At 42.0% G+C, this 64,267-nt stretch overlaps 1 protein-coding gene across 3 annotated transcripts; it reads right to left on the minus strand.

The window, feature by feature from the left end:
* Window positions 1–830: 830 nt before the first annotated feature.
* Lars1 (leucyl-tRNA synthetase 1) lies at window positions 831–55,206 on the minus strand. 3 transcript variants are annotated; one of them, XM_087592439.1, is made up of 32 exons: window positions 55,047–55,206; window positions 51,284–51,408; window positions 46,844–46,931; window positions 46,390–46,470; window positions 42,752–42,889; window positions 41,197–41,358; window positions 39,796–39,908; window positions 38,960–39,023; window positions 38,697–38,764; window positions 38,264–38,489; window positions 35,492–35,579; window positions 35,338–35,414; window positions 34,306–34,359; window positions 33,452–33,592; window positions 32,691–32,768; window positions 28,396–28,481; window positions 28,245–28,310; window positions 28,083–28,165; window positions 27,095–27,233; window positions 26,487–26,699; window positions 25,667–25,724; window positions 24,164–24,227; window positions 19,701–19,884; window positions 17,930–18,020; window positions 16,615–16,755; window positions 15,592–15,732; window positions 15,027–15,137; window positions 13,000–13,110; window positions 10,615–10,719; window positions 9,007–9,102; window positions 7,870–8,002; window positions 831–2,131 (listed from the first exon to the last, which is right to left on the minus strand). In XM_087592439.1, the coding sequence occupies exons 1-32, from the start codon at window positions 55,050–55,052 to the stop codon at window positions 2,076–2,078; spliced, it is 3,387 nt and encodes a 1,128-aa protein (XP_087448565.1). In that variant the 5' UTR covers window positions 55,053–55,206; the 3' UTR covers window positions 831–2,075.
* Between the last annotated feature and the right edge of the window lie 9,061 nt (window positions 55,207–64,267).

The raw sequence follows: 64,267 nt of genomic DNA on the forward strand, positions 1-64,267 counted from the left end.
TCTGAAACTCGAGTTGTAGGTAGTTGTGGGTACCAAGAACAAAACCTGGGTCCTCTAAGGCAGAAAGTCTGTGTGCTGCTGAATGATACGCCTCTCCATTCTCTCACTATACATTCATAACGAATATTACTTGCAAAGGTACGTGTCCATTTATGAGACTAGGCAAGTAAGCCTTTGTACCAACATTACGCAGTGAGGTGGAAGGAAGGAGAAGAGGGGCAGGTTAGGGCCAAAGAAGAGAAAGCATGAAAGAGAAGTCTGATAACATACTCAGGTTACGTTGGTAACTTTAAAAAGTAGAGTATAAAATAATTTTATATTTAATTCTAAAAAAAGATATTTATATTTTATAGAAAATGTTTCCTCCTACTATTTATATTAGAAAAAATGAAATTGAAATATAAATAAATTGCCTGTTTTGGAAAGAAACACAGAAGAGATAACCAAGAAATTAAATAATAATGTTTAGCTATGAAGTGGAAATATAAGACTTTTGTGAATTGATATAGTTTTGACTTTCAAACCGTGTCTTTTACCTATTTAACAAAAAGAAAAAGAAAAAGAAGCAGGCTAGAGAGATAGCTCAGCAGTTAAGATCACTTGCTTTTCTTTCAGGGGACCTGAGTTCAATTTCTAAAGCTGGCTCCCAATGGCCTTTAACTCCTGCTCCAGGGTATATAGCCTCCAAGGCCAGCCTGGGCTAAAGCGAGAGACCCTATCTGAAACAACAAAACCAGACCAAGAAGGAGGCATCCTGACACCTCTGTATAAAGATTAAAAACTCCTAGGGAACAGCAGTTATTTACTAAAAATAATTAACAAACATGGCCCAAAGTTGAAAACTGCTAGTTTATTAGATTAGAAATGAAAGAATTGGGGTAATTATGATTACATACAGAACCCAGCAGTTAGAAATGAAGTTTGTTTAGATCTAGCTTGAGAGTCTCAGAGCAGAAGCATCCTATAACCATCCTGACTTTTCCGTTTGCATGGTCTCAGTGAACCAGATAGACTATTGTGTCACCGATGTCTGCGCGCAGCCCGTTCTCAGTAAGGTGAACTTTCTTGCTCACTAGGTCCACGTGGAAAATGGCATTCTCAGAAATGAGTGTCTTCTCGTTCTGCTCTCTCCCCAGGACTGGAACTCGTCGAGGCCCCAACAGAGGATCATCAAAGCGCATGAGTTTCACTTTGGAGAGATCTACAGCAGAAGAGACGAACAACGTGGGCACTTACACAGATAGCCATGGACACAGCAGCCACACAAGCATTTTCCTCACCAGACCTTAGGACCCAGTGCAGAAGCAAAGCTAACATGTAGTAATCCCCTTCCAGCTTCACAACTGAGCTGGAAAGGATCCTGTGTGACACATTCACAGTGTGAAACCAAGAGGGGGGACGAATGGTGTCTTTTCAAGTGCCGACCTATGGTCTAAGTCATCTCTGCATGCTTCAACAAGCCTCTGCTGCTCCAGGATGCTCTCAGATTGGCAAAGGACCTTTTTGAGCTATTTTTAGAGAAGTCCCAATCACTGTGAGAAACAGCACTATCTGTGTCTTCTTTTGCTCAAGAGGTAAGCAGTGTCTGTAGCATAAGCTGGTGAGAATCAAGAGGAGGAGGAGCGGGCAAAAGAAGCTGCAGCTTTGAGATCCACTCTAATGTGACCTGCATCTGGTCGGCTGTTGTGCAGACTGGTAATATGGTTCCTGACTAAAAGCAAAAATGACAACACAAACAACAGCCAAACAAGAACTTGACCTATGAATAAATTTATGATTTAACAATCAGGTCAAAAACTTTTTATTTAAGCCATTTTGAGACTTCAACATCAAAGAATTCCGTTTTCATCTGATGGGAAAACACTTATGCAAACCACAAAAGCTCGTTCTAGGTCTGTGTCATTCTAAGCAGTGTGGCCAGTTGTGCTTCACCTATCCCTCCCCAAACACATTTCCTACATTACTTCTAAGCTTTTCTAAAGCAGATCACTGGGTGGTCTGTGAGCTGCATTCCCTCCTGGTGTCTCAAGAGGACAAAGCTTGGCTTTGTAAGGGATTAGAGATAAAAGAAGACATTAATGCAGCTGGCAGCCATATCCAGAGTTGAAGTCTTCCAGGCATTTTGTTCTCTCTGGGAAACAAAGACAGAAAAGTTGCAAGTTTAAAGAAGAGCTCTCAGGGCTTACAGAGCAATTACCTGCATCTGCCTTAAAAGCAAACCATGCCTGGGAGTGCTCAGAGCCTCTGCAGAGACCTTACACAGCCTGCTCCAAGACAAGGTACAAGCCCTGAAAACGAAACTAGGAGAAAGGCAGCAGGGTCTCACCGCGGCCTTTGTATTTGGGTGGATCCAATTCACGGCAACAGCGACTGCCATTTCATCTGTGCATTGGTGGCACCGAGTGCTGCTGTAGATACAGTAATAAGTTCTGCCAGCAGATTTTATACATTCACTACAGCTCTCTCTCTCAGTCTTCCCTCAGCATTTCAACCAAATCTAATTCAAACTATTTCAAAGAAACCTTAACACTCAAGCGGGCTTCTAAGTGACAAAACACATCTGATTTGATGTTTAGCCATGTAGTTCATTACTGCCAATAAATTCTTGGGCTTTCCTAGTGGCCTTCCTATCTATTCTTATCCTCCATCCCTCTCATCACTAAAAATGTTGAAATTTAAGTCTGCAACTCCACAAGGTTTAAGGCACTTAGAGAAAAGATAAGAGCGATTGAAAGGCCCTAGGCACTGATGAAACGCAACAGAGCCTCACCTCCAGGTTATTGGTTCACACGTGGCTTGGGTGTGAGTGATTTAAAGTCATTATCATCAAGAGAAGACCAGTGTGGAGTGAAATGACCATTTGAGCTGAGTGCGTCCTGTGCCTAGATCATAATCACCCTCAACACAATCGGCACTAACTGGACTGCTTGCTGTCCAGTGCGGCATACAGACTATGAAATATGGTACTGAACTGCTTTTCTATCCCACATATCCAGTATGTACTTATCAAAGCAACCTGAGGGCCTATGGAGAGTATCAAGGTTAGATCCCTTCACGAATGTCAACTTCAAATTTGCTAATGCCATCCATTTTCCAAAATTCACAGCAGTTTTTAAGAGCAAACTTAAACCACTGTGCATTATTCACAGTCGGTATGAGTAAAGAGATAGGAACCACGCCAGAGACTCAATGTGAGGAGACAACAGAGAGAAAGCAATGCCAGCACACTGCTGAGGAGCTCAGTCAGGGCACCAAGTGCCTAATCAGAATGCTGATTTAAAAATTATTCATTGATTTGTGAGTGTGTGCACACACGCCATAGCATGCATGTGTAAGTCAGAGGACAATCTGTAAAAGAAGTTTCTCTTCTTCTACCACACCATGAAAACCAAACTTAGGCAATCGATCAGCTTGGCAACAAATGCCTTCGCTCACAGAGGCATCTCCCTGTCCCTGATTTAACACTTCACAATACAGTTTGCAATGCACAGACACATCCTCTAGTATACTACAACCTCACAGTAAGGACCCACTTTCTTTAAAAGCCACTCTAATGTCTTTAGGGGGCAACAAGATTTTCCTATTATGAAATCTGATTAAGACTAAACAGAAGCAATACAATATGAGAAGGCATAACATGGCTTCCTACATTTCTCCAGATTTTCAAGCCCCGCTTATTTGTTCCAAAGGCATATCTACCATTCCATGGTATTTCACTAAGGAAACAAAATAAATACCTATGTGGGCTGCGGAAATGGCGCAATGCTTAAGGCACTGTTGCCGTTGCAGAAGACCCAGATTCAGTTCCTAGCACCCGTGATAGGTGGCTTGTGACCACCTGTAATTCCAGGAGATCTGACCCCACCCCTCTTTCTGGCTTCCATGGACATCTGCCCTGGTGCATATACATAACTCAGGCACACGCATACACAAATAAATAAATAAATAAATAAATAAATAAATAAATAATCTTTAAAGTACAGATGAATCCTGGGAAACTGTGCGTGTGTGTATGTGTATATGGTGGGTATGTGCATGTGTTCACATGTATATGGGTATATTCACCACCAGAGGTCAGATGCTGGTCGCCTTCCTCTAACACTCCTCACCTTAGATGTTTTAAGAACGGGTCTCTCTGAACCTGAGCTTGCTACTTCAGCTGGACTGGCCGGCTACCTGAAACCCATTGGTCTACACACACCCTTAGGCATTCCAGCTACAGGCATACGTCATTGCACCTGGCTTTTTAAAAACGTTTTAATGTAGGTGTTGGGGATACAAACTCAGGCCTTCCCATCTGCACAGTGCTAATTTACAGACAGCTGTCTCCCCACATCAAGCCATGGGAGACATTCTGCTTAGTAAAATAAGCTTAACACGAAAAAGGGAAAACAGCCAGGCAATGGTAGAACACACCTTTAGTTCCAGCACTCAGGAGGCAGAGGCAGACAGATCTGTGAGTTCAAGGTCAATCTGGTTCAGAGTGAATTCCAGGACAGCCAGGGCTACACAGAGAAACCTTATCTTAAAAAAACAAAAGGAAGGAAGGAAGGAAGGAAGGAAGGAAGGAAGGAAGGAAGGAAGGAAGGAAGGAAGGAAGGAAGGAAAAATACTGCTGGGTAAAGTGGCACATGCCTGTAGTTCCAGCTACTCAGGAGCCCTGGTAGGAAAAGGGCTCCGGTTAGGTCAGGGCTGAGTCAAAAAACAAAACAAAAGCCAAATAAAGCTTATTAATAAAATGCATCTAATCTTTAAAACTCAGATACAGCAATCCTACTTCTGAGAAGTACTCAGAATAGGTGGAAAGGTAAAGAGTGGTCACAGGGACTAGAAGGGAGGAAGAAGAGGCAACAGGTTAGCAGGTGCAGGGCTTCAGTTGGGACTATGAGAAACTTTAGCTGGACAGCATGGATGCAGTCAGTGACCTGAAAAAAATGGTCCCAACAGTCAAACATGGTGGGCCACACTTAGAATCCAGGCTAACCTGAGCTAGTGATTATCTCAAGCAAACCAAAAAAGGAAAACTGGTACATTTGTATTACAAGTATTTTACTACAGTTTAAAGCCACGCCTATAAATAGTAAAACGCCTTAGCTAGTGCACCCTGGGTAATTACACTTTTGGTGAAACCCAGTGAGCGCCCTCCTCCACCCAACACACTTTCCTTGATTGCACAAGGCCCATCTGAACAGCATTTTCCCTATCAGTGTGCCCATAAGGACCACAGCTGGACATCTCACCTCCCCCAGGCCCTGGACTGAATCTTCACTCTTCTTACAGCCTCAGTTCTTGCTCCTCCCATGTCAGTAAGTGCTGCACTAGCTTAGTCCCCAACCCTTCCACTACAGAAGCTCCTAACCAGCAGTGTTCAGTGGAATCTGCAAAACCCCAGGTATACAGAATATATGTTGTTCCTACAGACACCACACAAGGCAGACTCTTAACAAATGTCCAAGACAGGAAACAGGAACAGAACACAAAATACATGCGAGAATGAACTCAAGTCTTCTACACTAACAGAATGATCACTCTGAATATAGTTCCATAAGTCAGGCTATTGTTGGGATTTATAAATATCTTTTTTTTTTTTTTTTTTGGTTCTTTTTTTTTCCGGAGCTGGGGACCGAACCCAGGGCCTTGCGCTTCCTAGGTAAGCGCTCTACCACTGAGCTAAATCCCCAGCCCCTATAAATATCTTTAGTAAAGCTTTATGCTGGCATGGTGAGATGGCACAGTGGATAAAAACTCCTGCTGCCCAAGCTTGACAACAACGTGAGGTTGATCCTCAGAATCCATGTAAACGTGGAAGGTGAAACTCAGCCCCACATATCACACAATAATTTAAAAGAGGAAATTTATGGAAAAGCTTATCCAGTTAAAATAAATAATCCAGTTCCTTTTTTCTGAGATAGGCTCTCACTGTGTATCCTAGGCTAGTCTCCAGATTGGCCTCAAACTTTTGATCATCCTACTTCAGCTCCCCCATGCTGGGACTACACTTATGTGACATCAAACCCGGGCTAGTCCACTTTTGATAGAAATCAAAAGGAAGAGGGTCACCAAGATGGCTCAGTAGGTATAGATGTTCACATAAGCCTGATGACCTGACAGCTGTCCTCTGACCTACATGCATGTCTATATGTTCACATACACAGCAAATTAATTAAAGGAATGTACTGAAGATAGAACTCAATGGGAGGCCCATTGCCTTGTATGTATAAGAACCTGAAATTAAAACCTAGCACTGCAAAGAAATGAATAAATTAAATAAGAAGGCCAGTCCTGGGAGCACATATCTGTAATTCCAGCAGTTAGAAGGCAGAGACAGATCTGCCACAAGTTTAAAATCAGCCTGGTCTACATAGCAAGTCACAAGTCACCTAGGGCTTGATAGTAAGCAAACACACCTATCCCTACCGCCCTCCACTCCCCCACACACAGAGCAAGGGGGAAGGGCAGATGGGAGAAGAAGGCAAGATAGGTATCATCTAAAAGAAAGAATCTTAGCGTTAGTCAGTCTTAATAATTCTGAAGAAAAGTAATGGAGACACACTAACCTGCCCCTCATATTCACCCAGGACCAAGTTAGAGTGACATCTCCCCTTCATTAACTTGACTGCGCTTGTAAGAGCAGCTCCGGAGGGGTGTAAATGAGGAGAGGCCTACTCAGAATGTGGGCGGCACCAGCCCATGCACTCAGAAGGACAAAGGAGGAAGATGGCTGAGCGGCTGTGTTCGTCCTCCTGCTTCCTGACAGCAAACGCACTGTGACCAGCACTTCAGGATCCTGCTACAACAGCCGAGGGCTGGCCTTACCACCAAGGCCTTGCCACCCTCAAGCCAGAGCCAAAATCAATTCCTTCCTTCCTTCAATTGCTTCTTGTCAGTCACTTTTTCATAGCAACAAGAAAACTAATACACTAATACTGAAAAGGGAAGCCACAGCCCTCAGGAGGCAGGGGCAGGGGCAGGCAGATCTCTGGAAACCTGGTCTACACAGCAAGCTTCAGGCTAGCCAGGACTGTACAGTAAGACCCTGGAAGGCAGTGGGGAGGATGTCTGTACTGACTTTAATCACAGGAAATACACTCTTAATCTACATCAGAAACTGAGATTGCTTATGTATTTTGCCTGGAGAAACACTGTTTAAAAGAGAAAATATAAGCTTCGGAGTCAAACAGTTTGAATCCCATGTTGAGATTTTCCAGCTAAACAAACTCAGCAAAGTTCCTCAACCTCTGTGAGCCTCCATTTCATTATCTACGAGGGAAAATGCTGAGGACACTGTCACTGTAAACCATCAGTGGGGAATGCTGAGGACACTGTCACTGTAAACCATCAGTGGGGAAATGCTGAGGACACTGTCACTGTAAACCATCAGTGGGGAATGCTGAGGACACTGTCACTGTAAACCATCAGTGGGAATGCTGAGGACACTGTCACTGTAAACTGTACATGGCTGCTAATGCATGGAAAGCACACACACACACTCCTACTCTCTCTCCTCTTACCTCGGGAGAGACCCAGCCGGACAGCTTAGTCTACAATACGAAGGCTATGTGGTTCCTAACTCTGAATTACCTCTAATTTTAGAACCAGTATTCTAGGATACTGGGAAAAAATCTAACCCAGTGTACCCATGACATTGAAAGAGAATGAGCGTGGTGCGTTAAGTGACTGAGTAGAGTCACGAAACCACCTAGCCCCAAGCAAGCCCAAGAGAATCCAGGTCTCTGGTTCTGGGACCAACTCTCTTCCTGAAGTGCTATTCTGCTACACTGTCCTTCAGCAAGCTTCCTCTGTCCTTTCTAGTACAACTCATCAATACACCAGCTCTGCTAAGTGGGAGTTTCAAGGAAACACACCAACCTTTGATTCCTCGGTCCATTTTCGTCAGGCGTCTGATTATGGACTCACAGCTATCTCCTTGTCTGATGTCGATTTTGGTAGAGAAGTGCCCGCTGGATGGCTGAGGATTTACTAGGGAAACTGGCACACCAGGCTAGGACAGAAAAAAATACAAGTTATGACACATCAAATTTGAATATTGTCAAAAACAAGGGCGATCTCTACCACATTTCTAAACCCATTAAAAACATTTCTCATTCTCTATTCTAAAATTATGACCAGGACAGTAAAATCCGAAAGAAAAACTAAGTTCATGTTTGCACCAAGATGCCTTGGTATATGGGTTACAACTGCACATACTAACACATGACACGCCATAGCAACACATCAGAACACTAAGGACATTTTCTCCTCCACTCCCATCATCTGTTCTACCATCGACGATAGGTCAGGCACAGGAAGAAGCACTTTAATGATTTCCATATCCCCATGTTATATAATGAACATTATTTCATTTATTCATTTCTTCCCAAAATGACTGCATTTTTGCAAGCCACCCCGTGAGACAATGAGAATCATCACAGAAAGATAATATCAGAAGGTCTCCAAGACTGTGGTTCCCTTACTCTTTCAAAACAGACCTGTTTTCAATTAAATGTGGTCAGAGCAACCTCATCCCTACATCCTCTAGTGGAGTCTTAATTGTAGTCTGAATCTGAATAGATTCTTGGAGGCTCAATAGAATCTGTAAGACCTTTATACTTCCACCAATAATGACCAAAAAATATAATTCCCACACTAATTAAGATAATGCTCTTTCTTGATTTACACCAAAACACAAAAAGCCTTGCATAGCAGTTAAAAAGTCAAAATAGGACACCTAGATTGTTTTTGCCTTTCTTTCAATAAAAATCGATTTTAGAACATCTTGCTTTGTTTTTTAAAACTACAAATAATTACTAACACTACCACAGGAATAAAGTAAGGAATAACCAGCACTGCACAAGTTGGACCTCTAAGACACCTCCACACAGCCCCATTTCCAACCCTTCATATTCAATGCCCTCCAGCTATAAATGACAGCCATTGCTGTGTAATGACCTCCAAGTCTCATCTAGGCCTAAGAGGCAAGGATTCAATATGGCTTCTCCAACTTACTTCTGTTCTGAAAACATTAAGTGGCTTCCCAGGACAGCACTCTTCCCTGACTTTATCTTCAGCTTCAGAGGCAAACTTGACGTCTATATGTTCCAGCTACATGGATGGAAACAAACATCATCAGTAGCACTTAATACGACTGAAACTAATCACCACCTCATCTCATTAAGAGCACAATGGCTTCGCCAATAAATAGGAAATGATCTGTACAATTTTATTGTTTTCCTTATTAATGTTAAATGAAATCTACCATCTGTTATCAGCACTCGTCTTAGCTGTCTGGTGGCATTATCCCTTACCCAGTCGGGTGTGGCACTTTCTGTACTGGAATCTGGCACCCACACGGCATGTAAGAAGGAAAGCAGCATGAAAGCCTTCCACCTACACAAGCACGAGCTCCCAAGTTTATCATTTGAGAAGTTACATAAGCACAGAAAAGTTCAGTCACGTAACACACTGCAGATCCCCCAAGTAAATGCCTCTAAGGTGTATGCCTCCCATTCACGTGAAAGACCTGAACAGTTTCTGACCTACATGAATGTATATACATGAGCAATTCAATCTTTGACTTCATGATCAATAAGCTAACAAGCATGATGCTCTGGGTTCAAAAACCAGCAACAAATGCACAGCAATACCAAATAAATTAAACTCTCCTGCAGACCACTCCTTCTGCTCTGTAGTCCACAGAACAGTTCTCAGTCATTAAACCCACATGGTTCTCAGTGTCTTCATTATCATTAAAACCACATTATGAGTCTTCTAAGAGTATTCTAAAGCAATTCAGTTTTCCTTTTGCCTGAGCTAAGAGAAAGCATTTTTAGACCCTGTGTAAGTTGTAACTGAAAATGCACCAGGACCGCAGAATATAATTAAGCCAATTCTGTGACTCTGAGGTCTGAAGGTGGGACAATTCGGAATGCAGCAAAATAGAAAGGCTTTTAAGGCATCTAAATAAAAGGTGTCACTCTGGTTTGTGAGCTTTTCAGTTTTCTTGGTTTTTTTGTTCTGTTCTGTTTTGCACTCGCATGCGTGCACACAGACACACAGACACACAGACACACACACAGACACACAGACACACAGACACACACACACACACACACACACACACACACAATTCTTCTGACTGCTCTAAAGACAATCTAGGGAGAATCTCTAGCCACATACGGTCCATGTGTTATATATAAGATAACTGATAAATGAATAAGATAACAGATCACTTTCTTTCTGCAACTTTTATATCCATTCATCTGTTTTCATCTCAAAAACATTTATTAGGTCAAAGTACTAAATATAAAAGAAGTTTATGAAAAGTATCCTAGCGGGGCTGGAGAGATGGCTCAGCGGTTAAGAGCACGAATGCTCTTCCAGAGGTCCTGAGTTCAATTCCCAGCAACCACATGGTGGCTCACAACCATCTGTAATGGGATCTGATGCCCTCTTCTGGTGAGTCTGAGGACAGCGACAGTGTACTCATATACAATAAATAAATAAATCTTTAAAAAAATAAAATAAAATACATAAAAAAGAAAAAAGAAAAGTATCCTAGCAGGCTGTAATTTATAGAAAACCACAGTCATTAACTACAATCCCTGGCCCTCTTACCTCAAGAGAATTGGTTAGGTAGACTATATTCTCCATAAGGACTGCCTGCTCATCAAATTCCAACTCTAAATCCAAGACTCGCGGCCCTTTCTTCTCCATGTTTTCCTAATAGCCAAATGGTTTTCAAAACAAAATCACATTAAAGAAATGTTAAAAATAAATTTATTTTTCCTAATTAATCATTCTTTCAGCTGATAAAATCTTTACATTTCAGCAGGTAAAGGAAAGGCAATTGACTCATGGGTTTCCCTTATCTACGTTTGCTAGTTAATGAAATTACTTGCTCAGAATAATTGCCATTTAAAACAAGATGAGATTTTAAGGTAGTATTGAAAAGACTAGAAGGTGTGGGGTTTTCAGGTGTTGAAAATAAATGTAGTTCAACAGTTGTTTATTTAGATAACTTACTGTACAAACCAAAAGAATCAAAAAAGCATTTAAAAAAATCACTTGAGCTAATAATTTTTTTAATTTTCCAAGATAACAAACATTAAAATTCCCAAAGATATTCCTACAAAGCTTAAAGAAAAACTGACACCATAATTCTAAATAGGTATCCAGATAATCTTGTAATATTCAAAAGACAATTTCCTATTCTTAATTTCCTCCTACATTAAATGTTTGCTGCTCAAAACATAACCTTAGCAGCCCAACTTCCTAAGTACACTACAGCTGTGTGATGTAATGTGCTCTATTCGCAGGACAGTGGTCCCGCACTATCCCTCCTGTCCACTGTTCCGCCACCAGCCACCAGGCAGATGGAGCCTTTATAGAGTGTCAGGCACTGATGGTCCATGCATGCTGTACAAGGCAACCAGGCAGGTGCCAGTGCGGTTCTTAGCTTCCCTACCTATAGAACCACAAGCCAAATAAACTCCCAGTGTTTAAGCAAATTATCCAGCCTTGGCTAGGGATGTCACTTGGTGGTAGGACATTTGCCTAACATGTGCAAAGCACTATAATTAATTGCCAACATCACAAAGCGGGGGGGGGGGGGGGGTTCAGTCTGTGGTATTCTGTTATAGCAGCAGAAAATGGAGTAAGACAACACCTAAGTTCTATTTCCTTTTCCATAAAAGTGCTAGAAAGTCAATCTCTTCAGAGCTACAAACTCCCATGCAGTCCAGGTTGTTTTCGACTTATGTCACTAAGGAGTCCTTGAAATTCTTATCCCCCTGTTTCAACCTCCCAAGTACTGGAATTATAGGTATGCACCAAATCAGGTTTACTGTGGTGCTGGGGGTCAAACCCAGAGCTTTGGACATGTTAGGCAAGCTCCCCACCACGTGAGCCACATTCCCAGTGCAAGAAATCTATTTTCTTATTCCCAGATTCATCAATCATTTTCAACATTTGTAAAACTACTAATTTTTTGGTTGGCAAATGAAGAATATTATTTTAAAATATATTGCTGTTGGGTATGGTGACACACGCCTTTCGTCCCAGAATAGCAGAGAGAAAGGTACAAGGATCTCTGTAGTTTGAAGCCAGCCTGGTCTACAAAGTGACTTCCAGGACAGCCAGGGCTACAGAGAGACTTGGTCTTGGGCAGGGGAAAAAGAAAGAGGTAGAGGCAGGTCAATCTCTGTGAGCATGAGGCTAGCCCGATCTACATATAAGAGTTCCAGGCTAGCTAGGACTACATATTGAGACCGTGTCTCAAAAAAAATTAATTAATTAATTAAAAAGAAAAGAAAGGGCTGGAGAGATGGCTCAGTGGTTAAGAGCCCTGACTGTTCTTCCAGAGGTCCTGAGTTCAATTCCCAGCAACCACATGGTGGCTCACAACCATCTGTAAAGAGATCTGATGCCCTCTTCTGGTGTATCTGAAGACAGCTACAGTGTACTTATATATAATAACTGAATTAAAAAAAAAAAAGAAAAGAAAAATCTGACGCCAAGATCCTAAAGAACTCAACTCTTTGATAACAAAGAACTTACCAGCTCAAAACATCAAGCCACTGTTCCATCCACTGACTCAAATCTAAGTACATATTATCACTGTCATTTAAGCTGCTCAGCTTAAGCCACAGAAATGTAGAAATGTGGTTCCAGGCAAAGGATCAACTGATAATACCCTAACATAAGTAAAAGAAGGTATCTTCCCCACAGTTGGAAGGAAGGAAGGAAGGCAGAGCATGGCAATAATTCAGTGCACCAACTCTAAGCTTAATTTTCTTCTGGAATGCATATTTTCTCATAGTCAGCAGCAATTTTACAGGTAAATTGAAAATCTGACTGTTCATGTCTCAATCACTGACTTAAAAGAGCTATTTAGCGTGTCACTGAGGGAGACTGTCCGAAGCCTTTTGTCCCTTTCCCTCTCCTGTCCTGACTAAACAGTTCTCAAGCGAGCACAGCTGTCCAACTTCCATACATGCTTACCTTAATCATGGCAACAAATGGCATAACTTTCTTCATATATTTCTTCAGTTCTGGCAAACTGCCTAGTTCACAAGCGATGACTTTGTTATCAGGCAATTTTCCATTGTTAGCCTAAAAATGGGAGCAGGAGAGGGGAGTAAAGAGAAGTATTTAAAAAAATGGGGCAAGACCACAGGTATGGCTGCTGGAACTGTACCAAGTACAGAAGGAGGCCTCAGCCAGCCGTTAGAGAAGGTCCCATCATCATAAAGTACAAGCTCAGTGGATAGGGCAGAAGACCTTTCCCTCTGATGGAAGAGGCCAACACTTGTCAGTTCAAATGAGAAAAACGGTGTGTGAGTATTTATCTTCTTTAATAAAAGCAGCCCCTCCTGGAGACAAGCTTACCTAGTAAAAGACTGATGTAGGCATATAAAGATCTTGTCTTCAAGTTCAAAGATCTTACCATTTCACTGGTCATATTAAAATGGAAAGCAACGCATTTCTTATACAAAACATACATGACTACTTTGGGGGAGGTCCCCCCCATTATGCGTTTGTATGTGCATATGAGCAGGTGCCCACAGGGGTGAGAGGCATCAAGTCTCCCTGGAGCTAGAGTTACAGGCAGTTGTGAGCTGTGTGACGTAGGTGGTGAGAAATCAAATTCAGATCCTTGGCAGGAGTCATCTCTCCAGCCCTGAAATACGACTGCTGTTTGAACACTGGGCTAGAGAGATGGCTCAGTGGTTAAGAGTATTGGCTGTTCTTCCAGAGGTTCTGATTTCATTTCCCAACAGCTATATGGCTCACATCTATAAAGGGATCTAATGCCATTTTCTGGTGTGCAGACATGTATGCAGACAAAGCTCTAACATATATAAGTAAATAAATATTTATTTTTAAAAAATACTGTCCTTTGCAAATGTGAAAAAAAGATTCTCTAGTTTCTCATGCTAAAAATATAATTTTGTCAAAAAAAAGGTTTGCATACATACATATATACATACAGATAACATATACTTAAAATTATATACATATACTACTACAGTCATACACATAACTACTTTTTTAAAAAAAGAAAACTTAAGAGTGGGTGGTGATGGTACACATGTTTAATCCCAGCACTTGGGAGGCAAAGGCAGGTGGATCTCTGAGTTTGAGACCACCCTGATCTACAGAATGAGTTCCAGGACAGCCAGCACTACACAGAGAAAAGCTATTTCAAAAAAGAAAAAGAAAAGTGAAAAGTTAGGGCCAAGAGTAGTGGCACACCTTTAATCCCAACATTTGGGAGGCAGAGGCAGGAGGACCTCTGCAAGCTCAAGGCCTATATGGTCTACAAGCGAGCTCCTAGCCACTCAGGGCTACACAGTAAGACCCTGTCCCCTGCCCTGACACACACATGCACACACACACACACACACACACACACACACACACGCACGCATGCACACCAAAAAAAACAAACAAACAAACAAAAAACAAAAAAACAACAACAACAAAAAAAAAAAAACCCAAGAGCAAAAGTTCAACCTAAATTAAGCACTGAGCTTCCTACAAACAAAACTGTTTCATTTCATAGATACTAAGCTGACATCTTTGAGACCATCCCACGGGCAACCACAAAGTAAGCAGCAGTCTCTTAAGTAGTAAAGAGCAAAGCTTCAATTTACTCCAAATGCTACAATGCTCCAAAAGCTGAGCCTTTATGAATCCAATCACCGCTAAAGTCACAATGAATTCAAAAGGTAAATTCCATCCCCGTGCTTCACCATTTTAACTATAAATGCAGAAAAAGGAAAAAAACACACCTTTTACTTACAAACAACTAGGTTTAATATATTTTTTGTAAAAAAGCTTCAGAACTGTTAAAAGATGGTAGTTTTTCTCTTGGCATCCATGTCTGAGCTACCAAGGATAACAAAGGATGCTCTTTGCCTGGAGAGAATTGAAAAAGGCCACCTGTCTGTTCTTTCCCTCATACTGTTAACATCCTAAAACCAAAAATATCTCAAGCAGACAATGCTGAGAGAGAGCAGCATCACCTCAAAGTGGCTCCGTAGGGTTGTCAGGGTAATGTGCTGCCAGACAGGGTAGTTCTTTGCCACATAGATGGTGCAGTGTGAGGGCCTCTGAACTGGTTGCTTGTCCGTCTTCTGCACAGGAGAAGGAAAGAAATACATGAGTCCTTATGTAATCAAAGATGAGAACACCCATTACCTAGACCATCACACTTAGCAGTTAGAACATAAGTGCACAGACCCTGAACAGTTAGAATATACATATACACTTCAGACCTTTAACTGTTAGAACATACATGTCTCAGACCTTTAACAATTAGAACATACATGCTCCAGACCTTTAACTGTTAGAACATACATGTTTCAGACCTTTAACAATTAGAACATACATGCTCCAGACCTTTAACTGTTAGAACATACATGTTTCAGACCTTTAACAGTAAGAACATACATGCTGCAGACCTTTAAGTTAAAGTGTCAGAGCTGTATCCACAGTACACACAGCACTACCCATTTCAATCACTTAGTTTTCATGATGAGGAATGATCTCTTTAAAAAAAAAAACAAAGTGTTTAGAGGGTAACATCACCTTCCCTTTAGCTGGCGTCATGTAATTCTTGAGCCGTAATCTAAGGTCGTGTGCTACTTCCATGAGGTACTGTGAGGAACGAATCAGGGATTCATCCACGGGACCTGCCACAGGCCATGAGGCATGCATAATTGAATCAGGCTTTTGAAAAAAAGAGAGATTAAACAATACTTGCTTTCCAGGCCTTGCTTACAATTTCACACCACAGCTACCATCTGTAATCATGTGCCCCAAGTTCAAACCCGACTACACACAGCACACTTCTACAGTCCCTGATCTAATGTTCCCTAGAATTCAAGCTGTGAAGTCTGACTCTACATTCTTAATTAGCATCCATTTGTACAAGCATATTAATACCCACACACATATGCTCACTTTCAAAGAAAATTATGTAATGCTAATTTGCCTAAATTTAATCATTATTACATAAATTACACATGCTCTCGGTTTTTATCCTATTAATACCTTCAGTATTAAAAGTATGGCTTTACAGCATATAGATCACTAGCACATGTCTGCATGTGCTCATGACTAAAGGAACCTGAAACAGGCCGATCTCCTAGGAGAGATAACTGAACTCACACTGTGACTGCTGACATGCTATCCTTCACATGCAGCCCTCTATGTGCCAGGAGTTTATACTAAAAAGAACATTTATGTAAACATACCCTCACATCTCTGTCTATAAGCACTTCCTTCTGGTATTTACAGCTCCCTAAAGTAGTTCCACCTTTTTAACTACTGGAAGAACACAATTTCACATGCATCCAAATGTATATCTGAACATAATTCAAATACACATGGGAATTAAATAGTATACAGCAGGCATATGATCATATTTTAACACATATACATCGTACATGTACAATGTACAAAGTCTTGCATGAACTTTTCAACCTGTTAGAATTATGATGATGAACCTATTACTATTCCTGAAGTTCTCATAAGGAATAACAGTCTCACAAAACTTCCTTACTGAGGCCAAACCACACTCCCCAAGACAGTTCAAACCCAACGGCATACCTTTCCCAGCAGTGTCCAGATGTGCTCACACAAATGTGGACAGAATGGAGTCAGAAGGATTGTTTGAACTTCAATAAACCGGAACACAAGCTCTCTGTGCATCCCCTCTGTGGCCAGTTCACGGTACTTGTCTTTCGCAGCCTACACAAATTTCAAATGGTTTGTCATTTTCCTCATTCTCTTCAAAGTGAAGATGAAAAATTCAGTTTCTTGTTTTAATGCATTAAGGATTAGTTTTATAAAAGTTATGATAAATGTTTCACTTTATTTTCTAAACTCTACAATATAAAAACAATCTTCTATTGAGAGAATATCATGCATTTATATTAGTAATTCTCAAGAAAGAAGACTGGGAATGTAGCTAAGTAGCAAGAACGCATGCCTACCACATGCAAGGCCTGGAATTAAAATAAACCAGAAAATTTTCAATTTTTCTCCACAAGAGAACAAAAACCAGTATGAGAATTTTGTTTGTGTTGTCTACCTGGTCTGGAGTGTCTAAGACAGGGCTCTGCTGTGTGCCCTAGGCCTACTCTGCCTCATTTTCATGAGTATGCTCTTTAATCCAGGCTAACCTCAAACTCATGGCAATCGCAGTCTTCCAAGTACTAGGATTACAGGCACGAGCCCACCATGCTGAGCCCTCCCTCCCTCCCCTCCCTCCCTCCCTCCCTCTTTAAAGGCACTTTAAGGTATGTCTATATCAGTGAGAAATAAAGCTGAACCTCTGAACTGTTCATAAGGTCAGGCTTTGAGCAGTGCCCAGAACAACATTAACATAAAAGGGTATAAATGCAAGATTTCTATGCTCAGCATTTGGCCTTATTTAACCACATCTAAAAACCAAGTTACATAAATCCCAATGTGACATTTTACAAAACTGGTTGAGTAAAGCTACATGTGGCCCTTGAAATGCCAAACTTGGAAAAACAGCGACACCTTGTGGAAAAACTCAGACAGCACTTGCTCTCATGTTGATGGCAATTAGTCACACCTTTGCCTTTGCGGTTACCAATTCAAAATGCTTTGCACAGTCAGCCAGGCTGACATATATGTAATTGGAGACAGGAGGACCCCCCCCCCCCTTAATGATCAAGGAGTAAAATAAGAGCAGAATTTTCTATACTAAGTAGATACCACAGACACAATAATAAAGAAAACTATTTTCGAATCACAATTTATCAGAAAACTTAGAAATTCATTGAAAAGATTGTCAGTCTGTACTTTGGACATGCAATTACTTCATAGCAAGGAGGAAAAGGCGGAAATAGACCATATTAATGCTTCCATGGTTAACCCCAAATGAAGAGCATACCTGAAACTCAAAAAAACCTGTTTTCAACGCTTCTTTAAACATCATCTTTTCATAGTTTTGATCTGTTTTTATAATTCCTGCATTCATTTCACTATTGAATAGGGAAAGAAAATCTATTCAGTTTAAAGGCAACTATATATTTTATGAACTTCATATTATTATTGTATGTTTATATTTGTGTATTACATATTTATGACATATATCTGCCACACAGATTAATAACCAGCGAAATGAGCATGACAGCAGAAACATTACAAACCGCTCAATACCAGGACCAGGGAGTGGCTGCATGAGCATAGCGGTAGCTTCACAAGCATGAGGGCTTGAGTTCAAATGCCCAGGACCCAACAAAAGCCATGTGACACAGTACATGTTTCAACATCAGTGCTCTGAGTCAAGATGGGAGGTGAGACAGGAGAACCACAGGAACGACAGTTCAGCCAGCCTGGCACACAGCAGCCCAAAGGAGATGACAGTGAAGACCAGTGCCTGAGGCTGTGTTCCCTCTCCTTCTCCCTCCCCCTCCCCCTCTCCCTCTCCCTCTCCCTCCCCCTCTCCCTCTCTCTCTCCCTCTCTCACACACTCACACACAGACACACACACATACTCACATACACATACACTTTTTAAATTTTTGGTTTAAAAAAAACTGCCCAACATAAAACTGCTCTGTCCTTAAAACTTTGTCTGCCCTCTTATATACAATATCAGCTCTCACTATTCAGGGCTCCTGTTTATAACAACACACTTAACACAGTTGACAGTGTTTTGTTATTGTTCTTGGTTGTTATATTTCTTGGTGGTGCTGGGCATGGTGACCTGTAATCCAGGTACTTGGAAGGTTAAGTTTAAGGCCAGCCTAGTACAGTGTGAGACCCTAACCCCAAACATCTCCTCAATGAAAACACTGTTAATGACACTTAAACACACTATAAAAATCACCTAACTAGTGTGGCAGCCAGGATTTACAGAGGTTGCATGGTAAGTAACGGATATCAGCTATTAGGAAACACATCTCTTACCACCCCAGATTTAATTTGACCTGACCTAGCCCTGATTTCTTTCATCTCTTGTCTCTGAGCTACATGTACTGTGCTTCAAACACCAAACTGTTCCCAATGTGCTTTTTCCTTTCCCTGAAAGACTACTGTCGATTTTTTCAAGAAACCCCGAATCCCCAGTCCCCCTTGAACCCTCCTTACACCTATTTCTGAATCCACAGTCAGTACGTGCTATGTCTTTCGGTTCTTTTTTTTTTTTTTTTTCGGAGCTGGGGACCGAACCCAGGGCCTTGCGCTTCCTAGGTAAGCGCTCTACCACTGAGCTAAATCCCCAGCCCCGTGCTATGTCTTTCAAACAAGCCTTACTCATCCTTGTAGTACCAGCATAAGGCCAATTAAATTTTTTAAAAAAGTTATTTCTTCTTTTCTCTCAACTTGTTTTTCCTGTCTCCATCTTATCCTACTGTAATGCGAGACAGTGGAGGACAGGTTATGACAGGTTTTGGAGATACAGACACGTTCATGTCACAAGTTCCCTACATCGAGGCACTAGTGAAACCGCTAACCCTCAGTTTCTTATCTCGAAGGCTGAGTTTGCTACTCTATCGGTGCCTGAGGGTGCGGGGACCCTAGTGCCAAGAGGAAAGCGCATACACCGGAGGCTCTCAACAAACATCAACCATTGCTATCATTTAACTTATTTTAGAAAAAAAGGAAAACAGAAAACCAGACTTGACGACTTCCATGGCATAGCACTGGCCCAAAACTACCTGGCAAACACACGATCATTGAATGAGTTGGCAGGTCCACTTCTCAGGCTGCTGCAGTTGGCAAGCATTTCTTTGACCCACTCTACCCATGTGTACAGACGGAGAATGCCTGCGTCTGCCATAGCTTCCACAAAGTTAGCATCTTCAACAGTGTCGCCAGCATCAGCCAGAGCCAGGCGCATTCCTGAAAGAAAATAAAACCAGTTAGTTAAAAACAGTTACTGACCAGGCAGTGGTGGAGCAGGCCTTTAATGCCAGCACTCTGAAGGCAGAGGCAGGCAGATCTCTGTGAATTAGAAGTCAGCTTGGTCTAGAGTGAGTTCCAGGACAGCCAGGGCTACAGAGAGAAACTGTGTCTTAAAAAAACAAATATATGTGTATATATCTACATTGTACATATATGTGTGTGTGTGTGTGTGTGTGCGCGCGCGTGCGTGCGTGTGTGTGTGTGTGTGTGTGTGTGTGTGTGTGTGTGTGTGTGCATTTGACCTATGTTAGTCAAATATATAAACAAATATGTTTATGTGTATATATGAATACACATACACACACGCACACACACACACATATGTATACACATACATTTGGTTACCAAAAGGCAAGCATGGTGGTCAGTACCTATAATCCTCGAACTTGGGAGCTAGAAGCAGAAGTTCAAGGTCATCCTTGCTACATAGAAAGTTTCAAGCCATTCCAAGCTACATGAGATTACGTCTCAAAAAAGAAAAAGAAGAAAAAAAAAAACCCACACACTCACATTCTAGGAAAAAATTCTGCATTCAGCTGGGTACATGCAAATTCAGAAATAACAAATGTTATAAATGACTGTCCTGGATCAACAGAAAAATCGGCTCCCAACTACTTACAGTACTTTTGTGCCCTTTGTATCACACCTGCATTGTCTGTGCTCACTTGGTTTGCACACAGGCAGCACAATGTGCTCCTTCCCAGCACTCTGAGATGATAACAGCACTCAGGCATGGCTTTGCTATGAGGAGCGAGACAAGCAAACTAAGGCTGAGCCCTCAGGATTAAGAGTGTCTGTGGGAGGAATCCCAGGATGGCAGTCTTCATCTATGTGATAAGGGGTACCATATCTGACAAGTGGGGTCGATTATGTGACTATGAAGATGTTTGAAAAGTTAAAGGTTTAGAAGAAATTCTGCAGTCTTTAAGATTATGTACAAGGGTCGAGACTGGTGGCAGCAGTGACAGAGGTCGCCTGGCCTCATTGTGAGCAGTTAAGAAATAAATGCATCTGAGGCCGAGATGACAGTCAAACAGGAAGTAGTTTATATGAAGGAGCAATTGCAACCAGAAAGGAAGATGTGGCAGCATCCTTCTTGTTAGCCTCTGATCTGGCAAGTAAAGTAAATAGGAAACAAGAGGATGGAGTGGAGGTGCCAGCTTGCCTTTCCTTAAGGGCTGGGGGCCAGAAGAAGGAGCAAGTACAAGTCAGATCTATGTTCAAAAGCTCTTCCTTGGATCCAAGAACTTGGAACGCTGGGGAACAATCAGGGAGTGAGGAGGATCACTCAAGTCCAACCTTCAGTAGAAACGGGACCTCTGTAATCCACTGTGCAGAAGAGGTATCAATAATGGTTAAATGTAAGAAATTAGTGTGATCAGGAAATATTCAGCATCTGAACTGCTAAAATTAAGGAACATTTTTCTTTTTTTTTTTCTTTTTTTTCGGAGCTGGGGACCAAACCCAGGGCCTTCTGCTTGCTAGGCAAGCGCTCTACCACTGAGCTAAATCCCCAACCCAAGGAACATTTTTCAAACAAGCAATGAAAGACCCTGTCTCAGTCTGGCTTGTGAAGCTATGGACCATGAGGGCAGATGGGATCAGTGTAATTGTATGGAGGCAAAGAAAGTGAGTTCTGTAACTTCCCATCCCTCATAAGGCAAAGGCTACATAACTGTGACAGTGTGAGGAAAATTGGTCCCTAGTGGACTGGCTTATGAAAGTCATTAGGAATACTTGGTTATCGCTATCTAAAGTCCCCATAAATATCAGGAATTGGAGAACCACAGAGGAGGGACAGGCACTATAGAGGGAACAAGGAAGAGCAGAACTGAGTTTGAACCCAAGGTCACTGGACTAGAGGGAACTCTGTTCACAGAGGTAGTTAAATACATGGTTGATCCAGGGGGACCTCAAGGCTGGTTTGGAGCTTAGTTTTTTTGGTCGGGCAAGATCTTTAAAAGTAGGAAAGACTTTGGCAGCTCTCGATGACAGACTACCATGTAAAGAGTGTCTATACAGTAGAAGGACAAGCTAGAGGAAATAAGAGAAAAGTAATGCAGAAGGAAGAGGTCTGCGTGGGTTACTCAAAGGCAGATGTGACAAGATTTGTGTTGAGCTGCAGTTCCAAAGAAAAGAGTTGATAGAATGCCAAGCCATGTGCTAACAAGCTTCTCTAAAGCCCGGGAGCAGTTCACAGAAAGTATCCATGGCTCACCAATACAATAGAGATGATCAAGCCCGTCCCAGGAGAGGGTAATGATCTTCCCAGACTCTGGAAAGTACATTTCCCCCCAGGAAAGGTTAATCTAGGGGCGAAGATGGATTGCCCAGTCAGGGACTTCCCCAACAGCCAGGTGTGGTGAATAGAGAGAAGCCACTGTGCCAACCTGGGGTCACTCTTACCGAGGGAGGCAGCAAGTGCAGCAGAGGTAAAAAGGGCCACGTTCACCTTTGACCCCTGACTCAGCCTGAGCAGATCAAGTCAGGCCCATTGAGTTTAGCAGGTATAGAGAAATGTAAAAGACTCCATGGAAGAGCTCCAGGATACAGAAATGTAGCGGCTCAGAAAGAACGGGGTAAAGGGTTAGAGGGAGCTAATTAAGTTATTGTCTCCTATCTAAGCTGCATATCCAACCTTGATCTGTGGAGGAAGCAACTGATCCAACGAATGGAATACCCATGATGTACTAGACCTTGCTTGTGTTCAACTTTAGTTGTCTTCTTAGTTGTGACGCTCTGAGGCCACCTGACACTTGCTAAGGACAGATGACAGCAGAATTTCAGAATGTTTAGCCAAGGTCATCGTTGTAACCTAATTGTTACAAGATGGTGGCTCAGGATGTGCCTTGTCCAGCCAATCCTCTGGAGGTTTTGTTATATAGATGGCATAATGCAAACCTGCGTGCCCTGCAGATCTGGAAAGCCATTGGAGAAACATCGGGTACATTGGTACTTCTAACTACTTTGCAACCCAGTGGGGGCTAGGTTAATTAAAAGGAAAAATAAATCCAACATATACCCCTACATGGGTGAAAAGACACTCCCATGGGCCGTAAGTTTATTAAATAAAAACACCAGTGCCAGGGATGGGGTACCTTCCTGTGAGTTGTCGGCCAGGAAAGCCCCTACGGCCCCACAAATCATAAAAGCCATTACTAGAGCTGGTGGTTGTATACCCAGACAAGACAGTAAGAAACTATTGCCAAAGATACTATATGTGCATGCTTGACCGTAGGACATGGAGAAATTAGCTGGGACTCAAAGGGAAACTCATACCCTGCTGACTGGCTTTTGTAGTGCCTGAGGTGACCATGAAGGCTGCTGGTGGAGAACTGTCACTGCTTGGTGACAGTTCCTGCTTGGCTCTCTGCCCTGTGTGCTAAAATACCAACATACTAGGCAAGATGTACCTGTTTGTGCAATAGTAGTCAGCTGTCATGGGTAAGACCAACAGCCTTCCATTTGGATTTAAGGCCTGCTCTAAAAGAGGAAATTCATGTCTGGTACTGGAATCCAGGACAAAAACCTGGTCATGACAGTCAAAGGCCAAAGCATCTGAAAATGGAAGGACACAGCAGACGATGAATAAAGAGAGGCAAGCACTGAGGCTGAGGCAACCAAGGATCTGTCTGGGTTCCCAGCCACCGAAAAAGTCATAAATTCCAATGGAAAAGCAACTACTATGGCTTTACTAGAGGGAGGAGATGCACATGTCAAACTGCCTTCTACAGCATTCCCACCCATACATCACTGTTCTGGTCAGCCTCACGGACTGTGGAGCTTCTGAGAATTCAGGACAATCACCCACAAGTTTGTTGGTCAGCTACTCTGAAGCACACAGAGCAGAGAAACAAGAGAGACCCTCAAAGCAAGGTAGAGAGAGAATGAACTCCAAAGAGCTGTCATCTGTTCACTGTAGACAATGTTGTGAAAAAAAACTATCATCTGATGTCCACATATGCGCCACAGTACTGGTGCGCTCACACTCACACAAACTTCATACATAAACATCTTAAAAGACTCAAAATACTTCGAATTTTTCTTGAATAGATTATATGAGCAATCCTCGTGATTTAACTTACACACTGTGCTGCTTATCCGCAAAGAAAACATGAGTATTTAAATTTCTGTTAAAGGTAAAAAAATAAGCAACAACCTGAGCCTATCTTCTGCAGCCATGTCTGAGTAACAGCTAGGATAAAAATGTACTCACCATCAGCGGAAAACTTGTCAACAGCTTGGCTCAAAGTGAGGAAGTTTCCCGTAGATTTTGACATCTAACAACAACAACAACAACAACAAAAACAAAAAGGCAAAGATCAGGAGCTAATAATAATTTACATAAATAAAATAATCCAAATCAAGTTAATCAGTGGTCATGACAGATCACTGCTTTTGGTCAAGGCCAAAGCATCTGAAAATGGAAGGACAGAGCAGGTGACGACTAAAGAGAGGCCAGCACTGAGGCTGAGGCAACCAAGGATCTGTCTGGGTTCCCAGCCACAGAGCAACTAGGACAGGGTCTCACTGTGCCCTCTGAAAGGCTGGGAACACTGGCTTACACAGGGAAGAGCCTTGCTGACCCAAAGTCATTAGGAGCAGAAAAGACTCACTCCTGAGGGCCATCAGCAGCATTTAGAGAAGCAGCATTCACAACAGGTTAAGGAAATGCCATATTCTATTAGGCTCTCAGGATGTTACCCTGGAGGGAATGGAGCTCATAAAGAGCCACCACCTTCCTCTACCTCCTGGTGCTGAGATGAAAGGCATGTGCCACTGCACCCACCCAAGAGAAGGACTTCTAAAATCACCTTTGGCTTTTAGGGCTCTGTCTATATCTGACAGGGTACAATGTAACCTGTACCATCTGCTGTTTATTCGGCCTATATATCCACTGTCACACTTATAAAGATTTGTTCTCATTTTTATTTATGAGTATTTATGTGAGGGTTTGAATGTGTGTGAGCATGCACATGCCTAGAGTCCAGAGGAGAGCATGAGATCCTTGGAGCTGTAATGCATGGGTCAGCTGAGAGGTGTGAGGCATGTCTTAGCTCCTACTCTAATACTTAGACCAGCAACCCTGCTGTTAATATTCTGTTACACTAACATTCACTGGAAACCAAAGTTGCTAATGCAGAAATATATACAGTCACTTTTGAGGGAGGGAGGGTGTGTGTGTGTGTGTGTGTGTGTGTGTGTGTGTGTGTGTGTGTGTGTGTGAGATTTCTAGTGAGCAGGCATTAGAGGGACAGGTGAGGGGAGTCTGTGTAACTTTTTACTTGAGACGATTTACTGAGATAAATCCTACACAGTCAGCAAAAGGAACAATATTCCTTAAAGTAGTGTTGGGAGGTAGCCAAGTTGGCGGGAATGGTACTAGGATTTCAAGACACATAGAAACCCCTGAAGCTCCAAATGCTCTTGTGTCCCAAGAGCTGTAGGTCACAGTACCAAACAGAGAGCCCCGGGCATTCTCTCCTGGGTCACAGCTCTAAGATCTCTATGCTGCTGTCCTCCACTCTTTCCCTTCACCTCTCTCCTCCAGTCCTAATTTAAATCATTCTTAATACCAGAATCCTAGCACACCCCAGGACTATAAAATTTAGTTCGGCTATTGGTCCTAAAAAAGTTCAGATATCTTTTCTTAATTCTAACTAATTCATATTTCTGTTCCTTTTTTCCCTCAGCTGAAGTGCCTTGCCCAGAGTCTCACCTTCTCGGAGTTGAGCAGCAGGTGTCCATTTGCTCGAACGGATACAGGCCACTTGTCGCTTCACAGGCACAAGTTGCAAGACAGAAAACAAAAAGCACAGTAGAATTACGATCTCCATGATACCCTGAAGTAAATGTTAACAATGAGCACTTTGTTGAGACAAGACTGTGCATTACAACTGTGGGTGGATTTTGCTTCGCAGTTCTAGGGTTCAGAAACAGGGCTTGGCTTATCCCACAGAAGTGCTCCCTGTGCTGTGCTCCTGTTTTCAACAGGAAGCAACTAAAAGAACCCAAGAATTGGCCCTGCAAGTTATGAAAACAGAAATACAGCAGGGCTCAGCTATTAACAAGATCAGGAAGATCTTGAAAATATGCAATTATGCAAAAGAAACAGAAGAGCATATATACCTTTGCATGAATATAGACATAGCTTTTAATTCCCAGAATATGTATGAACATTTGTTCCAAAAGAAACCAGAAAAGAACCATAATAGCAAAGTAAAGTGGACCAAGCAGCGGTAGATGAAAGAAAGGTCATGAGCACCCTGCTATCTTCACACACTGCATCATGCACTCTATAACCTGTCTTAAACTGCTGCACTCCTGCACCGAGCAGATCAGTGCCCTTGATGACCTGAAATATATACAGCATACTCTTCAGGCTGTTGACGTAAGTCAGGGAGAAGCACACATTCCACATTAATACACACTGTAACAAATCCAACTAACCCTCCATAGCCGTTCCTTAAGATACTTGAAGCCTTAAGACATCCTTACTGCTTATCAGTACATGAACCCTCATAAACTTGATCATTTACCTTTGTTCTGGCCACATGGCCACATGATTGTAAATGTAATATGAAAGATGATTTGGAATCAGATCCTTGCCAGAGGCTCGAAGGTCCACTGGATACCAAAACTCAAATTCCTGCTTCAGCTGATCCAGCTTTTCCTTTGGGATCTGAGTCTTGGGAAATGGAGCATCCTTGAAGAACACATAATCCCAAACATCCCTCGTCATCTGCTGGGGTCTGCATTGAAATAAAGTAAACAGGTCACCTAATCATTATTAAAATTTTAGTTATAGTATCAAACAAGAACAAACAGATTCCCTAAGAACAAGAAGCCATGATAGCATAGGAGGACTGACTTAATCATCTTTCTCAGCTGCACAGTAAAAAGCAAAATATAACAAAAGACTGTTAACTCTTTTTTTTAAAGACAGTATCTCACTAGACTAAACTGGCCTTCAACTCACAGAGAAAGGCTACCTCTGCCTCCTACATGCTGAGATTAAAAGTGAATGCCCTTCGCTAGCCAAATTCTTGAGAAAAATAAACGTAAAAGAATGAACTTCTAAATATGTAAGCCAAAATGTCACAACATGGGCCGTTAAACAGCATCTTTTCCTTAACTATGTACCAACCTGATGCCCAGTGGAGACTCCGCCTGACCCTGCAGGTCACCCCCCTGCAACAGGTGTGCAACTGTGTAAAACGCCATGTAAATAGTGGAGTCTGAGAGGGATTCAATCAACCACTGCTCATCCCAAGGCAGACGCGTGCCTGCAACACAGAAAGAAAACAGTTAATGTTGACTGAAGCTGAGACTCACCACCAAAAGCCACATCCTCAAGGCTGCTTATCTAGGACCTTCTGCTGCTGTTCTGGTGTGCATTATTGTTATTTTGGTTCGTTTGTGGTACCAGGAATTGAGCAAGGGCTTTGCACATAGTAGGCAAGCACTCTACCACTGAGCTACATCCCCAACCCTAAGAAGCCCTAAAATCTACTTTAATAATTTATAAAGGTAAAACAAGTATACAAAACCAAAACTGACTGAACCTCTGGGGTCCTTTAATAAAAATATCATGTGGTAGAGAGGGTTTGCTAAGTAAGAAGTCAGCAAGAGTTTGGGAAGTAAGAACTCTTGATTGCAGCAGCTATGTGAAATCCTGAACCCCCTAGCCCTAGCACCATGGGGAGAGACTGGAGGCTCACTGGGGTTCTGGCTGTTAGCCTAGCTGCAGGTTCAACAAGAGACTGTCTCAAAGAAGCAAGGTGGAAAGTGATAAAATAGAGCCAGACTTCCTCCACTGGCCTCCACACATGCACCAGAGGCATGCACACCCTGCTCATGGATGTGCATAGACCTATACATACGCCATATTCACATGCACACACACAAAGATAAACATACAAAGAAGCAAGCAGATGGTAATGAAAGGCCATGTGGGTCAGAGAGGCTCTATCTAGCGTTAGGTAGGTGACAGGGAACCACATCCTGGTTCTTCTCACCAAAACCCATCACATCCTGCTTAGCAAACACCAGAAGGGGTAGGAAAGGTGAAAAATAGTGCACGTTCTGTCCATCTAACACAGTCATTCAAGCACAAGTACAAGAAGTCTGCTGACCTAAACCGTAAGTTCTTGAGCAGGCATGTTCTTGCAGCCAGTCTAAGGAAGCTTCAAAATTCTTCCTGCTCTCCTCGCAGAATCTAAGGAGAACAAAAGCCCAGATGTGTCCTTCCTTTCATTAGCCACACCCTGCACCTTTCTCAGGTTCTCCCACCTTACGTTTCCATGTTCTTCAGGCACTGAAATGTCTGTTTCTTCCAGTTCTCATCTCCATAATCCAAGTACCTGGGAGTGAACAGAACAAGCTCTTCTTAACATCAGAAACGACCAAAGTGACTCACATAATTTTCCTGTGATAAGCGGGACTAACCATTGGTCACACAGGGCCACAACACACTCATCTGCAGACCTCGACACCACTTGTTTTTCTGGCTCCATGTAGATAAGCGCATCTCCCTAAAGGAAGGTAAATAAAGACAGGGCAGGTGTCATGTCCAAGCCAGTCTTCCCTTCCCCAGGCTGGTGCTGTGTGTCTTTCCCTGCAGTCCTGCTTCTGAGCACTTCATCAACTGGACCTCTTCACAAACTACTCATCATCCTAGCCCCTTCTAATCTTACAGCTTGAGGGCTGGGCTTCATCTTTTTTTTTTTTTTCAAAATTGTTTTATTTGGGAAAAGTGCTTCTTACAAAAGGGCAGCTGCAAAACACAGAGACCTCTGCAACGATGACGTGTTTTTCTTAAGTGAAAGACTGGGTGAGTTCCAGGTAAGCAGGGCAGAGGGACAGATTTGAGCATCTCCCACGTTATTTCAGGAAAGAGCAACAGAATGCAAAGGTGAAATTCCCGCCAAGGAATTTTAGCAACTCTTGCTTGTCTTGTGGATGGCCGCACCCTCCCTTCTCTTTACCAGGAAAGGGGTTCATTACTTCTGCAAACCTCTAGCACAATCAACACCTCAGTTTGGAATCCACCTGTCTTACTGTCAGAGCTCAGGCAGGGATGGAATGAGGCAGATACCCACAAAAACAAGCACAGAACCTCACAACAGGCCCCCTCAAATGAGGACAAAGGTTTTTTCCAAAAAGTGCCTGGACTGAAAAGGCTAGACTGTAAAATATTCAAAACATCAGTGTCTCCAAGACCCGAGAGCTGGGCTTCTTATGAGAGCTTTCCATCTCTGTTATAAAAATACAAAGAAAATTGTAAGAAAAACTAAATGCATGATACTACTGTTTTTAAAAAAAAAAATCTAGGGGTCTGGAAAGATGGCTCAGTGGTTAAGAGCACTGACTGCTCTTTCCAGAGGTCCTGAGTTCAATTCCCAGCAACCACATGGTGGCTCACAACCATCTATGAATAAAGTAGACTAAAAAAAATAAATAAATAAAAGAAAGAAAATCTATATTATATAGAGATTAAACATTAAAAAAATTATTATAGGCTTCAGAGACATTACAAATTCAGTTCTAAATAGAAAAATAACTACAATTTACTTAATTTTGTTTTGAGGCAGGGTTTCATTTAGCCTACGCTAGCCTCACATCTGCTATGTAACAGAGGATGATCCTAAACTTCTGATCCTCCTGCCTCTACCTCCCAAGTATTGAGATTGGTATGCACCACCACATGGGCTCCAATTTTATTTATTTTTTTACTTGATGTAAATATCTCTTAATACATTGTAAAGCCAAGCATTTTAAGCTAGGATAATTTTTAAACTAAAATCCTATATTATCATTACCAAAATAACTCACTGCTCTGTACTTAAAATTCAGTTCTTGAATCTAAACTAAATAGCTGTGTTTTTGGTTTGTAAACAGTGAATTAGAAATAGACATGTAACTCCCTTTAAAAATTCCAGTACCTCGAAATAAAGAAGATGAAGAGATGGACTGACCACAAAGACAAGCAGAATGGGGAAAAGAAAAGGCTGAGCGAGTGAGGGCTGCTCCAGCAGGAAGGAGGCCAGCTGAGGCTGGCTGAGCAAGTGACAGCTTCCCGCAGCGATGAGAGGGGTGTGTGTGTGGCTGAGTAGGAGAGAGGTTGCAAGTATATAAAAGGCCCTAGGTTGAAGTCCATGCAAAAGCATCAAACAAATGAAGAAAGATGATGGTTTCAATGTCAGCCTGGGCTATACTAGGAGGCCATCCCAAAAAAAACAAACAAAACAAAACATAGCCAGGTGTAGTAGTACACGCCTGTAATCCCAGCACTCAGGAGGTAGAAGCAGACGGATCTCTGTGAGTCAGAGGACAAACAAAACCACCAACCCAAAAAAAAAAAAAAATTACATCATAAACATTTAGGTTAGAGATCTATTAGAGAAAGCTGTGCATAGCAGCTCACATCTGTAATCCCACCCTTTGGGAGACTGGAAAAGGAGGATTGTCACAAGTCTGTACACAGCCTAGACAACAAAGTGAGACAATGTCTCAGAAAAGAGAGAGGAACAGATGGATGTCCATATTAAAATAAGCAACACAGTTGAAAGCTGTCCCCTCCAAAGATAAACTAAAAAGAATGTGGAAGGACAATGTAAATGTTAGTGTGCACTGTATGTGTGTGTGTGTGTGTGCGCGCACGCACACAGACAGCATCCTTCAGGGACCATCTATCTTTTCTTCCCTTGGGAGACAGGATCTCTCACTGGCCTGGGGCTCACTAACCAGGCTAGTGAGGTGAACCCCAGGAATCTGCCTGTCTCACCTCTCCAGGGCTGGATATCAGCATGCATCATCACACAAGTATGGATTCCAAGACTGGACCTCAAGCCTCCCCCCGAGCCTGTTTGGTTATGGAGCTGTTATGGAGCCGGCACCTAGGTTAGCGGTACACTCGTGTTTCTCTCTCTCTCTCTTTTTTAAAGATTTATTTATTTTATATATATGAGTACACTGTAGCTGTCTTCAGACACAGCAGAAGAGGGCATCAGATCTCTTTACAGATGGTTGTGAGCCACCATGTGGTTACTGGGAATTGAACTCAGGACCTCGGGAAGAGCAGTCAGTGCTCTTAACCTCTGAGTCATCTCTCCAGAATCACCAGCTTTGTTTCTTTAATTCGTTAACATAAAGACCACTGTGTCTATATCATGACGGTCAAACTTTAAGAGGTAAGTAGCTCTAAGATGAAAAGGCGAAGCAGTGCAAAAAAAGGACCCTTCCAGTGGTCACTGCCAGATACACTGCCAGTGTTCCCTTCCAGTGGTCACTGCCAGATACACTGCCAGTGTTCCCTTCCAGTGGTCACTGCCAGATACACTGCCAAAGTTCTCTTCCAGTGGTCACTGCCAGATACACTGCCAGTGTTCTCTTCCAGTGGTCACTGCCAGATACACTGCCAAAGTTCCCTTCCAGTGGTCACTGCCAGATACACTGCCAAAGTTCCCTTCCAGTGGTCACTGCCAGATACACTGCCAGTGTTCTCTTCCAGTGGTCACTGCCAGATACACTGCCAAAGTTCCCTTCCAGTGGTCACTGCCAGATACACTGCCAGTGTTCTCTTCCAGTGGTCACTGCCAGATACACTGCCAAAGTTCTCTTCCAGTGGTCACTGCCAGATACACTGCCAAAGTTCCCTTCCAGTGGTCACTGCCAGATACACTGCCAAAGTTCCCTTCCAGTGGTCACTGCCAGATACACTGCCAAAGTTCCCTTCCAGTGGTCACTGCCAGATACACTGCCAGTGTTCTCTTCCAGTGGTCACTGCCAGATACACTGCCAGTGTTCTCTTCCAGTGGTCACTGCCAGATACACTGCCAAAGTTCCCTTCCAGTGGTCACTGCCAGATACACTGCCAGTGTTCTCTTCCAGTGGTCACTGCCAGATACACTGCCAGTGTTCTCTTCCAGTGGTCACTGCCAGATACACTGCCAAAGTTCTCTTCCAGTGGTCACTGCCAGATACACTGCCAGTGTTCTCTTCCAGTGGTCACTGCCAGATACACTGCCAAAGTTCCCTTCCAGTGGTCACTGCCAGATACACTGCCAAAGTTCCCTTCCAGTGGTCACTGCCAGATACACTGCCAGTGTTCCCTTCCAGTGGTCACTGCCAGATACACTGCCAGTGTTCTCTTCCAGTGGTCACTGCCAGATACACTGCCAGTGTTCTCTTCCAGTGGTCACTGCCAGATACACTGCCAAAGTTCTCTTCCAGTGGTCACTGCCAGATACACTGCCAAAGTTCCCTTCCAGTGGTCACTGCCAGATACACTGCCAAAGTTCTCTTCCAGTGGTCACTGCCAGATACACTGCCAAAGTTCCCTTCCAGTGATCACTGCCAGATACACTGCCAGTGTTCTCTGGGTGAGCCCTGCACATACCAGCTTTGGTTTTCTTTGTTGTGGAGGAGGGGAGTGTTGAGACAGGATCTGCATAGCCCAGGCTATCCATGAAATTGAATGTCCCTGCTTCTACCTCCTAGACACTGAGATGACAGGGATGCACGACAACACAGGACACACCTCAGCCTTGGAGCACAATCTCATCCCTATGACAGGACATGTAAATAAATGAGCTCAAATAGGCCTGTTTCCTGCTGTAATGCCTTGCTCTGTTTTTCATACAGTGCTAGATCCTACTACATAACAAGTGCTAATAATACTCTTAGGCCAACTGGTTAACTGCTTTTCCCAGACAGCCTCCAGAAGACAGGATAGCACATACAGCATCAATCATGTTTTTCTGAATAGTCTTCTTTACATGTTGGATCTTCTGCCCTTTAAATCCATCCACTAGCATTACCTACAAGGAGGAGGGGGAAAAACATACAAATCAATTAAAATTTGCTTCAAGTTTCCCTGAATGTATTTACCTCGTCAAACCCAAAGTATTTTTAGAATAACGTTATCACATTTATTATAGCCATAACTTTCTTTTGATACGATTGACACAACTGATGATAACATATAACATTGGTCTTTCTGTAAATATAACTGGGTCTAGTCCACTTGTCTTTCTGTGGCTGTAGCTAATGACAGCAGAGCTAGGAAGATACACTCACTCCTATACTCAAGCATCCACATGGAGACAATTCTTCTATACTCGCAGTCTTCAACCTGTGCATTGTGTTATGACCCCTTTGGCAATCACATATCAGATATCCAACATATCAGGTTCATTAAAGTAGCAAAATTACACTTATGAAGTAGCAACAAAATAACTTTATAGTTGGAGTCACTACACATGAGGAACTGTATTAAAGGGTCACAGCATTAGAAAGATTGAGAAACACTGTACCATGATCATTCTGGTGGTTTAGAGGGAACCAAATATATTCCACTCAGGCTCCTCTTATCCAACCCTGCCTGCTACAGGCCGCTATAGGCCTGATATCTTTCAACTTCTTACTTAGTGGGAAAATTTAACTCTAGAGCAAAGAATTAACTCAGAGCATACAAATAAAAACAATAAAAATTATGACTTACACCATCATAAAATCCTCTTAGATACAATTTCTCCTTTGCCTCTGCAAGTTTTTCACGGTCATTCTGGCTCTGAATTTTCAGTTCGTCACAAACGGTCACAGCAGGAAGATTTCCAATCCCTGGGATTTCAAGGACTGGCACCTGCAGAGAACACCAGAATGTACTCATGCTGAAAGCAGACACAACCCGTGGGACATGGGCCTCTGCCACTCACGCTCTGCAAAGTGGCCTTGGGTTTTAGCATCACCAGGCAGTGGCACACGCTCAGTGCCCACAAACCACCAGCCTGCAGACGGATGTATGCACCCTTACCACAGGAGCAGCACATGCAGCCCCTGCTCGCGCTCTGCCTCACAGCTCACTGAATAACTAAAGGGCAAGAACCGGAGATGTTAACTATTTTTATGAATGGTTTCACGTTTATGTTAAACTCTTGAAGTCTTTCCTGTGCTAAGGATCACATCCAAGTTCACTCCTAGACTCTTCAGTCTTCTGACCTTCCTTCTGAAGGTAGAAATCAACAAACACTAAGCAGCCTGCAAGGCTACAAAATAAATATTCATGAGTTGGGTGTGGCCTGGTGTTATCTTTACAATGCAGGGAATTAATCATACTAAGTCAGCGTACTATGAAACTGCACTGGCCATGACTGCGGCGGTGAGTAGAAGGGAATGTGTACTGGTCATTTTTCTCTTAGTTATGTACAATAGGAAATTAACAAATCAAAGTATGAAAATTCGCTCTCTTATCTTGAAACCCTACCAATTATTTATTTTTGTTACAAGGAAAACATGAAAATGCCTCTTTCCCCTCTGATAAAGATGTGTCAAGCCTGTATACATTCATATCCTCACCGGTTCAAAGGGCAGGACCATGTCATCTCTGACTGCATACTTTGCTCGTAAGGCCTACAGAAAATTCAGAAGTTAATATTAATGCTCAATGTTGTTACTGCTACAATCAATAAGAAAAGCATACGCAATCCCCACCCCCGCTCCCCGCCCTTAGGCAAGCCTTTACTATGTAGCCTATGCTGGCCTTGTACTTAAGGTCTACCTGTCTCAGCCTCCCGCTTGCCTGGCTTTAAACTTCTCTTCCATTATTTGTTCTCTCCATAAAGAATAATTAACTTTATCAAATATTTCATCAAGGTTCCTGTGGCCTTTTAAAACTCAGTAGTTTACTTTAATGTGAATGGCCTTCAGGCATGTCCAATATTTTGACATTATGACAAAACCTGTTATCAATACAGTTCCAGATTAAGAACTAGGTAATCAACTTGCAAAGAAAACCTCATGTTTTAAATTAGTTTATGATTTTTTTCATTGAGCCTCATCCACAGCTATCCTGTGACAAATGTAATTCACAGGCCACAGGTTGAACATGCCTGGAGAACTGCAGTCAGAGGGACAATGCACACAGACATCCACACAGCACTCCGGTTAAGGCTGTAATGAACATATGAAGATGAAAGGCTTTCCTGGGGCTGGGAGCACCTGCTGCACAAGCATGAGGACCTGAGTTCAAATCCTCAGCACACATGTGAGAAGCCAGGCATCCTAGTAACCCGAGCACTGCACAAGGTGGGGAAGAGAATCCCCTGAGACCTGCTACCAACCTAGCTCCAGGTTCTGCAAGTGACCACAGGTGTGCCACTCTGTCCTCTGTGTGGGGGCACACACACTTACCACACAGACAGCCTTCTCAAATTTGTTATAGATTTGTCCTCAAAAGTCTAACCACAAACATCCCAACCCTAAAAACCAGGTGAGCGGAAACAGTCCAGAGACAAGCATGTATGTTCTTAGCCTTGTCTCCCAGCTGCTCCGCAGTACCTGGAACATACCATGCTGAATTAAAAACAAGGACATGAAAGGAACACTTGCTTGCTTTTTCTTCAAGTCTCTGAGTGCCGCAAAATCATCCGGGGAATCAGAAGGAACGCTTGTGACCACCCCAGTGCCTTATAAAAGACAGAATGGAATTAACTAATACAGTCAGAAGGTGACTAGCAAAGCATTCTAACAGCAAAGTGCATACCTTTATCCTCCTTAATGGTCAGCATAGGGAGAACATAGATCACCTTATAGCATGTCAGGGGTGCAGAAAGTGAAGCCCCAAGGATTTCCTGCAGAAAGAACAGCAAAAAGGTAAAGAAAGGCAGCTGCAGTGACAGAAAATTAAAGTAATATTGAAAGTTTAAGGTTAAGAAGCTCCCACTGAAAAGTATATGGATGCCCCCGAGATCTGCATCTGCACAAAGCAGTTGTTGCAGCTACTGAGACAGTGAAAAATCAAAACGGTTTTAGATGCTCTCACAACAAAAATGGGGAGTCTGTGAGGGACTGCTAAATATAAAGCATCATTCTTTATCATTCTACCATACGTGTACATAATTTTTCCACTAAGTAAACGGAATAAAATAAAGAAAAAGTAAAATCTTTATTCTATGATTTAAAAAAAGGGTTAAAAATAATCTAAAATGAGAATACCAACTTGACAATAGCAATCTTAGTATACTAACACCTGTACTGCTTGTGACATTGTATTTCTTGAGAAAAACAGTATCAAGACCCATAGCAAGAGCTACAAAATGTCCAAAATGGGCTAGCAAGATGGCTCAGCAGGTGAAGGCACTTGGCCACCAAGTCTAACAACTGTCATTAAATTCCTAGAATTCATGTGGTAAGAGAGAAATGACTTCCAAAAGTTGTTCTCCATACATACTGCAAAACACACGTTACACACACATGTACATATGCACAAACTAAGCAACATAAAAAAGAAACCTACCAAACACTACCTTATTTACACTAGTAAAACACTACAGTACTGGTTTTCAACCTTCCTAATGTTTTGATCCTTTCATACAGTTCTTCATGTTGCAGTGACCCCCAACCATAAAATTATGTCGTTGATACTTCATAACTATAATTTTGCTACTGTTATAAACTATAATGTAAATATCTGATATGACTCCCCCAAAGGGGTCTTATCCCATAGGTTGAGAACCGCTACACAAAACCATTGCTTTCAATGACCAAAAAATTAGGTAATAAACAAAATGTCAAATCAAGAAGATAGAATTCTACTTATCTGTATAATCATGAATTCAAATTAAAGTAAAAAAAAATTCCCGATTGCCTCAAAAAAATTAGAAAATGTGACAACATTGGGCCTATCTCCCCTGTCTGCCTGTCTGTCTGTCTGTCTGTTTCCCTCTCCTTTTAGAATGCCTCATATCTCACTCTGTAAGTCAGGCTGGCATAGAGTTAGTAATAGTGATCCTCCTGTCTTTACTTCCTGAAGACCACGCAGCTCTGGACCTGTACTTACATAAGGCAACAAAGGGCCTGCAGCTTCACACTCATTCTACCTTATTCTACACCATTCCATTGTATTGGTGTGCGTGCGTGCGTGCACGCGTGCGTGTGTGTGTGTGTGTGTGTGTGTGTGTGTGTGTGTGTGTGTGTATACTGTTGTAGAATCAGCAGTCATATGGGTACAATTTACATACCACAGCAGTTTTAAAGGCTGAAATCAAAAAACTGTTCTAACTAACATTGTAAGAAGGTGCATTAAGAACAGGAAATGGGCTGGAGAGATGGCTCAGTTGTTAAGAGCACTGACTGCGCTTCCAGAGATCCTGAGTTCAATTCCCAGCAACCACATGGTGGCTCACAACCATCTGTAATAGAATCTGATGCCCTCTTCTGGTGTGTCTGAAGACAGCAACAGTGTACTCAGATACTTTAAAAAAAAAAAAAAACCTGCCCCATCACATTAACACTGAGTGTCATGAACATGCCTGCAATCCCAGCACTCAGAAGGCAGAGACAAGATATTTAATGCTACATCATTGGCTATGTAGCAATCTTAATGCTAGCCTGGGCTACATAAGAGCCTTTCTCATAAACAAACAAACAAAAACAGCAGCAACAACAACAAACCCCGACAACATAAGAAATAAAACTCAACTAAAAGCAAGACAATAGTCTATCACATATTTCCTGTAAAAGGAACCAAGGACGGGGCTGGAGAGATGGCTCAGTGGTTAAGAGCACTGACTGCTCTTCCAGAGGTCCTGAGTTCAAATCCCAGCAACCACATGGTGGCTCACAACCATCTGTAATAAGATCTGATGCCCTCTTCTGGTGTGTCTGAAGATAGCTACAATGTACTTATATAGAATAAATAAATCTTTAAAAAAAAAAAAAAAAAAAAAAAGGAACCAAGGACATCATTTACTAAATAGGAGAAAAGTAGTTCTCATTCCAATCTCAGGAACATAGGCAATGTTTACAAAAACATTACTCTCGTGGAGCTATTAACCCAAGGAAGAACTATGTATTCTTTAATCAAATACTTCTAAGTTGAAACAAAGTCCAAAACCACGACTTTAGGGATAATGCAGTTACTGCTATCCAGTAAATAAAAAGGCAATCACACACAGCACATATAAGCCACAACCAGAATGCTGGGGTTGGCTGGACACACAGAACATTCCAACAGGTCAAGTTCAAGTACAGCACTTAGCATGGATGAAGAGGGGCAGAGGCCCCTTTGGAGGCGTGAGGATTCGGCCTGGCAGAGCCTTCTAGAGAACACTAAGACAGCTCTGTGCCTTGACTTGAGTGGGGCTTGCTTAAGCCAATACATATGAAACAAGTCAGCAAAACAAAAATGCCCTGCACACATTACCCCACAGATAGTTTAAGTACAAGGATTTTTGATGTTTTTTTTTCCAGCTCTACCAATAATACTTCCCTCTAATTATACGAGTGAAAATTGAGAGTATGCTCCCCAACTCACCTCTCCCATTAACTCCTTCACAACCGGCACCACGCCATTGTGCTTGGTGAAGCCTTGGTATGACATATTCCTGGCTGCTCTCTGGGTACAGATGAATATGTCTCCATTTGCTGTCTCAAACCCAATGTATTTCATATCAGGCCGAACCCAACAATTTGTCTGTCCAAACATAGTCTCAGGTCTGAGTGTGGCAGCTACTAGGAAGATATTTTTCCCTTTCAGGCCACTAAGAAGAAAAGCATATATTTATACTAAAATTATGGATTCCCTCATAGTTACCTGATTGTTCAAAATGATAAATCAAGTCAGATATACTGGCATCCATAATCTTAGTTCCCAGAAGGCTGAGGTAAGAGCACTAGGCTGCAAAGCAAAACCCAGCCTTCAAATTAATAATAATAATAATAGTAATAATAATTTTTAACAAACCTACCTTAATTTTGATGGGTATGGATCAAGCACCTTCAGTTTGACTAGGGTATATTCCTGAGGTCCAACACCCTAAACAAATAAACAAGGCAAACCTCTAAGGGAAAAGATGTGGATTCAACCTGCTAGTTATGGAGGAATCTCCTTCTAATTTCTGACATCAACTCAAGCCTATGGGAATGAATTCTTCTGTCTAATGAGAGTGTGCTCTTGGTGTGGGTACACTAAAGAGTATTACAGTAACTATTTGGTGCCCGAGATAATCACCTCTCCGGTTTGTCTGTCATGATCCATGCAAGGCTGTCCATCTTTTGGGGAATAAATAGTGTACCTAAAAAAAGAGCAGTAAGCAGTAAATATTGTCATATAATTCAAGTTACATTGTAACTTAACCAATGTCAATAATACTGTACAAGTGTGAGTCATAGCTAACCCCCTCGTCTGAGCCAGTGTCTATAAATCTATTAGTTATGCTTTGATGAGTGGTTCTGTAAGCATAGCTACTAACGTCTACACCTTCATGAAAAGGAACACTCCTGAGAACTATGGACTAACCTGAGCCTTTGGTAATGAAACAAAACTTTAAGATAAATTCACATATGAACTATAAGTCACTTTTACTTGATCTACACATAGAAGTATATGCCAAAACAAAATAAAATAATTCTGCTAGTGGTTTGCTAAGAATACTGAACAGAATCATCCCATTCTCTCTGGTTCTAGTTGCTGAAAATAAAAAACTCAGGAGAAATTAAGACACTGACCAGCAAGAACCTGAAAATGTAGCTCAGGGACAAAATGCCTGTTAAGAAGTTACAAGGTCCTAAACTCAACACACACACACACACACATACACACACACACACACACACACACACACACACACACACACACACACACACAAAATGAAAATAGAAAAATAAGACCCTGTCAAGAGTTAACAAAAACAAAAGATACAACAAACAAGGAGAGAGTGATGAAAAAAGAGAAAAGAGACAGAACAGACAGACAGACGACAGATGGGTGGACACACAGAACACATGTACTGAATTGTACAAGAATTATGGTTTTTACTTTATTATAATGAAAGAAAACAAACTCACCGCTTCCCGAATTTAATTTTATTTCTTTCTCTTAAAGTTAAAAATTGCCACCTGACAAAAGAATCATAGTAAGGATTCACATCCGTGGTGATGAAGGAACGCCGCCAGTCTACCTAGAGAAAGAAAAGAGAAAGAGAATTCTTTCTTTAAAAAAGCATTTATTTATTTATTTTATGTGAGTGCACTGTCGCTCTCTTAAGGCATACCAGAAAATAGCATTGGTTCCCATTACAAGTGGTTGTGAGCCACCATAGGGTGCTGGGAACTGCACTCAGGACCTCTGTGAGAGCAGTCAATACTCTTAACCCCTGAGCCATCTCTCCATCCCCAAAAGGATAATTCTTTTTTTTTTAAGATTTACTTATTTATTTTATGTATATAAGTGCATTATAGCTGTCTTCAGACACACCAGAAGAAGGCATCAAATCCCATTACAAATGGTTGTGAACTACCATGTGGTTGCTGGGATTTGAACTCAGGACCTTGGGAAGAGCAGTCAGTGCTCTTAACTGCTGAGCCACCACTCCAGCCCCAAGATAATTCTTATAAACAAGGATTCTTATAAGTCAACTGTTTACCTTCCTACTCTTTACTACAACTTAAAATTAAATCATGTATTAAAAATTTCCAGCTCCATATATTGAATATTTGAACTCAGGACCTCTAGCCCCAAGATAATTCTTATAAAAAAGGATTCTTTTTATTATTATTATTATTTTTTTTTTTTTTTTTGGAGCTGAGGACCGAACCCAGGGCCTTGTGCTTGCTAGGCAAGCGCTCTACCACTGAGCTAAGTCCCCAACCCCGATAAACAAGGATTCTTATAAGTCAACTGTTATCTTCCTACTCTTTACGACAACTTAAAATTAAATCATGTATTAAAAATTTCCAGCTCCATATATTGAATACATATAAATCATTAAAATATTTTGTTTAATTGATAGGCTTAACAACACACATACTTGCTGGGCATTCCCACACTCAGGAAGGAGGCAGAGACAGGAGGATCTCTGAGTTTGAAGTTAGCCTATTCTACAGAGTTCCAAGCCAGCTAGGGATACACGGAAAAACTCTCTCTAGAAAAACAAGAAACAAAATAAAAAAATAAAACCATTCTTACATATTAGCTAACATATAATATTTACAATAAATTTAATAAATAATATAGTCAACATACTCAAGTTAAACTTTATTATCTTCATATTCTTTAAATAAAATCCCTTTCTACCATTTGCTAATAAATTTACTCTGATAAGACAGATATTGAAGTTTTTCTTCCTTACATTAAGCCCCAGTAGTTGCCAATCTAATTCAAATTATTTTTGACATTCAGCCAAAATATATTATTGTAGATTTGTTTTCCATATATTTTTTATTTTAACACCAAAGGTGATGGCATACCTTCAAACCTATTTTCTTCAGATCCTGAACAGCCAGTGGTGGGAAATAATCAAGCCAATGTTCTGCTTCAGAAAACTTCGCGATGTCTTCATCAGAGAGCCCAAGGGATTTCATAATGTTCCACTGGTACTTAGAAGATCCTGCTTTAGCAGCGGCTTTACTCTGAAAACACACACGAACTCCATTAAAGCACGCCCAACCACTGTCCAGCATCCCAGACTACAGTAATTTAATTTAATGATCCTATTTGGTAATTCTGTTTGTTTCTTTTTAAGAAAGGGTCTCACTGTGTAGCCCTAGCAACACACATACACACACACACACACACACACACACACATACACACATACACTCTCACACACACACACTCACACTCACACACACTTTCTAAATCAAGTAAATCTAAGCAATTATGAGTGAATACTGCTGATGCAGAGGACACACATTTGATTCCCAGCAACCATGTCAGGTTGTTCACAACTGCCTGTAACTCCAGTTCCAGGGGATTCAACACCTTCTTCCAGACTCTGTAAGTACCCTCTTATACTCACACAAAGACATACACATATACACATAATTAAAAGTAAGTCTTTAGGGGCTGGAGAGGTGGCTCAGGGGTTAAGAGCACTGACTGCTCTTCCAGAGGTCCTGAGTTCAATTGCCAGCAACCACATGGTGGCTCATAACCATCTGTAATGAGGTCTGATGCCCTCTTCTGGTGTGTCTGAAGACAGAGACAGTGTACTCACATATATAAAATAAATTAAAACAATAAAAATAAATAAATCTTTAAAACAATAAGGTCCTCTTTTTAAAAAATCTTCAGGTGAACTCTCAGTTTGTTGTTCAGCACTGTACTGACGTTAGTTGCTTAGATAGAATGACTATATCATAGTTACAGAAGAGTGACAGGAGGTGGGCAAAGGTTATGCTGGAGTGCTACGCTATCCTGAATCTCTTTTAAATCAAAAATATATCAAATTAGAGCGAAAGCAATACAGCCAGACGACATTTTGTTGAGTTTTTAAAAATGAGTATTCTATACAGGTGCTTTACCTGCATAGATGCCTTGTATCATGAGGCCAAAAAGAGGGGGTCGGATACCCGAGACTAGAGTTACAGTGATCATAAGCCACATGAAGGAACGGGGACTGGAGCATGGGCCCCTTGGTCTGATGTAGTTTTCACCTTTGGGGTACATGTGTGGGGTATGCTGTGTGCATCCTCCTCGGTATCTTTGGTGTACACACGGAGGCCAGGACAACCTGTGGTAGCATTTCTAGCCTTCCAGCTTGTTGTTCGGTGCTGTGACTCCAGCCTCCCTGGCCCTCAGGCTTTGAGGGCTTCCTCTGTCTCTTTCTCCCAGCGCAACAGTGGACTGCTGGGATGGAGGTGTGTGCTCACCTGGAGAGCCGACCCATCTAAACAGCCTTGGTTCGATACTGTCTTTAAATTATCAAGTCCAGTTCCTGTGTCAGGTACAGTGCCACACTGGTTATGTACAGATAAGCCAAACCGATGGAAACATTAACCGAGACATAAGTGAGCAGCAAACCTTTTTCCCTTTGGCTTTATCCTTCATTACTATATCTCCAGGTTTAGCACTGCTTTCTTCCTCTTCCTCCTCCTCCTCTGGAAAATCAGGAGGGCAGCCATACAGCTCTATCTCCCTTTTCAGCTTGTCAGCACATGCCTAGACCGAAACATTTGGGAGAGCCAAATTCAGAACTCAAGGAAATAATGCTGTTTCCAGGGCCAACTAAAATTGGCTTTCTGAAATTTTGTGCAACATGTGTATAAACATACAGATCATTAAATACATTATCACTATAGAAAACCCAAAAAATGCAAATCACATACCTCAAAATGCACTGATACAGTTTGTATTCTATTCAGTATCTACAGTACTCAATGAAGCGTGCTGATGCACGGAACAGCAGAAATGCAAAGACACATACAGCAGTTTGTCATTTTAGGTAACAACCTGAACAGTCTCTCACTTTGAAGACTATTCTTGTCTTTGCAGTGGAACGTAAATGCGTACCCCTTGTGATCTATGAGCACCCCTGCTATGTAGACAGGACAGAGAGTAAGAAAACAAACACTGACAGGAAGTGATGTAAGGGAAAGACTAAGGAGCTACACAACTGTGCTTTCCACCATAGCTCTTCCCAGTTGTGTCATGGGTCCACTTTCAAACCAGAAAAGTCCTCAAAAGGACAGGACCAAAATTATCAGAGTAAGGAAGGGCTCACACCCAGAAGAGTTTCAGTTAATAAGTAAGATACAACTAGAAAGGTATTGTTTGAAGTGACCCTAGTGGGCACATAGAGCTGTTCTGGATGCTGAGGCAAGGGGATTGCAAGCTCAAGGCCATCCTGGGCAATTTAAGAATACTACCTCAACAAAAAAAAATTAAATAGAAAGAAATAGGAAAGTAATTGAGGCATGGAGAGACTATTTACCTGTAAAGCAAGGCCCTGCCTCAAAATCCAGTACTGAAAGGAACAAGTCTCTACCACTGGTGTAAAGATGTGACCCAGTGTTAGAGAACTGATACTGGACTCCACATACACATACAAAAAGCATCATCATTTTGTAACACAAATACAGTAAGTAAAGTAAGCCAAGACCATCAAAAGACATTCAAGCCACAAGGTCACTGAATAATAGGCCATCTAGAGGTTCTCAATATGTCCCATTGTCCCCATAAACTATGTTTTTCCCCAGACAGGGTTTCTCTGTGTAGCCCTGGCAATCTTGCAACTCCTTCCGTAGGCCAGGCTGGCCTCCAACTCAGACAACCACCTGCCTCTGCCTCCCAAGTACTGAAATAAAGGCATGCACCACCATCTCGTGGGTAGGCTACGTTTTAATTACAAAAGAAGATGGCCTTAGAATGAGGAACTATGCCATAGGTTTTAACATAATATTACTAAAATGGACAGGCTGCCATTGTGTGCTTTCTGTTGTGATGCCCTGGGAAGCTTACGCCTCATTTATGTAGTACTCTTTTCAAAGTATCTAATCCAAACATTAACATCCATAACAAACAACTAAAAGTCTAAAGCGAACTACATGTAAAGCCTAACTCACAAAAGAAATTGTGAAACCAGGAACAACATCCGAGATGATCAAAGGACTCTAATTACAGAGTAGAAGGCAATGCCATCAGTCAAAAGGGTATGTTCAGTGATATGCTCAGTCAGAGGGAGATGATGAGACTGCACTGATGCACCAAATGACCTTGCTTTCCAAAGGTGCACACCACAAGACAGATGCATGCTGTAAAGGAAATAAAGGTGCATGCTGCAAGTGAGATGAAGACCGTGGGATGCACACTACAAAGAGGTTCGCATTGCAAGCGACGGGTGATACAAAAGTGATGCACATTATAGAGATACACACGAGATGCATTCTGTGTTTATAGAGAGATGCACACTGACAGTCAGGTGGATAGCATGACATCGGCAACTCGCTTGCACAAAGTACAAGGGTAATTACAAGACAGGCTGGAGCGCCCAGGTCTGAGCTGCCAGAGCTAAAGCAAAGGCAGCAAACTGTAAGCAAAAGTATTATGTATTCCCCATGCCATCCTTGCACCTCTTCTGCAAGTCAGACACTGGACAAGACAACAGGCTAGGGAGTAAGAAGTTCCTGGGCTGGGGTGCAGCTTGGGCCTCACAGTGCTCACTGTAGCCACACGAAGTCCTGGGATCTATAACCCCCTACCACGTACACCAGGTATGATGGCACCACCTGTATTTCCAGCACTTAGTAGGCAAAGGCAGGTCATCCTAGCTACACAGCAAGTTCAAGGACAGCCTAGGCTACATGAGAAATCGTCTTACCAAAAAAAAAAGAAAAAAAAAAGAAAAAAGAAAAAGAAATTCCTAATTCCATTGTTACATTTAAAATTGTTTTCAGTCAGTGACCCATGCTTTTAATCTCAGCACTCAGAAGACAGAGAAAGGAGGAGCTGTGAGTTCAGTCTAGCCTGGTTTACATGAGTTCCAGCACAGCCAGAGCCTACAAAATGTCTTTGTAGGTGTTTTTGTCTCAAAAAAAAAAGAGAAGAGAATCTTTTAAATTCTAGTTTTCTGATCTTTTTCTTTTTTTTTTTTTTTTTTTTTTTTTTTGGATGGGGGGTTTGGGAATTACCTCTAAATTAAGCTTTTGTTTTGTTTTGTCTTGTTTTGAGAGAGGTCTCACTACGTAGATCTGGCTGGCCTGAACTTCTTATGCTGACTCATAGACCAGGCTGGCTGCAGGCTCAGAGATCTGCTGGCCTCTGCCTCCTGAGTGCTAGAATTGTGTTTTTGAGACAGGGTCTCACTGTGGATTTGGCTGGCCTGGAAGTCACTGTATACATCATGCTGACCTCAAATTTGTAAACTATCCCCCAAATCTACCTCCCAAGTGCTGAGATTAGAGGTGTGCACTATCATGCACCAGCAGCAAATGAAGATATGAACTTGCAAAATGGTCAAAATATGTGTATTATCTTGCCCTTCTGTGTATACAAATGTATAATCACTGTATACTTTATAATTACCCAATTCCAACAGATATGAAAGTATAAATTACTTAAAACACATTAAAAAAAATCCAAACAGAAATCATTTGCACATTTCTGTGTGCTGTGTACTTCTCCTTCCGGGTCCCTGAAACTGGGTCACACAGTGTTGTTCAGATTGGCCTCAAGCCCTGAGTGTCCTCTTGTGTCAGCCTCCAAAAGACCACACCTGGCTAATGTATACTTTACTCAAGCCCTTCTTCAAATAGTTTGTGTGAGCACATGCATGAACACATGTGTGGAAGTCAGGGGATAACCTCAGCTGCCAGTCCTGGGCCTCCATCTTGAGATAGGGGCTAATTGACCCCAGGTTTTTGGCATTTTTCTGCACCCATTCCCTGGTAGGAGCACAATGATATTATACGTCTGCATGTTCTGCTGTGTCTAGCTTTTAGGGGGATTCTGGGCCTCCAAACTTAGGTCATCAGGCTTGCTTGGCAAGTGTTTTACCCAATTAGCCATCTCCCTAGCCCTTCCAACATTTTTATAATTTAATTTTCACTGTAAAAAAATTCAACTCATTTGGTGCAATGCGAAAATCCAATCCCAAGACCAGGAATCTGGTATTATTGTTACTCTAAGCTAAAGAGTAGACCCAACCCTCTATGCAGTCTTACCTTAATAGGCATACCGGTACAGTGTAACCCGAAGGGAAACAGACAGCTTTTTCCTTTTAATCTCTGGTATCCTACTGCAAACTATGGGAAGAAAGTCAAACCTCAATTATAGATATAAATGGTAGACACACACAAAATGCTAACTTTGACAGAAACACTGTTTCTCTCTTCCTAGCTTTAGAACACCAGACATCCATCACTGAACAATTCTAGTGTACTATCCTTTCAATGTTTTTCACTAACACACAAATTTTGAACATGCACACATGTCTAGAACCCTGAACAAATATACATATGGCATGCAAACAAGACTATAAAAGTTCAACTATCAAAATTACTCTTTAAGTAAGAATTTGATTTTAATAGGAAATAAATTCTATACATACAATATTCTTCAACCTGGTATTTACTATAGATCCTCCCCATCCTGTCTTAGTAAACTTAAGAGTTTTACCTCACACTTGGATAAGGAAAACGTGTGTCCCAAATGAAGGCGTCCATTCATGTATGGATATGGAAAGGTGACAAAGTATTTGCCCTTGCTGCAGAAGAATCATGTAGGAAAAAAGTACAAAAGAAAGCATTACATTTCTTTCATAATAAGTGATGGGATGGAAAGGATGCTTGTTATATAAGTACTCTGCTTAGAGTCCGGCTACTTAAGGAGCTGGAGAGATGGCTCAGCGTTTAAGAGTGATTGCTGCTCTTATAAGACCTGGGTTGGGCTCCCAGCACCCACATGACAACTCACACTCATCTGTAATTCTTCTAAACTCTGCAGGCACTGCACTCACTGTTATATACAGGCAAAACAACTCATTTACATAACACAAAAATAAAATCCTTTTAAAAATACAATGAAGTTTACCTATTTAAAAGGTATCAAGTTTTAGGCTGGCCATGCCTTTAATCCCACCAGTCGGGAGTCAAAAACAGGTGTAGCTCTGTGAATTTGAGCCCAACATGGTTCCTATAAAACACTCTAGGCCAGCTAAAGCTACAAAGACTGTCTCAAAAACAGATATCAGGTGTGTAAACCTCAAATTAAAAGCTCAAGGCTCTGAAAACATCACGTATTCATAAGTGACTGTTTCATTTCTCACACTATCTCCCTTTTCAACAAGAAGTATTTGTAACCTATGTGTTTACATCACACAGCATAAATGGAATATTTGTAAGTGTTCATTTTTCAGTCAGGATGGAAGGCAGAAACAACAGATCTCTGAGGGAAATAGTGAGCTCCAGGTCAGCTACACATACACATAAGGCCCTGTCTCAAAAAATAAAATAAAATAAAATAAAATTAATTTTTATTTTATTATGGTGTGTACCACAACTGAGCACTTACAAATGTACCGTCCCAGTTATAACTCAGTGACAATACCCACTTGTGCTCTCTGCTCCCCACAAGGGAAAAAACATTAACCTCTAGTTGGCCTTAGGTCATTTTCTTCTTTCCCATAGTTCACAAATATGGACATGATCTTTGACAATGAATCACTTAGTGCGGCTCACTCGTAGACTTTATATAAAGCACAGTATGCTTTTATATATTTACAATTCCTTTTCACAATATTAATAATGTTTTCAACATTACTCAACATATCTCACTGAGCAAAGCATTATTGTGATTCATTTTGACTAAACTTCTTTAAAGTGGACTAAAATTCTAAAACCAAACAGCAGATGCAACGAGCAGTAGGTCAAGGTATAACGATAAGTAGGTAGGCCAGCAAGTCCATCATACCCCATGCATCCCATTAGCGCACAGCTAAGTAGTAAGTCAAGAGGACAAACTATAGAATTAGTAAGCCCAAAAAGCAGTCCACGGTCTCACCATAATGGTTCATACTTTAGAAGGACAGAGGCAGGTACAGAGGACATGCTTTTATCCCAGCACTGGGGAGGCAGAGCCAAGCTGGTATATATAGCTAGTTTCAGAACATCCAGAGCTACATAACAGAGACCCTGTCTCAAAAAAAACAAAACAAAAACAAAAGGAGATCAGGGAATATAAAAGACACACAGCCTGTGAACTCTTATCAACTTTGAGATATTTACTTAGCCTCTCTGTCTGTCTCTGTCTTACCATCTATAAAACATAGTAAAAAAAAAAAAAATTGTTTACCGGGATAGCTTAGTTAGTAGAGTGCTTGCCCTGGGTCTAATCCCAACATCACGTAGATCAAGCATGGTGACACATGCCTGTGATCCTAGGTGAAGGAGGTAGAGGCAGAGGATCAACTCAGGTCATTCTGTGCTGTGTGGCAAGTTTGAGGTCAGCCTGACAGTGTGAGAGTTTGTTTCAAAATAAAAATCTTAGAAGGTGGGGGAACTCTCTAGAAAGTACCAGAAACCTGGGAGGTGAGAGACTCTCAGGACTCCAAGGACCTTAGATGAAATGCCCAACAGTAGGGAAAGGAACCTCATAGACTCCACCACCAGTAGAAAGACAGGGCATTAAGTGGAGGGATGGGGTTGCTATCCCACAATCAAAAACTCTGACCTAGAATTGTTCCTGTCTGAAAGAACTTCAGGGACAAAAATGGAGAAGAAACTGAGGGAAAGGAAGTCTAGCGACTGGCCCAAACCGGGATCCAACTCAAGGGGAGGCTGCAAGGCCTGACTCTATTACTGATGCTATGGTGTGCTTACAGATAGGAGCCTACCATGGATGACCTCCGAGAGGCCCAAGAAGCAACTGACTGAGAGAAATGCAGATACTTACACCCAACCAATGGGCTGAAGTCAGGGACGCCTATGGTTGAATTAGGGGGAAGACTGGAAGAAACAGAGGAGGAGAACAACAACAGAGAGGAAGACCAGCAGTCTCAAGTAACCCAAACCTCTGAGATCTCTCAGACACTGAGCCACCAACCAGGCAGCATACACTAACTGGTCCAAGGCCCCCAACATATTTACAGCAGAAGACTGCCTGCTATGGCGTCAGTGAAAGAAAACACCTAACCCTCCAGAGACTTGAGGCCCCAGGGAATGGGGAAGCCTGGGGGACATCCTCTAGGAGACAGGGGAGGAGATGGGGAGGAGGAATGTGGGAGGGGGGATTAAGAGGGGAGTAATGGCTACACTGTAAAAAAGTAAAAGTAATTTAAAAAAAATCCTCATCTTAAAAGATTATTAAGCAGATTTCTGAATACAAGACCAGTCTGGTCTACACTGTCCCAGGACAGCCAGGGTTACACAGAGAAACTCTCTCTTGAAATCCAAAAATAATAAAATAATAATAATAATAATAATAAAGAAAGAAAGAGAGAGAGAGAGAGAGAGAGAGAGAGAGAGAAAGAAAGAAAGAAAGAAAGAAAGAAAGAAAGAAAGAAAGAAAGGAAGGAAGAAAGAAAGAGGGACTGGAAAGGTTAAGAGCATCTGCTGCTCTTCTATCAGACCAGAGTTCAGTTCACAGCACCCACATGGCAGTTCACAACTGTCTGTAATTCCAGTCCCAAGGGATCCCCACCTTCTTCTGGCCTCTATATGCACCAGGTACCCACACAGTACATGGACATACATGCAGGCAAAATGCCCATAAACATTAAAAAATAATCATCAATAAACATAAACGATTCTTAAGATTCAATGAGAATACATTGTTGCCTAGCACACAGAAAATCCAGTTAACCACCACTACTGTTATCTGAACACATGTATTTTTCTTTTGTTTTTTGAGACAGGATTTCTCATATAGGTCTGGCTTCTGGGAACTTGTTTTATAGACAAGGCTGGCCTGAACTCAAGATCAGCCTGCCTTGCAAGTGCTAGGATTAAGGCATATGCCACCGTGCCTGACTTGAATACATGTCAACATATCCAAAATGAGTACAAATTAATTTAACACAGATTTATTGTGGCTTTTTGTTTTGTTTTTTCTTTTTTTGACACAAGGTTTCTCTATGTAGTCCTGTGGTCCTGGAATTTGCTCTGTAGACTAGGCTGGCCTCAAACTCAGAGATCCACCTGCCTCTGCCTCGTGAGTGTTGGTATTAAAAGTGTGCACCACCATATCCAGCTTTTGAGACATTCTTTGAGAGGACAATACTTTTCTTGGTTTTCCCTCCCATAATCACTGTCTACAATTTGTCTCAAAATTACCTTAGTATCAAGCAATATACTTTTTTTAAAGAATTATTTACTTACTTTATGTATATGCATACACTGTGGCTATCTTCAGACGCACCAGAAGAGGGCATCGGATCTCATTACAGATGGTTATGAGCCACCATGTGGTTGCTGGGAATTGAACTCAGAGCCTTTGGAAGAGCAGTCAGTGCTCTTAACCTCTGAACCATCTCTCCAGCCCAACAATATACTTTTTATGGAATAAGATTAACAAATTCAATGACCCTACAAAATTTTATTTGTATTGGAGGTAAGAATCTCTCAAAAAGAAAACCTTTGCTCTTTTCAGACAGTAAATACAAAACTTCAAAACATTCCCCTTTGTCAAAATGCGAAAAAATACTAATTTTAAAAATCTGAATCAGCTGGCTAGATGGCTCAGCAGACAAAGGCTCAAGGTCAATCCTCAGAACCCACATAGCAGGAGAAAACTGACAAACTAACTCCTGTAAGTTGTCCTCTGACCTCCACACGTGTCATGCAAACACACACACAAATACACACACACAGACACACAGACACACAGACAGACAGACACACACACACACACACACACACAGACACACATACACACACACGCACACACACAGATACATGGGTTTTGGGTGTTTTTTGTTTTGTTATGTTTTACATCTTCTTATGCACAAACTCTAAGAAGTCTGTGGAGAGAGTTGCCTTGACTATTCAGCCCACTCAGATATTACCCCGCTTTCTCACCTCCCCTTCCTGGGACAGTCAACCCAAGGCTCCTCAAACTCACCTGCTCTGCTTCTGCTTCTCCAGTGAAGACGCGCTGACTTCAAACACTTTCTCCGCTTCCCATTTCTGCTGGACTTCTTTCTCAATCTTCTTCAAGAAGTCTACTTTGGCTGTTCCTTTTCTTTCCTGTTAAATACAAAAAGACAAAAGGGCTTGCTTTAAAAAGTGAGAGTCGGGGATGCTGCTACACGCCTGCAACCCCCACGTTTGGGACGTGAAAGGAAGAGCATCCAAAGTTCAACTTCGCTCTCAGCCACACAGCAAGCTGGAGGCCAGCCTGGGCTACACAAGACCCGGTGTGAAAAACCAAGAGGAAAAAGAAGTCAAGTTCACAAAGAATCAAGCAGCTCACTGGCAGATCAAATTCCCCATCCTACCTTCAAATGTAAAGGAACAAGATTCTAAAAAGTAGTTACTGAGCCCAGAAGGGGTGGCGCACACCTTGAATCCAAGCACTCGGGAGGCAGAGGCAGGTGGACCTGTATGGATTCAAGGCCAGCCGGGGCTACAGAGTGAGGTTCAAGACTGCTACACAGAAACTCTGTCTTGAAACACCAAAATGATTATATACCTAGACTTGCAACTATGGACTAGAAGAAAGGGTCAGACTATGAAGGAGTTATGTTTGAACAAACAGTTCACCTGATCACAATGTGTGCATGCACTGAAACATCAAATGGTACCTCAACACATATAGTTTCTAGCAATCAAATAAAAAACCTGTTATCATTGAAGAAAATAAAGCAAGCAAACAAACAAACAAAACAGGCAAGAGATAGCATTGAAGTTATGCTTAGTATCTCTTCTTTTTACCTAATCTGTACCCAACCTTCAGAACATATAATATTGACAAACTCTGTTAGGTTGAATTACCCAGGCCTCTGCCTGGTGACTTAACTGGCATTTAACAGGGTCTGACCTTAAAGATGCTCACTACATGATTTTTGAATATATAAACAGATGAAGAAAGTTCTGCACATAGAGAAAATCAGTTATTATCTATCTACTTCAAATCAATATGCAAACATCTCTAAATACCTTTTAAAATGTAAATGCAAGCTGGCTTCAGTGGCACAAGCTTGCAATACCAGCACTCGACAAGAAGCTGAGGTTGGATGATGACCTTGAGTTTAAGGCTAGCCTTAGGGCTGGAGAGATGGCTCTGCAGTTAAGAGCACTAACAGCCCTCCAGAGGTCCTGAGTTCAATTCTCAGCAACCACATGGTGGCTCACAACCGTCTGTAATGGGATCCAATGCCCTCTCTTGTGGTGTGTCTGAAGAGAGCAACAGTGGGTTCATATAAATAAAATAAATATTAAAAAAAAAAAACAAAGGCTAGCCTTAGCTACATGTATGTTCCAGGATAGGGTTAAAAAGAGAGGCAGTATCCCAGATAAAAAGACAGACAGACAGACAGACAGACAGGCAGGCAGGCAGACAGACAGATGAAATTAGACCATCCAATGTAATACTGTCACCATACTGCTCCTATTTAATTAGACCACATGAATACTTAGAAAAGGGAAGGCGATCCAACACAAAAATCATAAAGTTACTTTAAAAACTTAGATGTTTTTAAATATTATCTTTGGTAATTGGATTGTGTAATTCTCATGCACAAACTTTGTAGATGATAAAGTCATGTCACAATATCAAAAGATTAGAAATGCCTGAGATTCTCATTCTATAAAACAACTTCTTAATAAGTAACCTGCCTCTACGCTACTCCAGGGCTTACTGATTCTGCTTTCAATGCTAACACAAAACAGATAACAAGTCTCTTCTTATCCATGGTATTCTGAAGTTCATTTATTTTGCTTGTGGTTTGGGTTTTCTGTTGTTTTCTTTTGGAAACACGGTCTCACTATGCAGCCCTGGCCAGCCTAGCTAGCACTCACTATGCAGGCCAGACTACCCTGGAACTCACAGAGATCCTCCTGCTTCTTCCTCTGACATATTGGGAGTAAGGTGTGCAGCACCATTCCCTGCTATTCTGCAGTTACTAGGACACTCCTACAAACATCATCCCAATTTTACAACTCTAAGAAGGATGAACTGTGATTATCATTTTCAAGACACCAAATCTGAACTTGAGACAGCTAGCCAGCGAATGATGAAAACAGTCAGATACCATCGTCTTACTCCCGTTTCTGCTTTCTCTTGTTATCCTGTCCATATCATAGCCTCCACCCCTCCTAGATGGAGAATCTACATAAGTTCTATCAGGTTTTTGGTCTAACAGTTCAGTACTCTCTCAATGCTCCAGTCTGTTTGGGGCACAAGAGTTTTTTGTAAACTGCAAGGTGTGGCATGAATACAAGGTATATTATTTTCTAGCTACAGATATTTAACATTGCAAGCTCAGAAACACACATATCACCATAATGATCAGTCACTGCCTCTTTTCCTGTCTGGCACTCTAACACTACTTCTCCCATAACACTGGATATCAATATCATGCGTAAAATCACTTCAAAAGATTTTACAATGACTATAAATAGTTCTTTCAAGGTGGAAATACAATATAATGATAGGCCATTTGTCTAACGTGCAAGGCACTGGGTTCAATTTCCAATGACACTTCCAAAAAAAAGGAAGGAGAAGGAAGAAGGGAGGGAAAAAGGGAAGGAGGGAGGGAGGAAGGAAGGAAGAAAAGGAAGAAAGGAAGGGGAAAGTCATCATCTTCTGAAGAGTACAAATTAGTTACTTTTAAGTCAGATACAATATTGCATCCCTGAAATATGTCCCCTATATAGAAAGAAGCAAGAAGACTCAGAGTTGAAGCTGCACTGAGTTTCAGGTCCACCTGGCCTACATAAGACTAAATCAAAAGGAAAAAAAAATATCTACCTCCAAAACATCTTCAACTCTATAGATATCTTCTTTTTCACCAATCCTTAGCCTGCCCGCCCACCCAGTCCTATGATTTCACTGCCTCTCTGGATCCACCTGCAAAATCGTCTCTAGTTCCAGCTCCTCTTGTCATTGTTCTTACCTGTAAATACCCTTCCCAGTCAGCTCTGCTCCTCCACCTGGATAGGTGAACATGGCAGGAAGAAAACTGTAAACTCGTGACCGGCCGTGCTCCAGAGGCTTTAAGGAATACCTCTAAACTCTGAAAGCCTGTCGCTCCTTCCTGATAAACTATTTAATCTCCCACACCCAGTTCTGGAGATTGAACCTACGGCCCTGATCATGCTAAGTAAAAGCTCTTACCACTAAGCTATCTCCGGATCCCCTTTCACTTATCTGAGACAGTCTTGCTAAGTTACTCGGGTTGGCTCTGAACTCATTCTCATAGTCCACGCAAGCCTTTCATTTTCAATCCTCTTGCTTCCGTCTCCAAAGTAGCTCAGATTACAAGATCTGTGCGACAGGATCCAGCTGCTTAATTTTAAATTAAGGTTATATTTAAAAGTCCGTGCGTCAGGGTCACTAAACACATTCACAGTGAGATGCCCGATCTTTGCTGTTGTTGAAACGTTAAATGTTCTTCTTTACCTCTACTTTTATTAAAAATATGATGAAACTCAGTATTCGGAATTCAAGTAGTCAATGTAAAGGGAAGACAGTAAGTTCCTGGCTCAACTAGGGAGAGCAGCAAATTAATTCTCCAGGAAAGCCCTGCCTCAAGCGAGTGAAAGGCGTCTTTCAGAAAAGGAGCTCCCTTCTCGGAGACAGGCAGCATGTGGTGAGACCCGAATACCCTACCAGCTGGGTTCCAGGGCCCAAACCTAAGGACGCTCTTCCCGCCCAAACTCACCGCCATGGCGCCGCCCAAACGACTCAAGATCCAGTACGATGGCCCCAATGAATCCCTCAGAGATGTGGGTCCAACTTTTCCCTCCTACTCGTAGAAGCCTAGTCTCTCAGGACACCAAAGCACACACTACACACTTGCTGAGGCAATCGCAAAGCTCACTGACTACACCCGAGTGCATCTTGCCGGCAGCAGGGAGTTGTAGTTCCCAGACTATGAGTACTAGAGGCCAACAAGCGTCTGCGGACTACAATTCCCAGAAGACAACGCGACGCCGGAAGTTATCTGTAGCTATTGGCCTGGTGACACCGTCTGTGTCACTTATAGGTTGAACTACAAGATCCGTGAGGCAGTTCGGGATGATGGACTGCTGCAAGTGTGCCCGAAAAGAGGTGGAATTAGGAACTTCAACCTTCTCACCCGGTGGAGCTGTCCTTCTGTCAGGATGCCAGGATGCGGAATTGATTACTATTCAGCGAGTGAGGCGCTAATTATGGCTTGCCACTATGCCCATGTATTTATTATTACCGGTGGCATTCATCAGCTCAGCAAGTAGACATTTAATAGTACTTACCAAACAATTTGCACCTTTAGGCGAGAGATCGGAAACCCACCTGTTCTCAAAGCGTGGCTCAGTCCACTCCCTAGCCACATTTTAAGTATTCATCTGTCTATGTAGCTACGTGCAAATGTGCAAAAATATTTCCATCAGCACAAAAATATTCTATGGAACAGACCTGACAGGAAATAGTTTTACTCTCTGGTTCAGATTAATATCAGTTAATCCAGTAAACATTAAGTGTGTGTCCGCAAAGCACTTTAAGAGAGGTGAGCAACTCAAACATGTGGCTGCCAACAGTACTAAAGAATTTGTTTCACAAGTAATGTATAGAAATATAAAATTTAATGATGGTATAATATATACCTGGTGTATGATATGAGCGCAATAAAAAATGTTGGATGAAAGAAAAAGAGCCTTAGGCTACAAAGAAAAAAGCTTTCCCAAATAAGGACTTTGCACACACAAGTACACTCCATCACACCAACACCTTCTTGAAACTAGTAACAATTTAGAAATCACTACTTAACACTGTATGGGTTAAATTTCTCCTATGTGTTTCCTGAAGTACTCTGTTTTTTCAGCTCTCTCTTTAAAAAAAAAAAATCTAGCTAAATTTAATTGCCTGTTTATTAGCAGACTTCAAGCTTCACGACAGTAGGGCCTATGCCTAGCAGTATCTGGCATATGGCAGGCACTTTGTAATATTTTTGAATGAGTAAGAGAATCCTCCATAGCTTTTATAATGATGTTGAACTTCTACAATTGTGATCTAACCTATACTATTTGTCACCACAAATCCCATTGGCAATTGAAATCTTTCATGTAGCAAATACTTATTAAGCACTTCCCACGACTCTGACCCAGAACCAGAATAGAATGGAGAACGAAACAGACACAGGTGCTGTCTTGTGGAGCGTTTTGTTTAATGAGTACGAGACACTAAAGCAAAAGTAAACACGTGATTCAGTGAGTGCAAACTATGCAAAACCACCTTCGTGCCTCCAAATGTATTCTTATTTCCCAGTAAAATGACTAAAATCGATTTTTCTAAAGGGAACCAGGGTTAAGTGCTTGCTTAGCACATCCACAGTCCTAAGTTTGATCCCCAGCTCCACAAAAAAAAAGAAAAGAAAAGAAAAGGGCAACAGTCATTTGGATTCCATTCACTCAACAGCAACCATTTAGCATCCTTTATGTACAGGACACTCTCCTTGTGCTGAAGAGACACTTAAAACGACATGGTTGTATGTTTCATGGAGAGCAGAGACTAAAAGGAAAAGGCAGACATAAACCAACAGGAGCAATGAGAGCCCACTCAGGGGTTTAAGCTCAGAAGGAATTAATTCTATGTATGTGTTAGGAAGACCATTCAGAAGAAGAATGGAAGAGAACAATAAATAGTGAAAGCAGGAAACTACAGCTGTTGCTCAGAAGTGATGATGTCTTTGACTATGGAAGCATCCATTAAGAAAGTGAAAGAAGGGGTTGGGGATTTGGCTCAGTGGTAGAGCACTTGCCTAGCAAGTGCAAGGCCCTGGGTTCGGTCCCCAGCTCCGAAAAAAAGAATAGAAAAAAAAAAAAGAAAAAAGAAGGTGAAAGAAATCTAAAAATAATAATAACAACAATAATGATGATGATGATGACGACGACGACGATGATGATGATGATGATGTGTGGAGAATGGAGGAAGTGCTGAGTGAATGAAGTCCGAAAGTGAATGTGTGTCTTTGATATGGGCATGTTCATGTCAAGGATCCCAGTTCCTCAGCCCTACAGGAAGACGGCCCTGCCTCCCTCCCCCAAGGGTGACACTTGAAAGGATAGCAAACCCTTCCTCTGGTTCCTGTACAGATGTTGATAGTGTGTACGGGAAACGCCCACTATAACTTTCTCCCCTGGATGGATGTTTACCATCTGGATACTGCTTCCCCACAGACACTGTACCTACCAAGATTATGGAAATCTGCCTCCTTGTGCAGTTTATAATAACCCTGCCCCCTTGTTTATTTGTGTTTAATAAGCATGCTGAACTATCTGGGTGCTTCTATGTCTCCATCAGAGGAGCCCAGTCCATCCCAGCTTCTCTCTCTCTCTCTCTCTCTCTCTCTCTCTCTCTCTCTCTCTCTGTGTGTGTGTGTGTGTGTGTGTGTGTGTGTGTGTGTGTGTGGTTATTCCCTGGCTACCTCCAGTCAGACCACATGTCTGAGAACCAAGTAAGAACTCTCAATAAAAGAGCTAGAGAAAAGTGAATAAATATGCTAATTAATGGGGGTCCGGGAAGCTGGAGAGATGGCTCAGTGGGTAAGAGCACATGCTACTCTCTTATTTAGTTATAGTTTTTTGGTTTGTCTGTTTGTTCATTTGCTTTTCGAGACAGGGTTTCTCTGTATAGCCTTGGCTGTCCTGAAACTCACTCTGTAGATCAGTCTGGACTTAAACTCATAGAAATCCTCCTGCCTCTACCTCTCCAGTGCTAGGATTAAAGGCATGTGGCACCATGTGTTTTGGGGTTTTTGTTTCGTTTTTTGTTCATTTTGTGTTTTGTTTTGTTTGTTTTTGAGACAGGATTTCCCTATGTAGTCCTGACTGTCTTGGGACTCATTATGTAGATCAGAATGGCCTCAAACTCACTGAGGTCATTCTGCATCTGCTTCCCTAGAACTTGGATTCAAGACATTTACAACACGGAGAGTTTGTTTTTGTTTTTATTTTTTATTTTGCAGGGGTAGAGGCAGAGCACTTGTTACTCTTGCAGGGCACGAGGGTCCAGTTCCTAGCATCTACATGATGACTCACAACCATCAGTAACTCCAATTCCAGGAAATCTTTTTTTTTTTAAAGATTTATTTATTTATTATATATAAGTACACTGTAGCTGTTCAGACACACCAGAAGAGGGCATCAGATCTCATTACAGATGGTTGTAAGCCACCATGTGGTTGCTGGGATTTGAACTCAGGACCTTTGGAAGAGCGGTCAGTGCTCTTAACCACTGAGCCATCTCTCCAGCCCAATTCCAGGAAATCTTACACTGTCTTCTGGGCTCTGAGGGCACCAGGCATGCACATGGTACACAAACATACCTTAAGAAAACACACACACACACACACACACACACACACACACACACACACACACAAACAAACATAAAAAAATTAAAGAAAATTAAAACGTTCACGAGTAGTAATATGACTTTTTGACAGGAATTATTAATTCCTGGCTAGATTGTGTGGCCTATCCTCTATCAATAAATGAAATTAAAAAGGTAGCATCATAGATAAGAGCTCCAGCTATGAATCAAACAGATCAGGGGCTGGGGATTTAGCTCAGTGGTAGAGCGCTTACCTAGGAAGCACAAGGCCCTGGGTTCGGTCCCCAGCTCCGGGGGGGGGAAAAAAAAAAAAACAGATCAACATCATCATTTCCTAACTACTTTTTTTTTTCATTTTTTTTTTCTTTTCTTTTTTTCGGAGCTGGGGACCGAACCCAGGGCCTTGCGCTCGCTAGGCAAGCGCTCTACCGCTGAGCTAAATCCCCAACCCCTCCTAACTACTTTTTAAAGGTAATCACAACATGTACCTCACTGGATCACTATGAGGCTGAGAGAAGCAGTGTGTGCATGGACCCTGTTTCGGTATGCACATGTATCTGTAAGCATCTTAAAATGTTAGCTATCTATGGCATTAGAAAAATAAATCTAAAAACATTAGTCCAATATAATGGGAAAAGCTTTACCCGTGCTTCTAAGAAGCACTGATTGAGCTGCTTATGGTGATATAATTGTGTCCTATGCCTTTTCTGATTGTGGAACCACGTAATACTCATACTTTAAAACTCTTAATAGAACTCAATTTCTTCCTGTTTTTCCCACCCAGACCTGCCCCACTGGTTATTTCATTCAATATAGTACATTTTCTAAATTTAGATCTGCAAGGCTATAATTAGTTCTGGCTTGTCTTTGAGTTCTGAGCCATTGTTTTTCCATGCCTACCTTCCTAACTTCTCTATACTGAAATGACAAGGGATTGGGAGGAAGGGACCATGGGCACTTCTCAACCCAGATGCCCAAGGACGTGACACTCAATGGATATTCACTATTAGCTTTAGTTGCAAGTGTTTTGTTTTTTTTTTTTCTTCTCTTATATTCACGCCCACCTTTATCTTTACAACTTCTCCAATTTCTCTTACACTGGCCTCACTATGCAACCCAGGCTGGCCTCCAGATCACTTTGTAACCAGAGCTTGCCAAGAACACTTGATCCTCCTGCTTCGATCTCCCCGGGGCTCTGATCACAAGTGTGAACCATCACACACAGCCGAACTCCCCCCAACCCCCATGATCCAAGCAATAAGAAGAAAAATAAAGAGAAGAGAGAATAATCCTTTTAGGACTTATAAGCTCAGTCGATGACAACATGATTCTGTGTGCCACTTGCAACACAGTTCATAAGTCAGCTGAGGTTGGGGTGTGTGTACAGTGGTTATGTTTATGGGCTTTGGGACCAGATGCCGAGGTCTGGATTTGAGGCTTTTCAGTCTTTGTGACTTTAGGCTTGTCTGTCTTTGTGACTTTAGGCAAGTTCCTTCAACCTGGGACATCTGAGTTCTCCAAGGAAAATGTAGATAATGATCAGACTTAACCTCCTGAGGTTGCTAAGAGAGTATGAGCTTGTGCCATACAGGGGTAATATTTGCCAGTGACTGGTACATAGTTAAGTGCTCGGGAAATATGAAAAGAGGCAAGCAAGAAAGAGCAATAAATACTACGGAAAGCCAGCTTCATCAATTAATGAAGACTCTAGAGCTGATGGCCACAAGCTGGGAAAAACGAATAAGTTCATGGAAAGTGCTTTTTATTTTAGACAAATGCATCCAAACTGGGGAAATTATCATTCCCCGGTAAGGAATGTTCGAAAAATCTTGCCTATGTTTCTTTTGAAGTGGTGAGATCTGTAACTCCCAGGAACTGGAAAGCAGTCACTTGGGCAAGGACTCCAGCCTTGGCATGTGGCAAGGTGCAGCTGCCATCTCCAACATTCCACAGAGCACTGAGAGCTATGTCATAGTTTACATATGGGCAAAGTGACACCTGAATCATTAATTATTACTTTTAAGCCAGATGTGGTGGTGCAAATCCGTCATCTAGTAGGAGAGGCAGAGGCAGGAGGTGTGGAGTTCTAGGTGAGTCTACCCTACAATGCTAAGACAAATAAGTAAACAAATAAAAATCCAGGCCTGATGACAGAGGCCTATAAATCCCAACCACTCAGGAGGCTGAGGAAGAATAATTGCAAATCCAAGGCCTGCCTGGCCTACACGTTAGAAAAAGTTCAGAACAGTCTAGTCAACTTAGTAAGAACTTGACTTACATTTTAAAGTTTTAAATCGCTTCAGATATGTCTCAGGAGAAATGCATCCCCAGTTCTATCCCCAAGATAAAAAAAAAAAAAAGAAAAGAAAAAAAACAAAACCTCTTGCTGTCTAAAAAATTACTCTAGGGGTTGGGGATTTAGCTCAATGGTAGAGCGCTTGCCTAGCAAGCGCAAGGCCCTGGGTTCGGTCCCCAGCTCCGAAAAAAAAAAAGAAAAAAAATTACTCTAAACCTTATTGGCATGAAGTGACAAACCATTTATCATCTCCCAGAGTTCCTCGTGGGTCAGGTATCTGTTGCTCCTTGGCTAGCTTGGGTCCTTGGATGAGTACGCAGTCAGATGGCGATTGACAACACAGCTTGAGCTGGGGAGCAGTGGGTTTGTTGGTGTTTGGTTTTGTTCTTTGGTTTTTTCAGAGTCTTGATATATAGCTCAGGCTAGCTAGGAAAATTCATTTCTCTTTCCTCAACCTCCAGAGTACCGAGAACAGGTTAGCCACCATGCCCAGCCATACAAGTCATTCTTTAAAACTCTATTTTTCCCCATTCCAGGACAGCTGCTCAGGCCAAATACTTTGGTGTCACACAGTCAGGACTGCCGTCTCTAATACCCAAATTAATCTGTCATCAAAACAAATTGACACTGGGCGTGGTGGCACATACCTTTAATTCCAGCACTCAGGAGGCAGAGGCAGACAGAGCTCTGAGTTTGAGGCTGGGCTGGTGTACAAAAAACCAGGACAGCCAGGGCTTGTTATACACAGAGAAACCCTGCCTCACCACCACCACCACCACCACCCAAAAACAGAAAACCAAACAAAGCCAATTTGATTTTATCTCCAACCTATGTCCAGTGTCCAGCCTCTCGTCATTTACCTAATCCAAACTGCCACTCTCTCTTCTTGCACCAACTACTGTTCCAGCTTCCTAGCTGGTTTCCCCACCTCCTTTCAGGCCCCTCTAGTCTGACTGACATGAAGCGGTCACAGTGACCTTATTTTTCTAAACATTTTTCACTTAAACATTTTGTTTGTGGTATGTGTATAGTGTGAATGCATGCACATATGCAGCCAGGCAGGCATGCTGGTGCCACAGTGGGGGTTGGAGTAGAAATCCAGGCCACCGGTTCTTTCCTTCCATTTTGTGGGTCCTGAGGATTGAATTCATGTCTTTGGGCTTAGCTGTAAGAGTCTTTACTGGCTGAGCCATTGGGACAGCCCTGATTCCTTTTCAGTTTATTTGTTTGGTTTTTTGTTTGTTCATTAAGATTTAATGTGTGTGTGTGTGTGTGTGTGTGTGTGTGTGTGTGTGGTGTGTGTGGTGTGTGTGTGTGTGTGTGTGTGTGTGTGTGTGTGATTATGGAGGCGAGAAGAGGTCCTCTGGAGCAACTGTTATAAATAGTTGTGGGCTGCTCAATGTAGGTGCTGAGAGTAGAACCTGGGTCCTCTGGAAGGGGCTTGGGTGGTTAGTGACTTCAGGTAAGGGGGATGGGGACAGCTGTCAGGAATGTCAGGGATGGAGGGCTGGACTTTTTGGTGTCTTTTTGGTTCAGAGTCTTTCCTAGCGGGCAGGGCTGAAGAGAGAGGAAGGAACGGAATTGGCTGGACCATGTTGGGGAGGGGGAGGTCAAGCCTGGAACTCTACCTGAACAAATCCCCCTGTCTCCACTTTCCAAATGCTGGTATTACGAGTGTGTGCTACACATGCAGGTTCAGTTTTTACTAAAGTGTCAAACTGCTTTTCAAAGAGGCTATATCATTAATATCACCATCAGAAAGCTGTAAATGGCCCAAATCCTCTATATCCACCGCATCATTCTATAATACATTCACCCACAAAAATATAATATATAAAAATATAATAAAATATGTTCTAAAACATATATACTTTTATATATTAAAAGTTTGAGGGCTGGAATGATGGCTCAGCAGTTAAGAACACTGACTTTGGGGGCTGGAGAGATGGTTCAGTGGTTAAGAGCACCGACCAGGAAGTCCTGAGTTCAATTCCCAGCAACCACATGGTGGCTCACAACCATCCCTCTTCTGGTGTGTCTGAAGACAGCTACAGTGTATTCATATAAATAAAATAAATCTTAAAAAAAAAAAAAAAAGAACACTGACTTTTTCTTGCTAAGGTCCTGAGTTCAGTTCCCAGCAACTACATGGTGGCTCACAACCATCTGTAATGGGAACCAATGCTATTTTCTGGTATGCCTTAAGAGAGCGACGATGCACTCTCATAAAATAAATACATCTTTAAAAAAATGTTTTTGAGGGGTTGGGGATTTAACTCAGTGGTAGAGCACTTGCCTAGCAAGCGCAAGGCCCTGGGTTCGGTCCCCAGCTCCGAAAAATAAAAAATTAAAAAAAAATTGTTTTTGAGCCCCTTAAAACAAAGTTCTCGGGCTTGAGAGATGGCTCAGCGGTTAAGAGCACCCGACTACTCTTCCAGAGGTCCTGAGTTCAATTCCCAGCAACCACATGGTGGCTCACAACCATCTGTAAAGAGATTCGATGCCCTCTTCTGGTGTATCTGAAGACAGCTACAGTGTACATATATAATAAATGAATAAATCTTTAAAAAAAAAAAAAAACAAAGTTCTCCCAGAGAAACAAATCTGTTTTCAGAACAAGGACACTATTCAACTACATAATTTGTCTACCAAATCACCTTGCTTTCACATAACTAAGATTCCAGCTACTCTTATTAAAATGACTTTTGTTCTGAGTCAGATGAGTTGATCCAGATGATCCAGACTCGGGACAGACTGATATTTAAAACTGTTTTCAGAATTTTATACATGAATGCTGTATTCATATCATTCCTCCTTCCAACCCCTCTCTCCCCATGATGCTTCCCTTCTCTCAAATGTATGGCCTCTTTTTCTTTAATTCTTTCTCTCTCTGTCTCTCTCTCTGTCTCTTTCTCTGCCTCTCTCTCTCTCTCTCTCTCTCTCTCTCTCTCTCACACACACACACACACACAGAGAGAGAGAGAGAGACAGAGAGAGAGACAGAGAGAGAGAGAGACAGAGAGAGAGAGAGAGTCTGCTGAGACCATTTAGTCTCTTCCCTGTATGTGTATGGGCTGACCACTTGGTTTTGGTCTTGGAGAACCAACTAGGGAACTCATCCCCACAGGAGGACTGACCCTCCCTCACTCAGCAACTTTCAATTGCCTGTGTCTCTTTACCCACAGCTGGGGCCTTGTGAGATTTTTCCCCAATCCATGCTGACATGTGCTTTACCTTTCTAGGCAATCGTATTGTTGAGATTGTCTTGGCATAGC

Source organism: Rattus norvegicus, chromosome 18 (assembly GCF_021556685.1).
Source record: "Rattus norvegicus strain SHRSP/BbbUtx chromosome 18, alternate assembly SHRSP_T2T, whole genome shotgun sequence".
NCBI lineage: Eukaryota > Metazoa > Chordata > Mammalia > Rodentia > Muridae > Rattus > Rattus norvegicus.

What these genes read in the sequence shown, in the direction of transcription:
- Lars1 (XM_087592439.1), bottom strand. An exon ending in TGACAAGTTTTCCGCTGATG is followed by an intron (nt 19,885 to 24,163) that starts GTGAGTACATTT and finishes ATTTTCTTTCAG; the next exon opens with GAATGCGCCTGGCTCTGGCT. An exon ending in CATTTGTTGCCATGATTAAG is followed by an intron (nt 10,720 to 12,999) that starts GTAAGCATGTAT and finishes TTTGGCTATTAG; the next exon opens with GAAAACATGGAGAAGAAAGG.